Consider the following 72,089-nt stretch of genomic DNA (forward strand, 5'->3'; position numbering starts at 1 on the left):
GAGAAGTTAAAGATAGCAATATGATAAAGCAATGTTACTACCTACAACACTTGGATTATACACCAAAGAAAGAATAAGAAAGAATAGGCATCTTCTCTAGCAATGTTTCTAGTGCAACCACACACAAGCAATAAGGCACCACCATACTCAATTACTTTTCTACTCTCCATCCTTGGATACTTTGCAACAATATAGCAATAAAAAAATAAACAAAGAAAGAGGAGTAAAAGGCTTTCAATGAGAGAGGAAAAGAAGATATGATAGAAATATGAAACAAAAGTTTACATTTCAAAATCGATCCCCCTTACTTGTAGTGCATGTTCACATCAGTTAAGTCATATAAAATTAAGATGAAGATTTAGAGGATGACCTAAATTGCTGAAATTAAATACTTGCTCTTTCATCATTTTATCTGAAACCTACAAAACTCAAGGTTGATTAGCTAGTTATTGCTACATTTTCCAACTTGAGATAGATACAATATCTCGTAGGATAAACAATTTAAGCACCATTCTATAGGGTAAGTAGTTCAAGCATCCCATAGCTAAAAAGTTCATGCTATGTAATAGCTCAAGTGGTCGTCAATAGTGGAGTGATTCACATTCAAGAACCGAAATGCATTCACACTAGAAGGAGTGCAACCTAAGGCACCCAAACTAAAGGACCTAAAGCAAAAGATGACAATTTATCCAAAAGATTTTAGCTCATCATCATTTCATATAGTTGATGCATTCAAATTTCAATGTTGGTTATTCATGTTTTGGTTTTTTTGAATAGCTTAAAAGAAGAAAAATATTTTTAAGAATGGCTTTTACTATGGGTATCGTATAAATGAGTGGTCATATGTATAAGAATGCCTTTTACTATGGGTATCATATAAATGAGTGGTCATATGTGTAAGAATGGCTTTTACTATGTGTATCGTATAGATGAGTGGTCATATGTGCATTGATCTTTTGTAAAATGAAGATCATGCAATCAATTTTATTTTTTTGATTTATATGAGAAATTTGTAGCATCCATAAGACGTTTATTTTAGCATCAAAGCATGGATTGAGTTTCAAGATGGATCATGCATGGGACAAGTTGGATTCTTTTGAAAGTTTGCTCAAAGAAGCTAATGGATGACATGATGAACATGATGGTTCCAAAGTGGTCTTACTCAAATTTGACATTAAAAGGCTTAAAAGAGTGGCTTCAAAGCTCAAGGGAAAGTTTGAATATGTTTTGGAATTACATTCAAGTTCTAGTGAGGATGAAGATTGGTGCCCTCCAACCATGGTTTTATTAAAGATTGAGACTATAGGAGTAAGATAGGACAAGAGCCCAAGATGTCAAGGATAATTGAGTGCCCCAAACCTAATGAAGGAGCCTGTAAATTGTAAAGTTGAGTATTAGATGCCTCTCATTGATACATCCAAGGTATGTTTAATGTTTTCATTTCTTATAAGCTATAGTAATCAACCTCCAATCAATTTTAAGAAGAAATAAATCACCAAGTGATAGACAAGCAAGATGATTAGTTCAGTGATTGAGAAAATATGTTATGCCTTTATGAAGATGAAATTTTTGTGGATGATAAGTGTGAGAATCATGATTTTATCAATCATGAGGATATTGTTGTGGATTTATATCTTTGTTAACTTGTTGATTTTGAACAAGAGCTATCAAGTTGAATTTCAATGAAGACGTTTTACACAAGTGCATGAAGTTTTGATAGGCATAATGTAGCATGCAACACCATTGATCCCATGGTTTTAGCATGTGAAGTGCTATTCCATATTATTAGACTATTCAACTTGATGTACTTCAGCAAATGTTGGATGTTATAAATGATTGAGTCTATCTCCCATACTTACGCAAATCTTTTAGAATGTGAACTTTTGGAGAGAAAATTACTAGGATTTCATAAATGTCTAGAGTTGCAAAAGTTGGTTAAAAGTCGAGAATCAAATAGTTTAGTTAGTTTGTATGGTTTTGATGGTTTTCCAAGACTCAAATATGGTATATCATTTTAAGAAATCTCCAACTTAGGTTATCCATTGGCTTTCTTTTGAGCTTGAAAGGAAAAGAAATGTAGCAAAAAGTATAGCAGTTGAAGCTCTATTTCTAATCACTTAGCTTTTAGGAAGAGAGAGGATTGTTGCAAATGAAATTTTTCCAAGTTGGGGATGGAATGCATTTGCAAGTTTCTCACTACTTTGAGGTCATTAATGCTCTTGAAGAAGTTTTGTAGAATGATTTAAATGAGGTTGAAGACTTTTATACTCGCTTGGAATTTTCTTATGTTCTGAGTCAAGATATTATTTTTGAGAATTTGTATGCATATAATTATTTGGGTTCCAATATTTCAATTCAAGATGATATTTCTAAAGCTTTGTAGAACCGAATCAATTTGTGGATGAAGTTGGAGCAAATGAAATTATGCAAGTAGTAGAAGTGGATATCTATACGATTTGGATTACAATAAAAAGATTTGATTTTTCACTTTCTCACTTTAGGATCTTCATATTTGCTAAGAGTTTTACTTTACAAGTTATTATAGCAATTCATTAATATAGTTATACACTGCAAGTGGCAAGCACCCATCATTGTCACTTCATTCTTTATTCTTTCAATGACATTTGAATAAAGTTAAGACCAATCACACATTGTGACTATTGGAGTTTCCACATATTATCTCTCTCTCTCTCTCTCTCTCTCTCTCTCTCTCTCTCTCTCTCTCTCTCTCTCTCACCATAGCTCTTGCTTCCACTCAAGGGTCTCTCCCTTTAACTGGTATCTTTCCCTCTTCTAGCTTGTTCCAACTTACTCTATGCTTGTTGAGGAGCTTCCCAAGGATTAACTAGGCCTTCTTGAGTGCTTATTGAGCTAAGTAGCAGCCATTTTATCCATTTTTAAGTGGAGACAAAGCATGATATAGAAGTCATGAATAGTTATGGGTCAACTTGACAACATTATCGTATTTTGGCTATAACTTTTGCATATGGTATCAGATTTAGGCGTTCTATAGCTAGAAATGAAGAGCGCAACAAGATCTATAAATCTAGGGACTCATTAAGTTGATTGTGTGCAGTTTTTATTCTCTATTTTGCACAGAAAAAAAAAACTATTTTGGTTTGGATAGCAAATAAAAAATTCCATAATGCATGTTTGATATTGTGGGGATGCTACTTTGGTGCCTAAATGGTATGGTTATGATTTTGGATTGATTTGAGTACAAAATTGGCTTAATTTTTCCAAAATATTTCATTGGTATTAATGCTCAAATATTTGTTGACACTTCAGATGCTTGACACATGTCTTAGAATGCTTTTGGGCTTTGATTGAGCTCACATTTACTCAATTTTGATTGTCATATCCTTGTTGTTCATAGTGGATAGCAAGTAGTTATCTGATAAATATTATGCTCATTATGCTTTGAAGCTACTCAGGTACTATATATTGGATGTACTGACACTTTGGTTGTCATGTATGCCTATGGATATGTTTATGACATGCTCCTAAGCTTAGATTGGACCTTGGATGCTATAGTTAGAGTCTTGCAGACTACTTGGGTTCAATGCTTTCGAATGTATGCTCTATGGATCTTGGATACTCGAATGTCATTCACATGATGTTTTGAGCTTTTCTTGCTCATTTGGCATTCGACTTTTGCTTCAATGAAAGCTACTCGACTTTATGTACAGAGTCACATTGGCACTTGGATATACTACAAAGCATTTGGTATATGCAATTGAGCTTGAGTGTGAGGTGCCTCCTCCAACAAATCCGGAGGAGTCCTCTTAGTAGTTGACCAAAATTCATATCCACGCACATCACTATCCAGTCTCCCCATGGGAAACCTAGGACTTAGTTGAACATGGGAATCTCATTTCTACTTCACAAGGGAAGCTTGGACAAGTCACCCCTAACAACAATCTAATGCCCACCTAAGAAAGACCACTTTGTAATCAATCAAAGGTAGAGATGAGATTAACCCCGCACTTGGTTCAAAGAGAGTGATAGTCGGGGGAGAGTGTAACTCGATCCCCCTACCCATAAGGTAAAATCTCAGCTCCAACCCCCTAAAATGGTGTTAAACCTAGCAATTAATTCTACCAATATTGGGAGGGTCACAATTTAATTAGCTCTATCTAGTGTTGGAAAGTTACTCAACTTATCAGGTCCACCTAGCCATAGACGTTCAATCGTCAGGATCGAAGCCTCCCACTTTCCTCGATTGGGTTTACTTTAGTTTTGTAATTAGCAAAGCATCTACCACACTAATTGGATATATAAAAATAGCTTCCTTTATTACTCAGTTAAATTGGGTTCGTTAAACTCAATCTTTAGTACATAGTAAACAATTTGGAAATCAAATACTTTATTTCATAATAATAATAAGAACCATCACTCCGCAGAGTGGTACAAAACTGTCTTTTTGCAAAAAGACATTGTCCAACCTGGGATAGGACCTTCCAATCCCTTGTGATCGCACTATGCTGTCTGCGGGTCAACAGGGAATTTACTAGCTCAGAGCCCCTCTAAGATTCCCTGAGCCTCAAGAGCCATCCTACGTAGCAAGGGCACTTATCACTCAACCCTTTGCCCTCTCAAAGAACTACCTCAGCATAGGACCCCCACCCCCCGCAAGTGCTCAAGTGATCAAAAACCAATAACACCTACCTCAGCATAGGACCCCCACCCCCACAAGTGAGTTTTTGCACACTCCACAGAGTGTTATGGAGCATTGGGTTGGGGACCCCAACGTCGCAAACCACCACAATCCACAACTTGTCTAGTTGTTACAAGAACGGAATCATAAGAGACATAATTCATCATTCAAAAATCCAAAAGCAGTCATAAAACCATAAAACATTTTTAACACACTTCTCAATGTATGCAATGCATAGAATCTATCCCCCTCATCAATTCATGTGTTCTTTCCTACAAAGAAATTGATAATACTAACATGTTTTTGTAAGTTTAAGTATGTTCTAACTAATCATAATCTATGTAAGAGACTTATCCTATGGGATTTTCTAACATTACTAACTTATCCCTGATTTTATCATAAGATGCAAAAAAGTAATAACATAAAATAGAAAAATTAGGAAGTTGTAGAGTTAATAGCCTAAAAGTAATCCTTTTCTTATGTACTAAACCTGATTATCTCCGTTTGGCCATCCATCATGATTACCAGTTATGATCACAACCTCTGTTTGTCATGGAATAAACGGTCCTTCGTGTTAAATGGATTCAAGGGTAGCTTTCCCTTATGCTTCAACTTCATGTTGAGTTCCCTTAGTAGTGACTACTTTCTCACGTTGGGGAGCTCTCCAAGCATGACCTCCCTCAGCATCTCGACGTCTCTTGGGAGCCATGGAAGAAGCTTGATGGATTTGAGCAATGCTTCTGCGTAGATGTGGAGAGAAAGAGGCTTGGATGATTGCAGCAGAGCTTCGTCGCAACAACAAGTGAGAGACTTCTGCATAGGTTGTTTTTTTGACGTAATGCTCTATCCCTATTTATATAGTACTCATGAGGGGGTAAAGAGAAAACTCTTTCTTTTAGCGTTTTCAATGACATCATCGATGATGTTAGAGAGGGCCTCTATTTTTGGAACATAGCATGAAGACAAAGATAAGAATTTACGAATATACGATAAGCGCCACGCATCGCATCATCGGGTGGAAACTAAGGCAGCAACCAAGGCATAGATCTTGGTATCTTTGCCTTGGCATGCTTGGAAATGGGCTATGAAGGCTTCGTTGGTGCCATTGGTTGCACGCGAGAAGCTCCTACTAGCTTGTAGAAAAAGCTTCCCGAGAGGTCACGCACCACCCAAGTGCACTTAACTATCAAGTGGCTATCCACTAGGCTAGTTCTTTTTTTTGTTTTATACTAGAAACATAATTTTAATAAGCTTGTCTTGCAAGGGTTTCCCAAGCCTTCCTTCAATTATCTTCATAGTTAGAGCTAGTTTTACCATTTTGTTTTCAACATAAATCAATTTTTGGAATGTATACGCACATTGTTTATTAGAATAAACTAAGTTATGGGGACATTACATTCTTTCCTCCTTAGAGAAATCAAGATGTCCTCATCTCGAGAGAAACTGGGGGTATTCTTTCATAAGGGTTGCCTCATCGATCCAAGTGGCATTCTCTTCAAGATATTCCTTCCATTGTACTAGGTGTTCTCTTAGGATTCGTCTTCTTAGAGGTTTCTCCCTTGTATCTAGAATCTTCTCAGGTTGCATTTCCAAAACTATGTGGGTAGTCATGACTATTTATTTGTTAAGCACATGATTGGGGTTTGGTACTTAAGGTTTCAGTAGGAAATACATTGTGAATCTTGAGATGGGGTGGCAATTTAAACTTGTAGGCTTGCCTTCCCATTACTTTGATTACTTCAAATGGTCCACAGTACCTTGGACTAAGCTTTTTGTATATCCCCAAGGATAATGAGCTCTATTCGAGCCTTGCCCTTAGAAACACCATGGCACCTTCCTTGAATGTTCTTATGGATCTTTCAAGATCTGCATAGGACTTTTGCAGATCTTGAGCAACTTGAATGTCATGTCAGATCAATTGGATTTGTTGGTCCATCTCTTCAAGCATAGCCTTAGAAGCCTCTACCTTGAGAGTGGGATTTGAGAAGTTTAGAGGTGTACGACATTCTTGCCCATACAAGGCTTGAAATGGCGACATCTTGATTGTTTGTTGAAAGGCAATGTTATAAGAAAACTCCACCAAAGGTAGATGTTCAATCCACTACCTAGGTTCTTTGCCATAATAAGACCTTAGAATATCTTTAATGGTCTCATTCACCCTCTCAGTTTGGCCATTAGTTTGAGGATGGTAAGCATTAGCTGCATTCCAATTTCTTGGAATAGGCAAGTCCAAAACTTAGAGGTGAACCTGGAGTCTCGGTCATTGATTATGCTCTTTGGAAACCCATATAACCTAATTACTTTTTTGATAAAGACTTGAGTAATGTCAGATGACTTATAGGTTGTTTTGACTAGGATTAAGTGTGCAACTTTTGTCAATCTATCAACCACTACCATGATGGAATCATATCCACTAGCAGCAATAGGTAATCCAACAAAGTCTAGACTTATTCACTCCCATTTCAGTTGTGGGACATCCAAGGGTTGTAACTCTCCAGGAATCTTGATCCTTTCTGCCTTAACTCTTTAACAAGTCAAGCACTGAGTTACATGCTTTAATACATCCCTTTTCAATCGTGGCCAATGATAGCTCTTACGAACTACATTGAGTGTCTTGGCATGCCCCGGATGTCTTGCAATGGGACTGTCATGTGCTTCCCATAAGATCTTGGCCTTCACTTCTGGTCCTTTTGGGACAAAAGGTGATCATGGTAATATAGACAACCATGATCACCTTTTTGTGACAAAAAGGTGATTATGGTAATATAGACAACCATTGCTAGCATGATAATCCTTAATCTTAGACCTTTCTTTGTCAGAGCTTCCTCCTTGAAATACCTTAGCCATGAGTCCTTCATATTCCTTATCCTGAGAAATAGCTTGGCGTACAAGCTCAAGTACAAGATTATCAGGTATGGATATGGTTCTTAAGCTTCGAACTTCGACAATGATGTTAAGAAAGGCTTTTCAGATTAAGGAATCTACAATAGCATTGTCCTTCCCTAGACAATATTTGATTTCAAAATCAAACTCTTGTAGTATCTCTATCCATCTTCTTTCGCTCATGTTTAGGTTAGCTTGGGTGAAGATCCACTTTAGACTTTTATGATTTGTCACTAAAGTGAATTTCCTTCCCAATAGATAGTGTCTCCATAGTTTCAAGGCATGGATTACTACGAGTAACTCAAGGTCATAAGTAGCATAGTTGGGCTTGTAGGGGTTCGATTTTCTGGAAGTATAGACCATCGGTCTTCCTTCTTGTACTAGCATCCCACTGATTGCAAGTCCACTTGCATCAATGATCACCTCAAATGGTTGACTGAAGTCAGGGGGTTTTAGTACAAGTACAGGTGGTTACAACTTCTTTAAGCTTATCAAATCTTTCTTGATGCTCAATGATCCAAACAATTACTGTATTTTTCTTCAAAAGATTTGTCAAGGGTACAACAATGAGGGAATAATCTTTGATGAAGATTCGGTACCATCTTGTGAGTCCCAAAAATCCTCAGATCTCTTTTACTATCCTAGGTATTGGCCATTCTAGGATATCTTTTACTTTGGTAGGATCTACTGAGATTCCATTAGCGAAAACAATGTATCCAAGATATTCAATTCTATTAGTGAGAAATATGCATTTACTCATCTTGGCATAGAGCTAATTTTCACGGAGTATTACTAGGGCGATCTTTAAGTGACCTTCATGTTCCTCTATTGATTTGGAGTACACTAGTATATCATCAGAGAATACTAGCAAAAAATCATCTAGATATGGTCGAAAGATGACTTGCATTAGATGGTTGAATGTTGCTAGTACATTAGTCAATCCGAATAGCATGACCCAAAATTCATAATGACCATACCTAGTGCTGAAGGCAGTCTTTGGGATCTCTTGTTCCTTGATTTGGATTTGATAGTATCCATGCCTTAGATCAATCTTGGAAAAAACCTTGGGTCCATGTAGGCAATCTAAAAGTTCATCTATCCTGGGTATGGGGTACTTGTTCTTGACGTTAATGTGATTTAGTCCTCTGAAGTGAGTGCAAAGTCTAATTGTTCCATCCTTATTTTTTTGGAAGAGGAGAAGCACTCCCCAAGGTAATTCACTTGGGCAGATAAATCATTTCTCTATCAGCTGCCTCAGTTGCTCCTTAAGCTCAATAGCTTCAAGAATAGACATTTTGTACGATCATTTTGATACAGGTTCGGATCTGGGAACCAATTCTATTTCATGATCAACCTCGGGATTTGGAGGCAGTTGAGTCAGTTCTTCTAGAAAGACATCCTCAAAGTCATTGATCTAGGATGGTAGAGTGCCTTCATTAGTCTTTTTGACCTTATTCAACTAGATCATGTAGATTGGTTGACCTTTCTTCAATCCTTTCCTGGCAGCCTTGGCTAGTTGGACTCTAGTTCTTCTAGCTTTCCCATATGCCTTTACGGTTTCTCCTTCCAAGTCTTGAAAGATTATCTCCTCTTTAGCACATAGAATGTGGGCTTTGTTCTTCTTGAGCCAACCCATTCCTAGAATGCAATTGTAGCATCCTAGTGGTAGGATTCGGAATTCTGCTTCAGTTGTATGGCTGTCTAACTCAAATTGAAGTTTTCCTATAGTTTCATTTGAGGTGAATTCCTTCCCACTAGCTAATTCTATTATCATTTTCCTTGTCCTCTTGGATTCTAGATGCAATCTTTTAACTATTTTGGTGCAAGAAAGGAATGAGTACTACCACAATCAATCAAGATTATAAACAACATGCCCTTGTAAGTAGCTGGAGATTGAATTACTGAACATTAGTGGTCCGCTCCTTTCCTTTCCATGGCAGCATGAATGGATCCTCTTTCAATTTCTTCACCCAATGTGCATTCCTCGAACTGTCCAATCATGGTATTTACTAGGGCACCAGTTGCTCTTCCATGTTCATGGCCTGGGTTGTTGTTGCCATTCCCTCAGCGTCTTCCACCAACCTGGTTTGGGTTAGGATTTTGAGGATGGTTAGGACAATTTTCCCTTAGGTTTCCAATCCTTCTGCAGTGGTAGCATTGTATGTCGCCTATCCCATTTGGTCCTTGGGGGTGGTCCTTGGGTGATTGCATTAGCTCTACCATTCCCTCTGGCATTGGCCATGTTGACACCACGGTTTGAGTAGCCCCTTCCATAGTTGTTTATTAGGTAGTTCCTTTGGCCATTTCAAGTGATTTCCTTGGCCATAGGCTTTTCTTGCGTAAGAGCATCTTCAAGAGTCATTGGTCTCATTGATTCAAGGCGAGTGTTCTAAGGTGGATTTAATCCTTGTGGCAGAACCTTGGAATTTATTGAGACGCTGTCATTGGGGGTGCATATTTACACAGACTCACAAACTTAGAATAATATCCTTCCAATGTTAGGTTTAATTATCGTAAGTTGTAGAATTCATTCATCTTGATTGATTCAAAAGATGGGGAAACATAACATCCTTTCAGAGCTTCTTTGATCTGCTCCCAAGTTTGGGAAGCTTCTGTTACCCCTTTATCTCGGCAAAATTGTTTCCACCAAAGCTTAGCTTTGCCAATAAGACGAAGACGAGCAGTCATGGACTGATTTTTAGTAGTAGTTTCAACGGCTAGGAAATAGTCTTCCATAGCCTCAATCCAAGCTTTTGCATCTTGCTCTACCTTGGGTCCTTCACTGCTAAACCTAGGTGGTGGTGTCTGCTTGATAAGAAACTTCTTCTCTTGGAGTTCCTTGTATGTTTCATTAATTCACAATAGTTGGCGGTTCTAATTACCACACAAGCTGAATGTTAGATTTGATTTTGCAAGAGTTGAAGTACCTACACTCTCTTAGTCAACTTTAGAAAATATGATAATCTTTATTTATCAAAAGAAGAAATACAATGGAGATCAATCATGGACTTTGTATGATGGTACATCTACAAAGTAAGGGGGTTTCTTATCTATCTCTAAGGCTCTATAAATTGAGAGTAAAGGAGGGTATCCTTTAACAGAGTAGCTATTTCGGTCATGTCTCCCTTGGACTACTATACGGTCAGGAGATATAATTTGGATGACTTGTTCATACACCCAACGATGTAGGGTCATTGTCTCCCCATTAATTGTCAAAGTATCATTAACCCTCCGCCCTTAAACTAAGAAACATCAAACTAGTTTTAATTCTTCAAGACACCAAATTCTCTTAAGATCAGTCTTGAGGTTCCCTGTATAATCAAGGTTGATCGTGAAGAAGTTGCAAGTTATTATCCATGGCATTCCTCTAAAACAATCCCAGTGGATTTGGGTGTAATGAGGGTTTGTCATATTCTCAAGAATTATCATCATCATGGATTCTTGAAACTCAATGTTCAAGGATTGGCAAGCAGTATTGTACGTAATCTTGAATACCATAAATCGATTATAGGCCTCTTCAATATCCTAAAATACCATAATACACTCATCAAAAGAAAAAGAGAAATATTTTTATTATCATAAGAAAGTACAAGTGTTTAGTAATATATCTCCGTAACTTCTTTGTTACAAAATGAGGTGGTTTGGCCTTCGTCTCTAGGAATCGATAAGATTTTGAGAGATTGGGATACTCTGGAGCTCATAATTTTTTGCCTTTACACGCCCAGTAAGGGTGATCCTATCAGGAGAAATAACCTTTGTATATTGGTCATACACCCATTTATTTCTCATTACAATTTTTCCATCTATATATTTTTCCTTATCATTTTGAAGAGTATCATACTTATAAAGTCCTATCAATTTGAGGTCTTCGAGCCATTTCAACAACTTGAGATGGACTTATAACTTCGTACAAAGTTGAGTCTAAGTAAAAGTAAGGGTCGTCCCGTCCCCAGGTTTGGGCTCCAGTTGTAGCACCTTCGTAAGCTTAAACAACTCCATGGACGAGTCTAAGATAGCCATTAGGCTCTCTCTTAATTCCAACATGTTTGACTGGCAAGCAGTGGAATACATGATCTCAAAAATCAATCGCATAAAGTGTACTTTATCATTAACTTGTCAAAGCAACTCAATTATCATCATAAGCTCATAACTCACACTCTTCGAAAATAATAACGAGACTTTATATTTATGAAAAGTATTTACAAAGATATATTAATCATACTATGATCTACCAACACACCAACTCATGGATCCTTTCCTCATGAAAAATATCATGATCTATACTCTCATATCTTGGTGGATTCTCATATACATAGCAAACAACATAATATGGTGGCTCTTGGGGGTAACCGAAACATCCCGTGTCAAAATAAGGCCTTCTTGACACTAACACAACTCTCTCAGGTGGTACTATTTGTAGCACTTTCTGATATACCCACAAGGTTTCAGGTATAGGCTCATTCCCAATGTCTCAACACAGTCACTGAACAAAAGGTATATCTTAACTATCCTTAGTTGTTCAGCCCATCAAATCCTCCATGGCTCGTAATGAAGAAGGATGTTATGCCCACAATATGTCTCCATATGTGACCTATTCTTTGGCCAGAAATCTCTCATGTATCATGAGTTAAGATAAGGTTGCAATACAATTGCAGGAATAAAGATTATTTCCATTATCTCAAATATAGCCTTGCGGTATGAGAAATTATTAGACCCTAAGGCTACTTAATACATTATGGAAAAAATATCCTGCAAACGTATACCTTCCTCATCGTTAAGTTCCTATGGGCACAATGTATATGCTAGTGTTAGTGCAAGATAATCAACGACAGTTTTCTTCAAACAAGTGTGGTTATTTTAATAATTCCTTTTATACGTTGACTACTTAATCTTACACTAAAAGCTCATTTGAAGCCTAGGCTTTGATACCACATGTGAGGTACCTCCTCCAACAAACCCAGAGGATTCCTCTTAGTAGTCAACCGAAATTCATATCCATGTACATCACCATCCAGTCTCCCCATGGGAAACCTAGGACTTAGTTGAACATGGAAATCTCAGTTCTACTTCACAAGGAAAGCTTGGACAAGTCACCCCTAACAGCAATCTAACGCCCACCTAAGAAAGACCACTTTGTAATCAATCAAAGGCAGGAATGAGGGTAACCCTACACTTGGTTCAAAGAGAGTGAGAGACGGGGGAGAGTGTAACTCAATCCCCCTACCCATAAGGTAAAATCTCAGCTTCAACCCCCTAAAACTGTGTTAAACCTAGCAAAATAATCCTATCGATATTGGGAGGGTCACGATTTAATCAGCTCAGGTCCACCTAGCCCATAGATGTTCAATCGTCAAGATCAAAGCCTCCCACTTTCCTCAATTGGGTTTGCTTTAGTTTTCTAATTAGCAAAGCATACTACCACGTTGTCTAGACATATAAAAACAGCTTCTTTTTATTACTCAATTAAACGGGATTCGTTAAACTTAATATTTAGCACATAACAAATAATTTGGAAATCAAATACTTTATTTCATAATAATAAGCAGAACCATCACTCTACAAAGTGGTAGAAAATTGTCTTTCTGTAAAAAGACATTGTCCAGCCTAGGATAGGACCTTCCGATCCCTCGGGATTGGGATGTATGTGATCGCACTCCATCCACACTCAACAGGGAATTTATTGGCTCGGAGCCCCTCTAAGCTTCCTTGAGCCTCAGGAGTTGTCCTGCATAGCAAGGGTACTTATTACTCGACCCTTTGCCCTCTTAGGTGCTCGAGTGATCAAACACCAAAAACGCCTACCTCCCTCAGAAGCATAGAATCCCCACTCCATGTGAGTTTTTCCACACTCCACAGAGTGTTAGGGAGCATTGGGTTAGGGACCCCAGCGTCTTGAACCACCACAATCCACAACTTGTCCAACTATTACAAGCACGGAATCATAAGAGACAATTCATCATTCACAAATTCAAAAGCAATCGTAACCATAAAATATTTTTAACACACTTGTCAATGTATGCAATGCATAGAATCTATCCTCCTCATCAATTCCCGTGTTCTTTCCTAAAAAGAAATTGATAATACTAACATGTTTTTATAATGTTAAGTACATTCTAGCTAATCATAATTTATGTAACAGACTTATCCTCTATAGGCTTTTCTAACATTACTAACTTATCCCTGATTTTATCGTAAGATGCAAAAAAACAATAACATAAAATAGAAAAATTAGAAAGTTGTAGAGTTAGTAGACTAAAAGTAATCAGTTTTTTATGTACTAAACCTGATTATCCATTCGGCCATCCATCATGATTATGGGTTATGATCGCAACCTCAGTTTGTTGTGGAATAACCAGTCCTTCGGGCTGAATGGATTGGAGGGTAACTTCCACTTGCGCTTCAGCTTCATATTAAGTTGCCTCAGAAGCGACTACTTCCTCGCGTTGGGGAGCTCCCCGAGCATGACCTTGCTCACCATCTCAACATCTCTTAGGAGCCATAGAAGAAGCTTGGTGGATTTGAGCAATGCCTCCATGTAGATGTGGAGAGAGAGAGGCTCTACTGATTGCAGCAGAGCTTTGTCACATCAACAGGAGAAAGACTTCTACATGGGTTGTTTTTTTTTTTTCTACATGATGCTCTATCCCTGTTTATATAGTAATTGGGGGGTGGCAGACACTTGCTTTTAGCGCTTTCGATGACATCATCAATTATGCCAGACAGGGGCTCCGTTTTGGGAACATAGTGTGGAGATAAAGATAGGCAAGCACCACACGTCGCGTCGTCGGGCGGGCATCCCTCCAAGGCTCATGACTAAGATGGCAACTAAGGCGGTGACCAAGGCATAGACCTTGGCATCTTGGCCTTGGCATACTTGGCAATGGGCTATAAAGGCTTCATTCGTGCTGTTGGTTGTGCGTGAGAAGCTTCCACTAGCTTTGTAGGAAAAGCTTCCCAGGGGGAGGTCACCCATCCCGGCAATGTCGTCACCCAAGTGCACTTAACAGCCAAGTGACTATCCACTAGGCTAGTTCTTTTTGTTGTTCTATACTACAAACATAGTTTTAATAATCTTGTCTTGGGAGGGTTTCCCAAGCCTTCCTTCCATTAACTGGCATATAATACCTCATCAATTATCTTCATGGTTAGAGCTAGTTTTAAAAATGTACAATCTTTACCATTTTGTTTTCAACATAAATCAATTTTTGGAATGTATACACAAATTATTTATTAAAATAAACTAAGTAATGGCGATATTACAGTTCCATATAAAAGTATTTAGATGTATTTCTTATGTGCATATTCTTGATGAGTTGTGCAGTAATTTGGATCCCAAAGCAAAAAACCGTGTATTTATTGAATATTCTCTTGAGTAGAAGGGATACATATATTATAACCTTGTTGCACATGAGTTGAGAGTTAGCAGGGATGTTGTTTTTTATGAAATGAGTAGTTGGTACAATAAAATACAAAATGCAATTGGGATTGATGAGCATGAGTTTGGATGTGCAAAAAATAGGTTAGCAGTCACTAATATTGAGTGGACCACAAGAGTCTCCTAGTCGTGGTTTTGTTAATAGACCTGGAGTGGAAAATTGAGGTCACAGATTACTCCACCAAGTACATCATAGATGTCAAGAAAAGGAAAAGGGAAAGTTGGGGACTCACCTATTGTGACTTATGTATCATCAGGTTTCTCTCATGTTGGTATTGATTCAAATGACTTTGAGTAAAGCTTGGATGAGGAGTTTGGGATTCCATCTATTTAAAAAATTGATGTGGGAAAGACATAAGAGGATGCTAAAGCACTTGGTAGTGATCCAAGTCCACGCAGGTCAAGCAACGTGAGAAATCCAACACATCGATTGACATATGATAGCTATGTAGTTTATCACATGCATATGTAGCTAAGGTTGTGCAGGATGTTGAACCTAATTGTTTTGAGGATGAAGTGGGTAATGAGTATTAGGATCATCCTATGGATAAAGAAATGGCTGCACTAATGGATAATGACACATGGAAATTAGTGCTCTTACCTGAAGGGGAAAGCTATTGGCTACAAATGGGTTTACAAGGTCAAGAAAATGGATCTATTGAGCGTTATAAGGCATGGCTGGCTGCCAAAGGATATGCATAGACTCATGGCATTGATTATGAGGAGACCTTTGTTTCAATGGCTAAAATGGCCACTATAAGGGATGTCATAGCAGTGGTTGCATCAAAAGGCTAAATCATGCATCAAATGGATGTTAAGAATGCCTTCATGTAGAGGGAGTTGCAAGAGGAAGTTTATGTGTAGCAGCCACATGGTTATGTGAATGAGAATAGTCCAGATTATATATGCAAGCTTCATAAGTCCTTGTATGGGGCTAAAGCAAGCACATATGGCATGGCATACAAGGATTGAAAAATACCTTGTCAGCACACACGCTGATCACTCACTCTATGTATGTAAGAATGATGTAGGTATTGTGGTTATTACTATATGTGTGGATAATTTTATCATTGTGGGTGATAGTGAGACAGAGTTGTTGGTGACATGGCAAGATATTGCTCACTAGCGTATTAGGCAACTGACATGAGCCTTGACCCAACAGAGCGACAACTAAGGATTCCTAGCTATAAAACTTAGCATGCAAAGTTATATGAGGCAAGCCAACTAAGAACTTTGAAGCCTCAACTTCTTAAATATAACTGAGTTGAGAGTAGATTAGATGAAATATTATTTTTTTTAAAGTCTAAATGAGCAAATATTAGCCAACTTGATAATAAAGGTGGTGTTAAGACCCCCCCCCAATTGTAGTGTGGCAGACATTGACTAGCTTGATCGAAAAAGTTGTATTAAGACCCTACTAACAAGTCATACGACAAACACTAACCAACTTAATGAAATGAGTTGTGTTAAAACCCCAAAATGTGTTAACAATCCTTAAATTGCTAAGAATAACAATCCATTGTGCAAGGGTGAGTATGGGTTTCCCTTCTCTCCCATTTGGGGCTTTGTAGGTATACTATGGCATTACCCACAAATGCACCTATATAGGAAGTAGTAGTCACTCAAGCTCTACTTGCAATGTGTTTTACATACAACTCCTTATGCTCAATGGTAAACCCTCACATGTGTAACATCAAGAGGATGGTTCTGAGATGTACCTACATATTGTATCTTTCTATTTCATGAATACAAGGATTCCTTATTGATATATTTTGTGTCCCTGTTTTATGTATCATTTCTCTACCTTATGATAGGTTACCACTTGAAGTCACATTAAAATCCCTAACAAAGGGTGATATAATAATAAAAAGGAAAAAGATAAGTCTTTGAAAAGTTGTATATGGCTCTTTCTCTCTCTCTAGAGAGAAAGAGAGAGGTTACATATACAAGAAATAAAAATGGGTTTTCTTTTGAAGGGGGATACAATAATGAAAAGAGGAAATATAAGTCTTTTAAAAGTTATTCATGGCTCTCTCTCTTTTTTTTGTAAAAGGTAATTGTATTAATTACGAAAAAAATGTACAAGTTTACATGATTACACGATACAAGATGGCTCTAAGCCATCGAGTTACAAAATTCATGGCAAAGACGCAGAGGAAATTGCCATATGCCAAGGAAGTAAGTCCTCCCGAGGGAGTAAGTCAGAGTGGCGAATGAGATCTATCTGCCAATGCAGGAGACCTTTAAGCCTCACAATATGTCTCGGAACATTAGAGGGTGAATCTAAAAGAAAGGCATTCCGAGTGGTCCAATTGTGCCAGCAGCCCCAGTATCTAAGAAAGTGAAACAAGATCTTCATATGCGACTGTGCCGGTGTGGGGTATTTGGGCAGTACAAAAACCCAATCAAAAGGGCTTAGCGAGAAACCAACCACTGTCCGCCAAACCGCTGACAAGAGTGACCAAATATTCTTAGCGAGAGGGTAAGAAATAAATCGATGACGGGCCGATTCCACACTGGTGGTGCAAAAGAAACAATTGTCGTTAGAGATCCAACGCTTGGAAATGGCTGAAGCAAGAGGAAGACCACCAATCATCACCCTCCAAAGAAAGAACTTGCATTTGAAAGGTGTCTTGTTCAACCAACCCTCCATCACAGTTGCCTTCCACCATGGCTGAGATTTACGCAATCCCCATACAGTATTAGCTTTAGTAACCAGCCATTGATGATCTTTAATCAGAAGATGATATACCTGGTTAGCTGAGGCCTTTTCCAAAGCAAGGGCAGGAAACAGTTGTCTGCTCTGGAGCACTAGCAAAATTTGTTCCCATAAATCACGATATCCGCGAGGGATTCTGAAAAGCCTCCTGGCTGTACAAAACGATATCAACACATTGCGACTGGCAAGGGTGGCATCTGCAAACTGAAGTCAAGCCCAAACGTGCCATGCGGTTAAATTTTGGTCTAAGGTCATGTTTGTCGTCCCAAGAAAGGAATCGCGAGGCTGCCAACAATTTCAGTTGAAAAGAGTTAGTATGTAAGCGGTCCTCCGCTAGATGCCATTAAGCCTTCTGGAGAACCAATTTCCAGGAGCATACCAAATGAGCAAGCAGGGATGAGAAAGGACTAGAAAACCGAGAGTCGGCATTAAGAACATGCCACCAGGAGCTCCGAATTTGGGTATTATCCTCAAGAAAATAACGGGCTATAACGACCCACAGGTGATGATCCAAGCACATGGCACGAAAAAGAGACCAACGAAGTGCCAGCATATGAGTTTCGGCATCCAAAATAGCCCCACCACCCATGCGTTTGGGGGTACATGCATGCAACCAAGAAATCCATGAAATGCCTGCATGCAAGGAGTCCTTTTTCCATAACATGAAACGAATGTACTGAGTAAGAGCATTCAAAGTAGTAGTAGTCCAAGGTAGCAATGGCAAGAAATATGTGAGCATTGGCAACATAATTGTCTGAGCCACTTTGAGGCGAACATGGAAGGGCCAAGCTTGCGACTTCCAATACGGAAACTTGGCTGCCAGTTTCTGTGAAATCTACTCTAGTAGTTGCTTTGGCCGAACATCAACACCCAAAGGGTACCCAAGATGCCTGACAATGAAACCACGGGGAACAACCAGTCCCTGCCAGCCCAATGACTGTAAATTTGACTTCGTGCAACTGAGAATGGCTGATTTGAAAGCATTAATACAAAGACCAGACGCCTGACCAAAGGGCGTCCAAACATCTAATGCTTTGTGAAGATTATCTTTGTCCGCATGCAAAATCATAAAGCTGTCATCAACCAAAGATTGACTAATGAAGTGTTGTCCAAAAGGAAGAGACAATCCAGCCAACTGAGTCGAAGCTACCATAGAAGATAACATCGAAAGAACCGGATGAGTCACAAGGGCAAAGAAGAGAGGACTCAAAGGGCAACCCTGTCTCACAGAGCGTGCAAGGACAAATGGCTCGATAACACCGCCATTTAGCACAACTCGCGAAGAAGCCACAGCACTAATGGTGTTAGATCAAGCGGGACATCCAAGTACCAAAGCCCATAGTAGACATAAGTTCTACAATGAAAGACCAGTCTAAATAATCAAAAGCCTTTTCTAGGTCCAATTGAATCAATACCACTTGCTGATTAGAGTGCCTTGCATAGTCAATAGCAATTGGCACATTTAAGATATTATGCAAAATATTTTGGCCCTTAATGAAACCATATTGAAGAGAATGCACAATGGCCGGAAGATGCTTGTGGAGTCGATTCGCCATCACTTTGGAAAAGATTTTATACATCGAACCCATCAAAGAAATTGGTCTCCAATGTTTCAACATTGACGGTGAAGGAACTTTTGGAAGCAATTTGATAAGACCTTCTTTCCATGAGGAAGGCATGAACCCCGTTTCCCAAACCTGCTGAAACATAGTCGTCAATGGTTTCACCAGTTGAGTAGCAAAAACCTCAAAGAATTCGTTGGTGAGACCATCCCAACCAGGACTTTTATCCTTGGGCAGGTGTAACAAAGCATCCATAACCTCCACCTCACAAATATCTGTCTCCAAAGTACTTTGCATGTCATGTGGAACCTGATTGCGAACCAAATCATAGAAAACTGAGCGTGCATGAGTAACTTGGTCAGAAGGTGAAGGAGAAGAACCAAGAAGGTCTAGAAAATAATTCCTGCACATATTCACAATAGTCTGAGGATCAATGACCATTTGACCTTCTAGATCCTGGAGTCTAGTCATATTTTCTCGAGCAGGAGATGCATGTAGAGCTCGAAAGAACTTATGAGTCTGACAAGCACTATCTTGCAAATTCTCAGTCAAATTTTGCAATTTGGCATGCTGATAAGATTTCAACTAAAACTCTTTAATAAGATCAGCCAAACGCATCGCCAGTGGCAGCAGAAATACATCATCTGGAGTGTCCACCAGCAGAGAACGAACCAAAGCCAGTAAGTCCTCCGCTGCTTGTCGACGCCGCCGACAAAGAGAGGCATGATAGATCCCATACTGCCAAAAAACCCGCTGCACATTAGAGAGCAATCGTTCAAACGAAGCATTTTCCTCAGAGGAGAAGTCCAATAAGAATCTATCAATCAATTGCTGCATATAGCACCGAAAAATCGATTGCTTCAAATAAGATGAGTTGAAATGCAAAGGGAGTCTATCCAAAAATTGCTTAAAATGTGCAATGGGTTGTGCAAGCATCTCAAGCTGTAGAGGGAAATGATCCGACAATGCATATTGCTGCAACACTTTCATTTCCAGCATCTCAGGAAGAAAATCATCATTCTGCATGATGTACATGCGGTCCAACCGCGACCATGTAGTTGCATACTGTGCAGAATGGAAAGTAAACCCTATAGAAGAAGGGTGTAGCCAAGACCAGAGATCTTGCTTAAGTACGGCAAGAGCAAACGCGTTCCACACACGCCTTTCTGGAGCGTCCATCACCAAATGCTCTGATGTGGACTGTGAAGAATCAACACACACATTAAAATCCCCTATCAAAAAACCCCGTCTGCCAAGTGACAAGGAGGTCTGCAAAGTATTCCAAAGATCCCGACGGGATAAAGGATCATTCAGAGCATAGAGGCCAAGTAACCATAAGATCTCTCCTTCAAATAAAACTTCAATCACCACAAAACGGCCATGTACATCATTTTTAATAAGAACAGGTTGTTCTCATGTACAATCATAAGCACACCAGAATAATGCATGGCATGTGTCCCTGCATAAAACAAGCGAAACCCATGGCAATCCACAACTTTTCTTGCTTCACCGTGACTCTTGTGCTCAACAGCACACAAGACATCCCACTGATTCTCATGCAATACAGTCCACATGGCATGTTGCTTATGGCAAGAACAAATGCCTCGCACATTCCACATGGCTATCTTCATGTATATTCAAAAAAGAAAATCAGGTACGAGGCACAGCTTGCCTCAATTTAACCTTTTCTGCTAGAATGTCCAGGACTCTCTCATCCAAAAAATCAGCTAACAAGGCAAAAGAGTTCTGATGGCCAGATTTAGAGATAGACGGTATATCCACTGTCTTGGGGATGAAACGGGGATAACGACGATCCCATGGGATAATCACGTTACCTCTAGTATCAAAAGTCAACTTAGCAGGTGGACCCTTTGGACCATCCGTATAGACTTTCCTAGTAGGCTGATTACGGGGAGCAGAAGAAACCATAGCATGAGCAATGGGCTCTAAAGACCATTTATTTCCTACGCATATAAGTACGCATGGAATCTTGTGAAGCAATAGGTACAGCATCCGCCATGCCAGCATCAAACCTTTTACCTTTTTTTGCATGTACATCTACCCAGTCATTGCCACGGGTATCCAAACCCGAAACATGTTGTTTACCTTTATCCAAAACTTTAGGTGGCTGGGTTGCATCCTGCGATGGAGCATCAAGTACCATATCTTCCATGGGCAGCACAACATGCTCAGCATCTAAAGTTGGTTGCTTCTCTGGGCATTCGGCCAATAAAATGCTCCAATTTTCCACATGAAAAGCAATGTCCTGCAAAGTTACCCCATTTCAAAAGAAAGTGCAAAGGATGCATGCCAAAGCAATTAAGACATAACCAAGCATGCATTTTCCTAGCAGTGTCCCATAACATACACAAATAGTTACGATTCATGGCCCTGAGGCTCAGGGGGACCAGAACAGTGCCCACAACGACCATGGCATCCTTTAATAGTGGCCAATAGACAGCCTGATAATTTTCCACTTCAACCCATACCGGGCATTCACGTTGAAGCAGGCGCTGAAAATCTGCCATTGGGTGCCATGGCACAACATGGACCAAACGGCGATCAAAGAACAATGGCAATTTAAACAAGAGATCAGCACGATGCTTCTCAGATTTCAATAGCACCTCATAAAAGCCTCAGGGCCCAACAAAAATCTCTTCAACACACTCCTCTTGTAGCAGACTGTGCAGCCACTGGCAAATACGGGAAAGCACTGGGATCCTACCAGTGAAGAAGAGTATAACAGCACGTTCATAAAACACTGAAAATGAGCCCAAGACATTTTTCGGATCCATAGTGGCTTTTAGATTATCTTCAGTTCCAGAGTCAGAAAACGCTTCATGATTATGTTGAACATAATCACCAAGCAGAGTGTTGGCAAACTCCAGCAAATGCTCCCAATCAACATCCTAAGAATCCACAGAATCAGAGGCAACATGAGCATAAGAACGTTCCTGATGATCCATTGTCTCTTCGAAGTATGCTTGGTGCGTTTGCCTGCAGGCTGGAAGTCAGGACCAGGGGGCATCTCCTCTGTGCAAGGAACCATGTCCTCTAGTTCCTCTGTATCAGAATCTGGACCAAGGGCTGCCACCGTTTGGTCAATAAAAGCCATATCAAGACCAGCCATGTTGTATCACCACTTGTGCAAGTCAAATACCGAGCCAAGATCTCACGGGAGGCAGAAACGGCACAAGCCTCTATCTGTCCTATGTGTGTATGTGTGTGTGTGTGTGTATGTACAAGAGCAGGTCTGCTCTCTTTATCAGTGCGCAGGGGTAGATTGCACGTGCAATAGGAGAATGTCCAGTCTGCACGCTCTGCTCGTCCGTAATCTTCAACCCAAGCGCAAATCTGTCCTTTCTATCTAATTCTATTGCTGCTGGTACCTGCATGCACAAGGACGCACAGGGAGTGCGCTGAAGTCTACCCCTACACCAAGTCTATTTCTGACTGGGTGCGTGAAAGTTGTCCACGCAGAGGCAGGGCAGAGCTGTCTCTTATTCCTATTCAGCATCTCTTTCTTAGGTGTAGATCAAGGCGCCACACGAACATCACGTCATAGAGCAAGACTATTCGCGACTGATTGCAGACATGCTGGGGCAGGGCTCGCGCAAGGCAAAAACGGACCCCACGCAGGACCGACAGGAGGGCTCAGGCAACACGTGAGTCTCTCTCTCTCTCTCTCTCTCTCTCTCTCTCTCTCTCTCTCTCTCTCATATATATAGATATGAATTTATTTTCTAATTGAAAATGAGAGGAAATGATATTTTGATGGCTGAACACATGCAACGTGTACACTCTAAAAATGCGTATACATTAAAGAAAGATGAATTTTCTTAATGAGATGATATTTTAATAATGATGGAACATGTACATATAATGTGTATATATTCTAAAAACGCTCACAAATATACATATACTATAAAAGCACATACAACATGTATATACACACCATACATGTGTGAAAACATACACACGTATGCACACAATGTGCACACATGTATTAGCAAGAAAAAATGGAGAGAGAGAGAGAGAGAGAGAGAGAGAAAAGAAAGAAAAATAAAACCGATGATAAAGAGAGAACTATGAGAGAAAAGAGGAAACAAAGGAGAGAAGAGAATAGATACAAACTTATAAAGCATGCACATATACAAATACACACATACATATACTTTTCATGTGTGGTTTCACGAGTATGTCCTCTCTTTTCCTCACTATTTTTCTCTGGTCTTCTTTTTCACACATATTTTTGTGTGTATGTACATACATACGCGTGTGTGTGTGTGTGTGTGTGTGTGTATATATATATATATATATATATATATATATATATAGAGAGAGAGAGAGAGAGAGAGAAGAAGAAGAAGAAAAAGAAAAAAGGGACCCAATGAAAAAGGAGGGACAAGAAGGGAGAGGAGGAATGATGAGCTTATGAGACCACACAAATGGACACACGCATATAAATCACATGCATACATACACAATTGGCTTCTTTGTGACTCAACCACTAGGATGCGATGTCCCTTGACTATTATTGATACTAGTCCTTCGAACCCCGGTGAGAGGCGCCAAAAGAACACCTGCACAAAGTGCCAGGAGAATCTAGAAGCGCCTAGTACATCATTATTAACCTGTTCTTCCAACCTCTTCTGTCTCTCTTGAAATATGATCTGTTTTACACTTTTCAAAAGCCTATATAACTGCATACATGTGAAAACTTGTAAGAAATTGAGAAATGTGCTACTGATGTTGAGCCCTGCTTGTTGCAGCTAGAAACGATTTGAAAAAATGTAAATCCTTGGAATGTGCCCAAGCAAGGTGTTATCAGATGCAAAGATCACAGGTTTTGCTGAAATGGGATCAAAATGGTCCTCAGTTTCAAATTGATTAGCCATTACACATTCCTGAGAATGAATGCTCAACATTTGAGAAAAATACAATTTCTTCTAGCTTCTCTTCATTTGATGTAATTTTCCAAATACCACTTGTAGGTGTCAATAAGACCATCCTTAAGAGAGATCTTTGCTTCCCAGCCCAAGCTTGCTAAGTTTTCATTGTCCATGAGTTTTCGTGGAGTACCGTCCGGTTTGCTGGAATCCCATACAAGATTACCTTTAAAGCCAACCACCTCCTTAACCAATTCAGCCAACTCTTTGATTGTTACTTCTTTTCCACTTCCCATATTCACATGAGGAATGTCACTATACTTCTGCATAAGGAACAAAACAGCATCTGCCAGATCATCAACGTGAAGGAACTCACGCAAAGGTGAACCTGTGCCCCATACTACCACCTCTTCTGATCCAGAAACTTTTGCCTCATGGAAACGCCGAATTAACGCAGGAAGAACATGTGAATTCTGAGGGTGAAAATTATCATGCGGGCCATACAGATTTGTTGGCATGCCCGAAATTGCATCCCAATTGTATTGAATCCTGTAAGCCTGACACATCTTAATTCCTGCAATTTTGGCAACAGCATACCATTCATTTGTCGGTTCCAAGGGACCTGTGAGAAGTGAATCCTCTGTGATGGGCTGCGGAGCAAACTTTGGATAGATGCAGGAAGAACCAAGAAACAGAAGTTTCTTTACTCCACTTTTATAAGCAGCATCAATTACATTGGTTTGTATCTGCAAATTTATGCCAATGAAGTCTGCAGGATACGTATTGTTTGCATATATTCCCCCAACCTTAGCTGCAGCCACAATTACATACTCAGGCCTAAACTCACTGAAAAAGTTCTCCACAGCTAATTGCCTTGTGAGGTCCAGCTCCTTGTGTGTTTTCAAAACAAGGTTTGTGAACCCTTCTTTCTTCAGCTTTCTCACAATTGCTGAGCCTACTAGGCCAGAATGTCCAGCCACAAATATTTTGCCCTCCTTGTTCATAATCATAACCATCTTTGCTCCTGTCAGTTGGATACCAGGTAATAATTCATGCACATGAACATACAAAAGTACATAAAAATATAACTGTCCAAACTCTCCACTAACTGTCTTGCTATTTACATTCAGACAAGCAATGGCACAACTCAAATAAAAACAAAGGTTATATATGTTAGAATTTGGTAATTCTGGGCAGTGCTCAGTCTATTTTATGTGGTATATACACTCCTTGAAGTGTCAATATAGTGTGTGTACCTAGTGTCTTTGAACATTAAATTAGTGACACTAGGAACTAGAGTAAGTTAGCCTCACTCTATCTTTCAGTTCAGCAAGTACACTCTACTCTTTGGCAGCTGCTCACTCACTGTCACAGTCTCCCTTCTCTCTCCTCCATTGCTGATCCTGTTTTCTCACAATCGGTATCAAAGCATCTTCTGCGCGCGGATTCCGAGCAGCCACCATCAGCCAGTTCCACTCTGTCAAGGTCCTACTGCAGCCAACCAACGTTCAGCCTGAGGAAGAGGAGAAGGAAGTGCCACCAGTTGATCCTTCAACCCATCTAGCTGGGCCACTTGTTAGTGTGCTCCAAACAGAGTCACCACCACCACAGCTGAGTCACCTATCAGTCAGGCACCGTGAGCCCCGCCTGCCCAGCCCCTACCACTGCCCACCATTCTATCATCAGTGCCGCCTGTGATCACTGGTCGTCACCACCCTGTGCGCTACCTACATTACTCCTGTCCAGCACCTTTCTGACGCCTCCAGCCCCACCCACAATGCCATCTAGACAAGTGGTGTCTGCCGCTTGTCTGCCACCGACTATGCCCAACTGGCACCACCTATACCTGAAATGGCCATCAGCCTACTCACCCGCCACTTTGCACGTCACCTGCCTATCAGCAGAGCCGCTACTAGCCTAGCCATGCTTGGCCACCACTTGATGCCGCTTGCAGTGTACCACATCGCCAGTGCCTGTTTGGCTGCCACTTGCTCAATGCCGTTTTGCTGCACCTCTGCCAGCTACCTCCAACACTAAGCAGTGCTCCCACTCTGAAGGTCCGGCCCCCAGAGACCCGCGCGGGAACCCCTCGGGACCCGTCTAGGCCCCGGAGCAGCACTAGACCCATCCCCCAACTTTGCCATATCGACCCCTCAACACGTCACGGGGCACCCCAACACGTCATGGAACGCGACACGGAACATAACACGGCACAAGATTCACCCAAGGGCCCATCTTGAGGGCATCACGTCATATTCATAGGTAAAAAGCATTTACAAGATCACCAGGGCTCAGCAAGGGACTGTGTCATGGTGGGTGGGTGGAGCTATCAACGCACTGCGACACGACGCCAACACCGTGGGTGAGGGAGCTCAAGAGGTACTCCCTCATACACACCTCCCCTTGAAAAAACTCGATGACCACATCGAGTGAGGGAGGCACAACTTACTGGCCTTTGAAAACGGCGATTTGACTCAGACTCATATTTATCGTCGGGGGTCTTAACACGCCTCACTATCAAGGCGGCCAGTGTCTACCCGCTAGGTGCCATGCTCACTGACTCTATTTACAACTGTGAAACATGGACTTTTCATACTTGTTGCATTCCACCCACTGACTCTATTTACAACTATGGAGTAGAATGGGACTTGGGCAGAATTGTGAAAGAGACTTTATTGGGCACATCAACCCATCCATCTACTAACCAAAATTTACAAGCACAGAATGGAGGGTAACCCAGTCGAAGACACGTTGTGCACCCATGCTCCAACTTGGGTCAAGCAGCTTGAGTGCGCAGAACTGCCTGTGGACTAAGGGTTCACTAAGCAGCTTTCACTCTGAATGCCAAGCCCAGAATGCAAGGGTCTAGGCAATGACACCTCGCAGAAGAAGGCCCTCTTTGGCCACATCTTGCAATCTGCCGCCGATGAAGAGAGTGTAAGAGGTGTGTTTTGCCTTGAACGCACCTCCCCCTTGAAAAGAGCTGGACCTCTGTCGTCCGAATCTACAATGATGCGCACCCTTGCTTTCTAGCTTTCCTCTTAGTGCCCTTGGAGGCACGAATCTGACTTGAAGCTCTTCTTGAAGAAAACCACCCGACTTGCTAGGATGCAGCATGCCGTTTGGCCCTTCTCGCGAGGTCCATTTCACTCGCGTCTAGAATCCTTCCCCGCGTTGCAGCACACATCTTGAGATAGACTTGGGGAAGCTTGAAGCAGATTCGAGGAAGTTTTCTGTTGGACTGAACCACGAGGGGAGCACACTGGTTGTTTGGAATCCTTCCCCACGTTGCAGCACACATCTTGAAACTAATTTCTGTAAGCTCGAAGTAGATCTGGGGGAGTCTTTTGTTGGACTGAGCTGCACGAGGAGCACGTGTGACAGGAGCAAACCGCACGACACACCTGGAAGGTGCATGCCGCTTAGCCCGCCGCGCGAGAACCATGTCTCCCGCATCAAATGCCCCCACCCTCGTTGAAGCACGCCCCGGTAAAAGGATAGGATGAGAGCACCGACCCTGGTTGGACTGGAGAGTTGGAGCACCTAGCCAGCTCGTGACGACTTGATGGGTTGCATCAAACCGCCGCACCTGGAGAGTAAGGGCCATTTCCCTCGCCGCGATCACCTTCGGGCCTCTGTTGCCCAGATCTGACTGTATCATGCGCAAGTAAAGAAGGCAGGCTCTAGATCTATCCGTACATGCCACACACTTGAAATTTCAGGCCCTTGGTGGCCAGATCAATCTCTACAAGGAACTTGTAAGCCGTTCGGGTCCATTTCATAGCATTGAACTTTTTGGCTTGGATCGCGAGGGTCATGTCCCCCGCCGTAATCACGTCAAACTGGCCCTTCACGGCCTGAAAAGACAAGGAGGTTCCCATTCGCTCAAGCAACTCTCGGTAAGGGGCCACCACGCCTCGCTTTGCTTCAAAAAAGGGCCTGTGTATGCCCGGATCCGTCTTGCGGCCAAATGAGAGCTAAGCCTTCACACCTCGCTCTCTCCTTCATCACTTGCTCCTTGATGAGCCGGATTTGCATGGAACTCATTGGAGTGTGAAGCCTCCTTGCTTCCCCCTTGGTTCCATCTAGTAGTCTTTCGGCAACTTTGAGTTCGCCAAGACGGTCGCATCCCTTTGGCCCAGAGACCTGAATGGGCTTGATTGCACACGTGGGTTTCCTTGACTCCTGCACCTTCCTGAAACTCACCTTCATGTTGAGCGCGGGTCCGATGTCGTTCCCTAACTCACCCACTTGGGTTTGCTTCCTGAAGATCCACTTGCCATGGTTGGACCGCACTTGGAGTTCCCCAGCACTCCCAATCTTGATACCGCGTGAGGGTCTGTCACCCTCGGAATCGGCCTTTGCTCCTCGCTTGCTGCATGAGGGTTTTGCACCCTCTAAGTTAGCCATTGAAGCACAAGTTAACTCCTCCTCGGCTTCGTAGCAGTAGGACCTCACTTTCTTGCGAAAGCTAACCCGTTGTCGCCTACTAACCGATTCAGATTCAAGGGGCATCGGATTCGACGGATGTGTCTCCTCCTTTGCCCCGCAGACAGATGAATAGTTCACTGGTTTCCAAACCTTTCTCCTCTTCCTCTTCTCCATACCACTCCCTTCCACTACAACTCTCCTCTTCCTCTCTTTCTTCACCCAACATGCAACCATTCGTTTACCCTCCCGGTGCAAGGAGCCTTCCTCAACACACAAGGCCGTTCTTTTACCCTCACGGCTAACGAGCTCCTCCTCACACTCCTCCACACAACCGGCCATTCTTTTATACTCGCGGCTAACGAGTTCTTCACAAGGGTTGCCCGTTCGTTTATTCTCCCGGCGCAAGGAGTCCTCCCCAACCACGATCTTCCGCTTCTCATCTGCATCAGAAAAAACACAGGGCACCAGTTCATTTATACTCGCTGGGCTAGACAAGTCTTCCTTCACCTCACACCCATTCCTCTTCACTTCAGCACAACTCTTCATCTTTGTATCTGCATCAAAAAAAACACAAGACACCAGTTCGTTTATACTCACTAGGTCGGACGAGTCCTCCTTAACCTTCCCTACTCCTACACACACTTCCGCATGCTTACATAACACAAAACATGGTCCCAGTTCATTTATGCTCGCTGGGCCGGACGAGCCTTCCTTCACCTCCTCACCTAACTCAAACTCACCCTTTACCTCATCCTTCATACCTAGTTTTATACAAGGCGCCAGTTCGTTTATGCTCGCTGGGCCGGAAGAGCCTTCCTTCGTCTCCTCTACTCCTACATTCCTCATCACACCTTCTATACATACCTGCTTAACTAACTCAATGCTACACTTTACCTCATTATCAACGCATGGCAAAATACAAGGCTCCAGTTCGTTTATACTCGCTGGGCCGGACGAGTCTTCCTTCGCCTCCTCTCCAACACAACTCAAAAACAGTAGAATACTAGGCTCCAGTTCATTTATACTCGCTGGGCCGGACGAGTCTTCCTTCTCCTCCTCCACTCCAACACACCTCAAAACATCATACTTCACCTTGTCTTCAACACAAAACTTCTTTCCTTCACCTCCTCTCAACTTAAAACACTTCGCCTCAACTTCACTCCTCACCTCAATATTTGTACATGGTAAAATACAAGGCACCAGTTCATTTATGCTCGCTGGGCTGGACGAGCCTTCCTTTACATCTTCCCCTCCAACACCACTCATTTTCGCATCTCTACTCTCTAAGATTTCATCTTTCCTCAATTCAACACGCTTCAACACCCTTTCAGTATGCAACACCTCCTTCTCCTTCATTCTCTCCATCCCCACCTTTCCTTCACCACGCTTCAACTCAACGCCAACTCTAGGCTTCAAATCATCAATCTTTTTCAGCTTAACAGGGTCACGAGAAAGAACATGTGGTCCCAGTTCATTTATGCTCGCTGGGCCAGACGAGCCTTCCTTCTTCTCTCCTCTCACCTTCCCTTCTATCTTTTCCAAAACATGGGGGCATATCGCCCCGCAGCACACTCGACGCACATGGTTTAGACTTAGCCTCTTTGGCTTCGTCCATCTCCTTAATCACCACCCCATTCACAACACATTTCTTCCTGTCAACATACTCCAACACAACTTTCTTCTTCAACTTTCTCTCCTCCACCACGTCGCTTCTCATCATCAACTCAGCATTCTGTTTCTTCACTCCACCCTTCTCATCAGCACACGTCTTTTTCAAACAAGGGGTCGGCTTCTTTGCCATAACCCGCACTGCACCCTTCTCCTTCCCACTATCCATACTCTTCTCTACCATCTCCTTAGTTTTGGCATCCAACGCCACGCCACGCTGCTTCAACCCTTTTTGCATAATTTTCATTAAATCCACAAACTGGGCCTTCATTGCCCGCATCCTCTCTTCGCTCTCCTTATCCTCATCCTCACTCCCATCATCATCTCTATCTTTAGTTTTAGAGCTCGAACTCGACTCTTTACACTTTGAGGGCACAAGCCGCCGCAGTGGCGCATCAAACCGATTGGTCTTTTTCATCTCAGCATCATTTTTCTTCTTCTCCACCCCTTTCTCTTCCACTCCATCACTCCTACTCCCCTTCACAACCTTCACTTCTTTCTTCACCCCCGGCATTCCACCCGTAGCGATAGACGCATCAAAATCCAAAGCAATTTTTCTTTTCAACCCACTTTCACCTCATCCTGCCTCCCTTCGATCAACCTCATCTTCTTTTCCGGCTCGATTCGAATTTGGGACAGGGCACTTGGCCTGCTTCCACGTCCATACCTCAGCTTTTCCCCCAAACCCAGCATATCATACTCCAAATCATAAAATTCATCTAGAAGGCTTCTTTTTTTTTTTTTAATAAATATACTCCACAGCATCAATTCTTGACTTTGGCAAGGCACTCTTCAGAGCTTTCTCAACACGCCTCAACCCAGGCTCCCCAACACGGGGGTTTGTACACGCCACCTGCGAAGGCGGCTCTGATACCAAGTGTGAAGGTCCAGCCCCCAGAGACCTGCACAGGACCCCCTCGGGACCCCGTCTAGGCCCCGGAGCAACACTAGACCCATCCCCCAACTTTGCCATATCGACCCCTCAACACGTCACGAGGCACCCCAACACGTCACGGAACGCGACACGGAACATAACACGGCACAAGATTCACCCAAGGGCCCATCTTGAGGGCATCACATCATATTCATAGGTAAAAAGCATTTACAAGATCACTGGGGCTCAGCAAGGGACTATGTCACGGTGGGTTATGGAGGCACCGCTAGGGTTTGCATTGAGGGAAACACAGAGTGTACGACCACAACAAAAGCACAACAAGACAAACACAGACATAGAAAGTAAAACTCAAATCCTAAACGCAAAACTCAAACACAAATAGAACGGATAGAAAGAACACAACTCTGAAGTGAACGAATGCTGTAAATGAATGTAAGAGTGTACAGTGTGCCCAAGGGCAAAGCAATGTATTGGAGACTGACATCCACCGGAGAGGGATCCCAAGTCTATGACCACCAATCTGAGTGTAGGATGAAGAGAATGCAACACACGCAAGTGTCAGGAGGGCCTGAAGCACCAAATGCAAGCACAAGAGGGTGTGGAAGAGGACTGTGACACCTGTCCCCTAATGTGGAGGAGCTGTCACCTAATGGAGAAAGCTATCAACTGATGTAGAAATTGTTGCCTGGCTGGTCTAGAACCAATGGTCTGGAACTAAAGCCAAGCTGCATAACGTGTTGGAGATGCTGGCAATGGCTGATGGATGCCAAACGCAGCCTGAAAGGGTGTCACTTAGTGAGTGGCAACTATAGAAGAAGACACCAAGCACTGCAGCAACAACAAATGGAGTGGTAGCAATCACTGGGGCTGGACAGCCACGTGTGTGTGTGGACTAATGGCTGAAATCTACACTCAAGGGTGAGAAACCTACACAGAAAGGGATTGAAACTGAATGGGGGCAGCCTGTCTATGTATAGATGAGGATGGACCCTCCCAAATTAGGGTTTCACTAAACTCTCTCGGACCGCTCTCTATTTTAGGGTTTTCATTAATTTAAGCTTGTTTTGGGGCCGTTTAAGTGGCCAATCAGCATAGAATGCATTTCTTAGCTCAACACCCCCTCTCAAGCCCAAAACAGGGTGAGAAAGGAAGACTAATCCATTTTGCCCAAGGCATCCCACCCCAAAGCAACCAAGGCATCACACAAAGGATGCACGACGACTGACCAATGGCCTACCATACTATAGAGGTGATGGTTATCTTACTAAGGGAGTCCAAGTAGGCCACTAGGCAGCCACTGTGCACCCTTTGTCTAATGCCCTAGCTACTTTGTGGTGGGACGCCTTGGGCAAAATGGGTTGGCCTTTCTTTCTCACCCTATTTTGGACCTGAGAGGGGGTGTTGAGCTAAGAAATGCATTCAAGCACATGGAATGGCAGCAATCGTTGGGGCTAGATAGCCACGTATGTATGTGGACTGATGGCTGAAATCTACACTCAAGGGTGAGAAACCTACACAGAAAGGCATTAAGACTAAATGGGGATAGCCTATCTGTTTATAGATGAGGATGGATCCTCCCAAATTAGGGTTTCAATAAACTCTCTCGAACCACTTCCCTTTTAGGATTTTTATTAAATCAAGCTTGTTTTAGGGCTCCTTAAGTGGCTAATCAACATAGCAATTCTTAGCTCAATAGTTACTAGTGACTTGCAACGACCACGAGGCCTTGCACCTCAAACACCTCAACCTCATGCTCATGGACAAGTGGTTGTTGCTTCTGTCCCTCCTCCCCATCCCATGGAGAATCAAAGGAAAAAGGATTGAAAGAATGCTTAGGCACTTTCTTTGATAGCATTGTCAGTAAAAAGGGCCATCATTCCGAACATTCAGTCTTGCGAGACCTCAAAATCAGCATGGGACATACTTGAGGGTATGTTTGCAGCCTGCAATGACGCCAAGATCTATCTTCACAGAGAGTTGGAAAATGTAAACATGGATAAGGGTGATAGCATGATGAACCACCTTACTTATATACAGAATTTGCATGAGCAAACTGAACTCTCTTCAAAAGTCATACTTGGTTTCCACCCCTCTTTGATGTTGTCATTGGGGGGAGCAACAACCTCTTATATTTGTGGAGTTGCAAAGCCTCTTGTTGCCAGAGGAACAAACTCGAAAGAATGTTGCATTGCATTCAGGTGATGTAGCCATGCTTTCCAAGTTTCAAGGCAAAGGTAAAGCTAGGCAAAATGCAAAAAATCAGCAAAAGGGTGATGCTGGACAGCCATCAAACAAGACTCTCCAAGACTCAAATAAGTCCAATAAGAAGGGAAAATGCCATAATTGCAAGAAGCTCGATCACTGTATTAATGAATACCTAAAGAGATTGGCCAAGGAGAAAAAGAAAGACTCTGGTTTGGCTGTCCAAGAGGCATCAACCAACAAATCAGCAGATGGTAATACGTCAACTAATTTGATAAAGGAGGATTATGCATTTCTCACATGTAATTATGATTCTTCTATGGCTGATTTGGCATTTAATGCTACTGAAACGTAGCAAATATGGTATTTTGACAATGGTGCATCAAAGCATACCACTTCCAAGAAGTGCCTATTTACTTCTTTGCATTCAGCCCCTGCCAGGAATCCTGTCACGTGTGAACGGCAGCAATTACGATGTATATGGCATTGGAACAATCACTATTCCTGCTACAAATGGTTCTGACTTCATGCTTCTCGATGTCTTGTTTATGCATGGCATTTCAAAGACGTTGTTGTCTACTACTTCCTTCAATAAGGATGGCTTTCAAGTCATCTTTGAGGATAACAAATGTATTCTCAAAGACAGAGAGATGAACTATGCACTTAGGCTATTCAATCCCCGTACAAGCAAGGCTTATTCTTGTTAGATGATTATGACATATAGTCTCATGATGCTCTGGCAATCACTAGTCTTATGCCCACTATACAAAATGCAAAGCTTTGGCATGCCCGTTATGGATATGTGGGCTTTGGGAGTTCGATGGCTCTTCAAAGGTGTCATATGATAGATGCATTGCCTCCAATGGTGGAGACCCCACCTCCTCATGCATGCAAGGGATGTATTTTAGGCAAGATGCACAAGTTTGCCTTCAAAAAGGATAGTGCAATAGGGATGTATTTTAGGCAAGATGCACAAGTTTGCCTTCAAAAGGATAGTGCAATACGTGCTATCCGAAAAATGTAGCTTATTCTCTCTAATGTTTGTGATCCCATGAGGACACATGCACTTGGAAATCATCTTTACTTTATTACATTTATTGATGACTACTCATGGTATACATGGGTGTATGGAATGAAGGCCAAATCTGATGTATTCATGCATTTTAAACATCTTGTGGCAAAGCTTGAGACTGAAACTAGTTCAAAAGTGCAGACACTTCGCACAAATGGAGGAGGGGAGTGCATTTCTTGTGCATTTGAGACATGTTTATTGGATCGTGGCATTACCCATCAAGCCACTGTTAATGACTCCTCAGCAAAATGGAGTTGCTGAAAGAAAGAATCGCACTCTCATGGAAATGACAAGTTGTATGTTAAAAAGCAAGGGGCTGCCTCATAAATTTTAGTTAGAAGGGCTTCAGTGTGCAAGACCTGTATTGAATCGCGCACCCACAAAGGCTTCAAAGACAATCACATTATTTGAAGCTTGTTCCGAAAGAGCTTCGTGGAAAGCTTGATAATAAGGCTATAAAATGCATCTTTATTGGCTACAGTTCGGAAAGCAAAGACTATCGTATATATGACCCATGCATGAAGAAGGTTTTTGTCAATAGGGATGTCATATTTGCTGAAAATGGAGCATTTTCACATGACGAGTTTCAAATGCTAGCCACCCATGACATTGGTGATCCCTTTGAAGGCCTTTTGCCACTTTCTTTTGAGTCTGTGCCTGCTGTAAATGGCAAGACAGACTTATTACAGCAAGCTGTTGCTGCTCCATATGCTTCCAAACAACAAGGTATTAATGAGGGTTTGCCATATGTAATGGAGCAACAGTTCACCATGAAAGGGCTGCTGTCAATGCAGTAAACATAGTCCCAAGATGGCTATTACAAACTCTCCGAGAGAGTAAAATGGATGCGCCTTTACCTCAGCACACTAAAAGGGCTGCCAAACATTCAACACATGATGCAAGTGAGGCATATTTGGCTGATATAACAGAAGTAGATAATTGTGATGAGCATGTGTTTATGAGCTCAACGTTGGATGATGAGCCTATTTCCTTGGACAAAGCTCAGCAAGATGTACATTGGATGTAGGCCATACAAGAGGAGTTAGACTCCATTGCCACTAACTCTACATGGAATCTTGTGGATTTACCACCTAGCAAGAAGGTCATTGGCACTAAGTGGGTTTCTAAACTCAAATGTAAAGCTGATAGTACAATTAATAGGTACAAGGCACAATTGGTATCAAAAAGGCTATGCACAGAAGATGGACATAGATTATGAGGAAACTTTTGCTCCTACATTCTATATGAGTACAATGAAATATGTAATTGCAATGGCTGCAAATTATGGTTGGAAAGTATATCAGTTGGACATAAAGATAACATTCTTGAATGGGGATTTGCCTGAGGATGTTTATGTACCACAACCTCCACAATTTGTGATTAAAAGGAAAGAGCACATGGTATGCAAGCTACATAAAGCTCTTTATGGTCTTAAACAGGCTCCTCATGCATGGTACTCGAAAATTGATGCATATTGAGCCAACAAAGCTCAAAAATAGTCCAACTACTGCCACTCTATACATTAAGAATGAAAGGGAGGACTTGCCGATTATTATTCTTTATGCAGATGACATGCCGCTCATTGGACCTATAAAGGGAAAATTTGCAGATTTTAAGGCTGAATTAAAACATGCATTTGCTATACTAGACATGGGCTGTTTAACTACTAGTTGGAGATTCAATTCACCCAAAATCAGCATGGTATCATCATGTCACACTCACAATATGTGGATAAGTTGTTACATAGGTTTGATATGCAAGATTGCAAACCTATCTGTACCCCTATAAAGTCAAGCTTAAAGTTGTCTATGCATAATGGTAAAGGATGTATGATGTTGCAATTTACAGCTAGGATGTTGGCTACCTCATTTACCTTTGCAACACGTCTTGACATTTAGTATGCACTATCTCAGGAGGTGAGAAGATATATGCATAGGCCATGGACCATACATTGGCAAGCTGTTAAGCAGATCTTCAAATACTTGTGAGATACTCAGTCATATGCATTATTATTTCCCACGAGGTGAGACTTGCACTTAAAGCTTACAATGATTCATATTGGATTGGCAATGCAAACACTAGACAGTCTACTAGTGGATATTCTTTCTCGTTGGGCCCTTGATGCATTTCATGGCTAAGCAAGAAACAACCTACAATGGCTACCTCAAAAATTAGGGTTTTGCCGCCACTTCGAGACATGTGCCATCAATAGAAAGCATCGTACATTGAATTCAACACCTGAAATTTGTGGAATTATTAAGCAATTTAGATGTCAACCCCATCCATTGTGAATTTGGGGCAACATTTGGACAGTTGGGATCCAATTAGAATAAGTCCTTGGTGAAATTCAAGGAGCAATTGACCCATTTTGTTTGTTGATTGCATCAACAGCCAGGGGCTTTTTGGGTCAGCCAAGGAGATTGTAGAATCTCAACTCTACCCACTCCATTAGTCAATAAAGTAAAGAAATACCAAAAGGGGCACCAATTTTGGGGCCAACAAGGTGTCAATTGTCCAAGAATTTTTAAGATAAATTATGCATTTTTAATTTTTTTTGTAACTATTTACTATAGTTAAGTACTTGATCAAGAATTACCACCTTATCCAAGAAGGAAGGCAGCTTTCATGGTTCTATTTTCCAAGATACCACTCAATCCCTTGATTTGGTGGGCCCAGGGCACCTGATTGCAAGCCAAAGGATAACGGCAGTACAACTTGACCTGGTCATTATCCCTACTCAATTGGTGTCTCCATACACCTAAACACACTCAATGAAGTGCCTGGTAAGAAATATAGCACGCTGCATTTTCTGGTTTTTGTCTTTAAACTGCTCCAAAATACAAGTACAATGTCCCTCGAGCTTCCTTGAAGCTTCTGGAGCAAATAGACACCAAAAAATGTCCAAAAACCCAAACCTGCAAAAATATACAGCAGGCTGTAATTTCCTGTTTTGGGCCTTGTTTTACCTGCCAATCACTTGTCTGCGTAGCCAACGGGCTCCCGCACCTTATGGGCCACTTGCCCTTTGAATCCTACGAGATTTCACGCGAGAAATCTCAGGAAAACAGCGTTTCCCACACAAGTATCTGCTTGGGAATGCAATTAGCAAACCCTGTCCCTGTTCAAGAGGCTCTTGCCTCGGCAATTATGCATAAACCCACAACACTGTACATGATCCATCTGATCAGCCCACAACACCGTACATAATCCATCTGCTCAGATAAGGAGAGAGTGACCTAGGAGGAGCAAGCTCAACCTCTGTACATGAGTCAAAGATGAAGAAGTACCCACCATAGCTGATGTATTTGCAGCAATCTGCCCTCAGCCCCATGAGTTCCATGCTCCAATCTGCCCCTTATGCATTGAAACTCATTTTTGTGCTGCTCTCTCTCTCTCTTTTGGGAATTTATGCCCAAATTGTGACACATGGCATACATGTAACAATTTTCCTGTTCAAACCTTTCGGTCTAAAATTCTCTATGATCGATGCAAAATTTGACCTCGTCACAAACCAGAGAATTAATCCTTGTGCAAAAACGAAGATAATGACGCGAACAGATTCTGGGGTCCAAAAATAGTAACTCCCTAAATTTTAGGAGCTGCTTCCATTGCATCCCCACTAGTCTTCTGACCATATTTGCAGACTATGGCTACATCCAAATTTACAATGTAGCTCAACTGAAAGTGAATTTCCACTGATGACCCCACATGGACTAATCTCTTGCAGATTTGTCCATCTTCACTTTGAACTAGTCTCTTCCAGGCTAGTTCTTCAACACACTTGTCCATATACACTTTCACAAGTCTCTTCCAGGCTTGTCAATCTATAGTGCCATCAGTCTCTTCCAGACTTGTACTGGACCTTAACTGTCCAGTCTTGACTCACTGGACATTCCTGTCCATTTCACATACTGGCCATGCAACTCAGGCGTTTAGATTTCAAGAGGGATCCTTCCAAAAAGGAAAAACCAAATAAAGTAGTAATAAAGAAATCAGCAAAAAGGTAATAGTTGTCACAGTCCTGTGACAGTAAACGTCAATCCCCAAGCAAACCAAGGGAAAAATTGGTTTGGATGCTTACTAGTCAGCTTTGACAACAAGAGACACTTGGATTAGAGGAGGAGATCAGAGGATCTCTGTTGTACTCCTTCCACTTGCAATATAAGATAAAGGAATACCACAAGGGGCGTCAATTCTGGATAGGGCATTTAATGTCCAAGATTAAAGTGATAAAGTGTGTATTTTCAATTTATGTGAATTTTATATGTGCTATAATTAGTATTAAATCAAGTTATTTACCACCCTATCTAAGAAGGAAGACTAGTTTCAAGTTACCTATAGTTTCAATCAACTTGTGTCTCTTTTGTTGCGGGAAAAACAAAGCCAACTCAACCACAATGCTACCATGGCAACTAAATAGGCCTTTTCCACCCATCACCATGGAAAACCCAAACCAAAGGTTTAAGAAAAGGTTGTTGGTTAAAAATTAACAAACTTTCACGTTGATCATCCTTCTACATCTACCCCTTTTCCATGGAAAACAACCTTTCATGCTAGTCCACCATCCTCTTCCAATCCTTCCAAGGATACAAATACCAAAGCTAAGAGGTGTAATTATTGCCAAAAGATAGGGCATGACATCACTGAACATCATAACGCATTGCATCAAAAAAGGAGGATAAGTCCGGTTTTGCACTTACACAGAAGTCCACAACTATTCTCAGTTTAAGAATTACAATTTTTTCATTCAATGTCAGTATAATCCTTCTATTCATAATACTTGTTTTTCTATTACTAATGTGGCTTCTACTTGGCATTTCGGCAGTGGTGCATCTAAGTACATCATCTCTTGCCAAGTATTATTTTCCTCTCTCTTATGTAACTAAGGGAAGGCATGTGAAGATATGCCAGGGTTTGCACTAAGGAAACACAGCATGTACAACCAAGTCTGAATCACAATGACTTAGACAAAGACAAGAAAAACTCAAACCCTAAATGCAAAATGCAAAACGCAAAACTTAAACATAGAAACAAATACAGAGAGAAGAAACTCTGAAGTGAATGAATGATGTAAATGAATGTAAGAGTGTACAAAGTGCCCCAGGGGCAGAGCAATGGAGTGTCCGAGAGTGATGTCTATCGAAGATAAATTCCAAGTGCTATGACCATCAATTGAAGTGTAGAGGACAAGGAAAACACCAACGCAAATCACCAGAGAGTCAAGAGACTAAGGCGACTGTCTGGATGCTACCTAAGGAGGAAGGCAACAACAAAAAGTTGCAAACACAGCAATGGTGGAGCCGCTAGGAGGATGGAGAAGCACACTAGCTGCCACCGGGTAAAGAGACGACCAAACGTAGACTGTAGAACATTGCCAAATGAATGGAGAAGGGCTGCCACCTATCGCTACGAACTGTAGAGTCCAAACCCAAGCAGCAAGAGGGGTTGGCAATGACAATGATGTTGAATGCAACTCGAGGAAGGGTCCCAGACAATGGGCGACAGCTGAGAAAGAAGGCACCAAGCATTAGAGGAGCTGTGGAAGGAGTGGCAATAATCGCAAAGAATAGACCACCATGTGGGTGAATGCCGATGGCTGAAATATGCACAAGAGGAGTGAGGCTGAATTGTGGGTAGCCTATCTATTTATATATATTGAAGGGTGTCCCAAAAAATTAGGATTTTGAGGAACCACTAAAACTCTCTCGAACCATGTATTACTTTTGTGTTTTTCATTAATTAAGCATATTTTGGGGCTATTTAAAGATACTAATCAGCTATAAAGCATGTTTTGGCTCCATAGGGTATAGTTATGTGCACTAACAATGCCTCTTATGCAATTAAAGGCATCGACCATGTGCAGGTCGTCTCCGTCTTGGACACTCCTTTCACATTGCATGATATTCTCTATGTGTCCGGCATCAAGAAGAATCTTATTTCCATTTCAACCATTGCAACTTCAAGGTCTCGCGTCCATTTTCATGGCCCCCGATGTGTGGTTTATGATGATCGGGTGCCTTCTTCTATTGTATTGAGCCGCACTCTCAAATCAGGACTTTATTGACTTGATACTTGTGATCAATAGCATGCTAAAATTTCTCTTAATCATGCTCCTTCAACGAGTGATCTTTTTATGATGTGTTCCTTTAGTGCAACATATTTCAAATTTGCTGACTTTTATTCCATATATTGATGATTTCTTATTATTGGGATCAATTACAGCATCATTTTGGTGTTCTTCGCCCACCTTTGGCTCCCCAATTTGTCACCATTCAAGGGGGCATATTTCCATCACCAAAAAAGGATTCAGTTGCCCAATCAACCATCATAAGTAACAACCCTCTTGTGAATCATTGGTAACCAATAAAAAGTGTCTTCACTTTCCTCAAGGACACTAAGAATTTAAGCCTTTTCTTCAAGGCTATTTTTTCACTTATAAATGGATTCATGGAGTGTGATTGGGCTGGTTATTCGCAAGACATTTTGACATATCTTTTTTATGAAGGTTATTTCTCCATCAGAGTTTCGAGCCATTCAACTATTTCTACTCATGATACCTTTTGAAACATGATCCATCATTCATTGTATTGTCATAGATTGCTATACCCATCAAGATGAACATGTGCAACCATGACCTCATATATCATTTTTTCTAGGATTTTGTTATTTTTCCTAGATCAATCCGTCCATTTCATAAAGGGAAATTTGTAGGCCATCTCATTGGCTATGAGTAGATGCCCTTTGATCCATGATCCGGGCTTCCTAGGCATTTAAACTATTAATAAAAGCAATTCTTGCCCCTAGTCACTAGGATTAGGGTTTCATTTAGGGTCTCCTATGATGGTTAAGCCCTTATGGTTTTATTTTATTATTTAAAGACACTCCGTGTCTCATTTGCACATAAGTATGGCATTAGTCATTATGTTCGCCTTGAGTGATGTACTCTCTCACTCATAAATTCACTCATTCGTGATTGAGTATTGTTGTGCATTGATTAATTCTTTCATCTCATTTATTTTCCAATAAATTAATCACACAATTACTCTATGCATGCTGGGCCAATAATGTACAATTATGATTGGTTATTTACTAGCATAGTAACTATCATCTTCCATATTGGTAGTACATGGAGTAACAACATCGTGCTTGGTTAATTCAAAACATATATGAACAATTGTACGTTTATAATATATGCAATAATGGTTGAGCACATGATTGCTAGAAAACATGTATTGGTTATTTTGTTTGCCATATTGGATCTTAACTGTATGAAATCGAGGTTGCTTGCAATGTTTCAAGAGGGACATATATCATCAAAATGAGAAATGGGCTTAATTATTTAATTAAAAATGAACTCTAATTCCGATACCACTAGGTCTTGGCATGGTAACCATTGCACCAACATTGAAGGATTTGACACCAAGGTATACAATGGACAAGTGTACATGCTATGTGGTACAAGGACAGAGCAAAAGAAACAAGGTGCAATATGAAACTTTCATTCATTGAAAGTTTGCACCTTAGGTTTGCTGATTATTTGAAAGTTTCACCAATAAGCAACACATTTATGTTATAAAGCGTGTCCTAAGTTTAAGTAATCCAGTGAGTACCTCACTTATGATTAGTGGCTAAGTCATTACTTAGCCCATAATCAAAAACGAGATAGGATTAAGTAGTTGTTACTTATTTGAAAAGTCTCTCTCTCTCTTATATTTTTGAGCAAACCAAGTTTGAAGACAGTCATCCTTCTCTTCTTTGCTACTATAGAAATTGCAATTTTCAGCCATAGAACATGAGTTGACAATGTGTACGGAGTTAGGACAACGATCAATCTTCTCCTCTTAGCATGAGAATCCATTGGGCAGCTTTGTAACTTCATTTATAACAAGGTTCCATAGAAGAAGTTAGAGAATACCTAAACTATAAGGAAATCCAGGACTTGACCTTGCACCTTGACCTCAAGAACCAATACACCTGCTTAAAAGTGACTTAAAAGAAGAGCTGTAAAGAAAACTTAACCTTATACAATGACCCACAAAAATGAGGGAAAGGCCTATCAAGATAGCTAGGGCTAAGAGGTATATCTTGTAGCACCTTAAAATTGAACTTTAATCCCTATACCCTAATGACAAACTTTTAAGGTATTCATCCACAAGGAGTAAGGTGAAGGCCAATTCCCCAAGCAAACCAAGGGGCAAATTGGTTTGACAGCTTGCTAATTATTAATGATAATAAGTAGCACTTTGATTAGTGAAGGAAATCAATGAATCTTAACTATACTCCATTTATTTGCAATAAAAGATTAAAAAATATCAAAAGGGATACCAATTTTAAGACCAACAAGCTATCCGTTGACCAAGATTAAGTGGTAACATTTGTATTTTCAGTTTATGTGCATTTTATGCTTGCTGTAATTAGTGCTTAATTAGGTGATTTACCACCTTATCCCAAAAGAAAGGCTCATTTTAAAGGGTTTGGGCTTTGAAGATAAGTGCTTAGACTCAAATATCACAAGTCCGTTTATCGCTCTTGTAAAATGCAAAACACACTCAGCTCTTGCACAATGCAGCCATCACAATAGCTTTGGTAACCATCATTCTTTGTTAATACAATGAGAGGATACACTAAGGTTTGTGGAGGAAATTCGAAGTGTACAAACATGACTAACAAATAAACTCTAAAAATGCAAATGGAGAAATGAGAGAACAAACATTGAAAAAGAATTGAATCAACAAATCAACTATGCTAGGAAACTTTGAATACAATTCATATGATGGGCCATGATGGAGTTTTTAAGTCCCAAAGTGATAGTGATGGTTTTACATTTCTCTGTGAATGTGACGGTCTCTATGTTCTTGAACGGAGATGGGACTAAACTAGAACGGTATGAAATTATTTTGCATATAGATTGGATCAAAATGTATTAAATGATGGATTCCATGGAGCAACAACCACTAGGTTTCATTGTGCAACAATAAACGTTTACATTTTGATACCAATGTAACCTAGCTAGAACTTTAGGCTCTTAATTTAAGCAACTTTAAAACAAGAAAACTAAAAGAATGACACACAAGGAAACAATGCTAAGGTGTGATCCCGATGCAAGAAGAAATCTTCATTGTCTTTCCCAATTCAAGACATCAACCAAATTTTTGTCAAGTTCTGAACAATTAAAAGCAAAGAAAGGCAAAACAATCTAATTCAGAAGTCCTCCAATCTTGCTCTCAATGCACAATTTAGCCTCAACCAAGTCAAAGACTTCCACAAAAGAGAAAAGTTTCATATATTTTTATATTGGCACTCACATGCCAAAATCAAAGTAAGGACAAGCTCCCACAATTCAAGCTCATTATGCAATTCTTCAATATACAAACACTAGTAGCAATGTCATGTCTTCATGAGGAGCTTTATCTAAAGATACGCTTGCATGCTTTGAAAAATTATGGGGGGGTCATACTTTCACAAGGACTTGGAGATTCTAAGCTTCAAAGCAAGTTACACACTCGAAAGAAAAACAAGATAGCTAATACAATAAGTACTATAATTGGGTACATTCTATGTATGTTAGGTCTTGGGTCAAATGTGGTACGTACACAAAGATATCTAATGATGATAAACATACAAAGTAAAGATCGAACCATTTGCAGCAAATCACCCTCAAAGATGAAAAGACTCTTCACCCAATGCAGAGTAGCTTTCAGGCAATCAATCCAACACATTAGAAAGCTTGCACACCCTTAATCAGCTTCTTCTATTGTTGCAGCACTATAGTCACAATTTGCAGCAAATCCCCCTCAAAGATAAAAAGACTCTTTCACCCAGAGCGGAGTAGCTTTCAGGCAATCGATCCAACACATTAGAAAACTTGCACACCCTTAGTCAGCTTCCTCTATGGTTGCAGCCCTAAGGTCACCGAAAGGGTCTGGTAGGTTCAGTCCATTCCGTACATACCTGGCATACGCTGTGCAATTAGCCACCTTCTACCATGGTTGACAGCCACATGCCCAACTAAGCGATCTGACGGCTTATTATACATTCGGTACATAGCTAACGTCTCAATATGTAGGATCTTTCCAGTAACTAACGTTTTGATATTTCACAATCAACCCAACATTGTCATTTTGCCTTGTTATGCATTCAATTTTATGACATAGCCCACATCTCAATGAGCGGCATCTTTTGCCCAATCAGCTTCAAGATTGTCATTTGTTGAATTGATTTGCTCCAAGTTTTGAGGATTGACCCAAACATTGATCAAGCAAAAAGCACGAAGAACAGAGAGGAAGAGGCCAGAAATCGCATACCTGTGCAGGTTCTGTGAGCTGTCTAACGTTCTAGGTGCTGGTTGTAGAAGGAGGACTCGATGGTTGTGTAAGGTTGTCGCATATGTTGGCAATAAACAAATTACACGTCATCATTATTATATTTAAAACAGCTACACCACTAAATTATGAATAATCAAAAGGGCGCAACTGAAACGTCAGAGCCCTCACAATGGGTCGTGAGGCTCCTTCTTGTATACAGATTCACGTACACATCTAATACATACACACACAGAACTGTTCGCCTACAACAGAGTCTCTGTCTTCCTGTGTTTTCTACTCTGAAATGATAAGTCTCTGAATCTGTACATAATACATTAAAATTGTGATGAATTCTGAAGATACCTGTGTACAGTAGTTGTCAACATGGTATCAATCGCTGACAACTACTGATTCTCTACTTTTGTAGCCCTCTCGCTTCCTGCTGCAGACTTAGCCTCTTGATTTGATCCGGACTTATCAAGGAGCCATGGCCGCAGCATCCACGTCTAGTTCTGTATCAAAATTTTACCAGATAGAGAAGCTTCAAGGCAGCAACTACCTTCCATGGAGCCTACGCATCAAGATGATACTGGAGAAAGCAGGTAATTGGGGCGTAACTAATGGCTCCGAACCTGACCCTGCAAAACAACCTATTGCTGCTGGTGCTCAACCACCGATTGATGCGGAGAAAGCAACATGGAAGAAGAAAGATCTCGAGGCCTGAATTGAGATTGTTCTGCACCTCGGCGGCCGTCAACTTCAACTGGTTCAGACTTTGGAAACTACGCATGATATGTGGGCGCTACTTAAGACACAGTATCAACAGACGAATGTGGTATCACGTGTCTTCCTACACAAGCAGCTGAATGACATCCAGATGGTTAACTATCCTACTGCGGAGGTCTTTCTTGAAGCCTGGCAATCTGCCAACGACAATCTTCTTATTGCGGGACTGCTCTTACCTGATGAGGTCCAAGTAAATATACTCCTTGCTGCTTTACCTGAAACATGGCAATCGTTTGTTTCACAACATTCTAATACACCAAATTTACCATTAACTACCTTGATTGCTAACATAAGGCAAGAGGATCAAATCCACAATAAGGGAAGGAGCGTTCCAACATCCCCAGGCAATCCTCCACCTGTCCCTCTTGCCATGCTCGCTGGAGGATCTCACTCCCTTCCCCGTTTCCGCTCAAGGCAATTCAGCTCACGCCAATCACATCTAATCAATCAAACAAGCCCACAATCTCGCACATCCTTCTTCTCTCGTTCATCACGCAATTCGATGCAGCCTCAATTCAATCCCTCTCACTTTCGCAATCCAGTGCAAGCCTCAACCTCGGCCAACTCTGTCCCAACCTGTACTTTTTGTCATCGCTGAGGTCATACAGATCGGCAATGTCGCACTAAAAGGCGTCAACATCGCAGCTCCCAAAATAGGCGCCTAAATGCAAATATGGCTTATCAAGCTGATGATTTGAGCGAGGAAGTTTCCTCGATGCATCTCTATGCTGCTATAGCTGCACAACCTAGTGATAGCAATGTTTGGTATCTTGATACTGGTGCCACACACCATATGACAGGAACCCAAGAATGCCTCCATGATTACCATCAAGTCACCTCACCACTTGAGGTTCGTCTTGGTGATGATTTTCTTTATCAAGCTGTGGGAAATGGGTCTCTCCATTTGCGGCTACCAAATGGTACAACTACTGTGGTTACCAATGTCTATTACATTCCTGGCTTAGCCAAGAACCTTCTTTCAGTCAATGAGCTGACAAGCCATGGCACTTCTGTGGAATTCCAGCACAACTACTGTGTCATAAAGACACCTTCTACTTCAGGTGTTCCTACACACCTCATCTGCCCAAAGAAAGGGCGCTTATATCCTCTTGGGTTGTCTGTTATTCGCCCTCCAATGGAGATGTATGCTGCTACCGGCTCTGAAGCCGAGGAAACTCTACGATGGCATTACCGCTTGGGCCATCCGCATGTTCAAGCCATGCGCACCCTACAAACACATAAGATGGTGACGGGTTTTAACCCAAAACTAAGCCATATATCGCTGTGTGAGGCATGTATCTTTGGCAAAATGACACGAAGCAAGTTTCCCAGATCCAAAAGTAAGAGTAAAGACCTTTTGGACTTGGTCCACTCAGATTTATGTGGGCCTCTGCCAACTACTTCGAATACAGGGTCTATTTACATTCTTACTTTCATTGATGACTGGTCGAAGTACACCATTTTGTACTTCCTAAAACAGAAATTTGAGATGCTTACTTGTTTTCAACACTACAAATCCTTTGTGGAACGTCAACTTAACAAGTCTCTTCGAAATCTTCGAACCGATAATGGTGGCGAGTATGTCTCGCACGCCTTTCAATCCTATTGTTCTGATGAGGGCATTTTCCATCAATTCACTGTTCCCTACTCACCACAACAAAACGGTGTCGCGGAGGTCGCACCTTGCTCAATGCGGTGCGGGCTATGCTTCAAACTGCAGGTGTCTCTGAATCTTTTTGGGAAGAAGCTGCTGCTACAGCTTGTTACGTCCAGAATAGGCTCCCTACTCGTACTCTTCCCAATGTTACTCCCTATGAGCTCTGGACTAGTGACAAGCCTGATCTCTCACATCTCCGAATCTTTGGCACACCTTGCTATTCTCTCATTCCTGCTGAGAAACAGGATAAGCTCTCTTCCCATGCTGAACGAGGAATTCTTGTTGACTATGGTGATCGTTTTGGCATAAAGGGCTATCGTGTTTATCATCTTGACACAAAGAAATTCTCCTTTAGTCGAGATCTACTTTTTCAAGAGGATTTGCTGATTACAACTCCTACTACTTCAGCAGATACCTTTCAACCGTCTCTTGGAGTGTCTCCTCCTTCAGGGGCTGACTCATCAATCATTGCCAGCCCTTCGTGGAGCTGTTTTGAAACACTGTCTACATCCACACCACTTAATCCTCCTGCTGGTCAACCTCCTCCACCACCTGCTGTTCTTGGTGCCCCAACGATTGGTGGACAGTTGCCAGTCACGCCAGCTCGACTTGATGTGCGTTCACCTGCATCTCTGCACACTTCTACTACTCCGCTTGTTGTCAGGCAACAGACCATACCTATGGCAGCAAATTCTCATGGAGCTGTCCCAGTGACAATTGCTACTACACCGGTGGTGCCCTCCTCCTCTACACGCGTTCCTCGAAATCGCTTTACACGTATTAACTATGAATCTCCTATTTTTCAACCTGCACATACTTTTGGCTCCTCAGCATTCCCGTCTCGAACTGCTCATCAAACATCTACATCTCATGAGCCACTTCGGCATCTAAGCCCTCCTTCATCCTCATCGCTTGAGTCTCCTCCCATCAAGACACGAAGCCTTCGTGATATCCTTGGTAATCTGAACCTTGCCTCCGCTCGGCCCTCTGCCTCCTCGCCGGATCTTGCTACTTACACCCTTTCTCTTGAGGGTACTCTTAGTGTTACTACTGCTCTTGCTTCTCCTGATTCTCCTCTTTGGCGTGCTGCAATGGAAGCTGAAATGGCATCTCTACTTCACAATAATACCTGGGAATTGGTCCCTCTTCCTCCGCATCGCAAACCAATCACCTGCAAATGGCTTCTTCGAAGAAAGTACCGCCCTGATGGCTCTATTGAGCGCTATAAGGCTCGCCTTGTTGCTCGTGGTTTCTCTCAAGAGCCTGGCATTGACTACTTTGAGACATTCTCTCCTACATTACGGCTGGCCTCGTTGCATATACTCTTAGCTATCGGAGTACAGTATGATCTAGAAATGCATCAGATGGATGTCAAAACAGCCTTTCTAAATGGTAAACTTGAAGAAGAGATATACATGGTTCAACCTTCACACATCGTTCACCCTGACTATCCTAACTATGTTTGTCGTCTTTTACGGTCCCTGTATGGTCTAAGACAATCTCCTCGACAATGGAATGCTCGCTTTCACTCCTTTATGCAGTCCATTTACTTCAAGCGACCCCACACTGATGTGTCAGTTTATATTCGCCACCTTGGATCCCACTTTGTTATCCTAGCCCTCTATGTGGATGACATTGTTTTGCTCACAACCTCACTTCCAGCCATGAACCACATCAAGAGGGAACTTACAGCTACATTTTGCATGAGTGATGGGGGGAAACTTAGTTACATTTTGGGCATGCAAGTACTTAGTCATCGACCAACTCACACTATGCATCTCACTCAAGCAAAATTTGCAGAAGGCATAGTGAAGAAGTTTAACACAAGTGTGCATAAGCATTGTTGGACACCATTGCCACTTATACGACAACAAACATATTCTGTACATAATGAAGACACGATACTTTGGGTGCATGATCCACTCTCGAAAGAATACAGGAGCATCTTGGGAAGCATTCGCTATTTAGTCACATGCACTCGTCCAAATCTTGCCTTTGCATCTGGCATGCTTTCCCGCTATATGCACGCTCCACGACATGAGCATCTCATGTTAGTGAAGCGGCTACTACAATACATAAACACAACACGTGCTTTTGGTATAACATTTAGAAGAGATAACACAACAAGTGGTCTTCAAGTTATTGGCTATACAGATGCTGATTGGGCAACAAATAGAAAGTCACGACACTCAATTGGTGGATTTGTTTTTCTTCTTTCAGGAGGCGCTATATCTTGGAAGAGCAAGCGACAACCAACTATCTCTCTCTCAAGTACCAAATCTGAGTATAAGGCAGCCTCTGATGCTACAAAAGAAGCTCTATGGATCAAGAACTTTCTAACCGAACTTGGTTTTCTTGTGAATGTTCCTATGATTATATATTCAGATTCTATGACTGCAATAGAATCATCTAGGAAGGCTAGGCAATCAGACAAGCTAAAACACATTGCTATTGCTAATCATTTTGTCAGAGAGCATGTTGAAGCCAAAACAATTACACTAGTCTACAAGCCATCCAAAGACAATGCTGCAGACATATTTACCAAAAGCTTGAGTGTATCACAACACTTCAAGTGTGCTCAGACTTTGGGAATGGAGTTTCCAGAATAACTCAGTATTGTTTATGGGGGGGTGTTGGCAATAAACAAATTACACGTTATCATCATTCTATTTAAAACAGTTACACCACTAAATTATGAATAATCAAAAGGGCGCAACTGAAACGTCAGAGCCATCGTGAGGCTCCTTCTTGTATACAGATTCACGTACACATCTAATACATACACACACAGAACTGTTCGCCTACAACAGAGTCTCTGTCTTCCTGTGTTTTCTACTCTGAAATGATAAGTCTCTGAATCTGTACATAATACATTAAAATTGTGATGAATTCTGAAGATACCTGTGTACAGTAGTTGTCAACAGCATACACCAAAAATGGATTAAATGATGAGATTAGGGCCGAAGGTATGGATCTACAGTGATCCAAAGCAAGCGACAGTACCGATCTGCCCTCTCTCTCTCTCTCTCTCTCTCTCTCTCTCTCTCTCGCGGTCGAGAAGCTAGGCTAATGCAAGCTGAAACGGCACCATAGTCGTGTGGATCTCCTCTTTCCCTTCGGCCAGTGTGACAACACGTCCATTGTACGTGCGCAGGCGCACTCTCACTTTCCCGTACACACAAATCCAAGTCACATCCAAACGAATTGCAAATTTTTAAGTCCAAATTTAAAAAACAAGGTTCCGTTGATGTTTAGGAAGGTAGCCATTAGGTTGATGAAGGTAGGGCCAAACTTCATCACTGAGAGGACGGCCAGAACAAATGCCCACCTGGCTCTATCATAGACATTATCCCAGTCCTTGTTGACTAAGATGATAAAGTCTACTTGTAAGCTAACTCCTAAGAGTGTCGTCCATGGAGAATATCAAATTCAGGACTACATTAAGGAGTCACCAAGCTAGTCACAATTTGTTTGCATGAAGGTAGGGCCAAACTTCGTCATTGAGAGGATGGCTAGAACAAATGACCAACTAACTCTTTCATAGGCTTTATCCCAATCCACGTTTACTAAGATAAAGTTTGGTTGTAAGCTAAGGGCATAGTCTATGGAGAATATCAAATTCAAGATTGCATCATGGATTTATCAGCCCCACCGTGAATGAAGCCAAAATGCTTCTCGTGAATAGCCTTAGCAAATAAGTGTTTAACTCTTAAAGCTAGAGCCTTAGCAAGTACCTTATAGGAGAAATTTAGCATAATAAGCAGGCTCAAGTTGGAGAGTTTGGTGCGATCTTGAGACTTTGAGACCAACTTGATGACTCCTTAATTCATGAATTGAGGCATCATACTAGATTGTCTAAAATAGTTGAGAAGTGCCACTAACTCAACTCCACGTGGTGGGGGTTAAAGACTACCTATACCTAGCTGTCTATATTTACCTTGTGCTCAGTACCCACACACCTATACATTATAAGTAGCAGTCACCTCCATTACTGTCATCTTTATTCGTTATTCTTTATTATGATAGAATAATAAAGGGAAGGCAAGTCACACGTTGTTCCCATACATCGATCTTGTTCTCTCTAATTCAAACCTTCGTAGAACTTACTCTTGCTTTTTGCTTATGCTTTTCCCTTTCACTCCTACTCACCCTTTCAACTAGTATCAGAGTGGGCATTCGAGGAGCTTCAACCATTCCACTTTAGCCTGAGAAAGAAAGCTTCAACCCCAGCTTCCATGGCAACCATGTCTTCAATCATTTGAGTTAAATATCTCCCCATCTTCCCTAGCTTCTTTCTCAGCTTTAAGACAACATTTGGTCAATGCCAAGTGACCTCAAAGGATCAAAACTAGAAGGAGAAGCCCCAAGATAGTAGCCCGCAATTTTTGGCACATTTTTAGGGCGAATATCCTTCTCAATTGGCTCCGTATTAGGCATCATTTGGAGAAGATATCATTAACCATTGGATGTCATTTGTGGACAAACTTGTTGTTCATAGTTTGGGACATCAAGTAATTTAATCTTTATGCTTCATTGATGCTTATTCACTGATATTTTAATGTTGAGATGATGTATTGATGTTTAGGGATACTCTACAAAATGGATATTTGCTGTCGTAAATAGTGCACAACAAGCATATGCTTTGAATATTAGTGCAATCTATGCTTACATACAATCTAGGAACACTCTTTGATTATGTGGATGCTTGACACCACTAATCATGTATAGATATGCTCTCCTTTGAGCACCCTTGAGCTTTGATTCTAAGCTCTCTTACATCCATATTTGTAGAGTTGCATAATCCATTTTCTTATTTATGAGCTTGGATGCTTATGTTATTTACATACTCCTAGATGTATTACTTGGTATCTTTAGGCTTTCGGATGTTATGACATACAAGTATTGAGCTTGCTTTGCTCTTGCATCTTGAAGTTTGCTTTCTCTATGAGAAATTTTAGATTTTATTGTAAAGCTTGGCTTTTAGAAAATATGGGAGTCTCTAATATATGCCCATTGGTTGATGCAAACATTATCTTTGTTGTGAGTTTATTTTCATTTGATTTTGTTTTGGTTACATGGTACTTCCTCCTATTAGAAGGGTTGTTTGTCTTGGATACATGCTTTGTTATGCTAAGCTTCATTGTTCACTCATTGTTCATGAGTAGTGAGTTGGTTGTAGCTTGATAAATCTCATTGTTTCTTGGAGATCTCTTATGCACAATTACTTGGTTACCCCTTGGTTCGAGATGTATCTATGTATCTAACACTTTTTGATTCTATGATACTATTTGGTAGGAGTTGCATGCTTTTCATTGGTCAACTACTAGTTGCATTAGACCTTCCTAGTAGTAGGAGCATTTTATTTTAGGCATTTGTTTACAATTGAGTTTTTATTTACTATAGTTTCATGGACAACACTATTGTACTTCATCTTGGAGCTATCTTATTGAGGGCAAACACTTGTTTTGGGCACTTTAATGCTTCTATTTTGTAGTGGACAATAGTACATTGCCTTATATTCCTCCTTTTGCATACACATTTGGCTCAATTTTGGGGTTGTTTTATTGAAATTATAGTAGTTCATATTCTATTTATTTTGTAGTCATTATTACAGGTGCTTCTAGTGCTTTTGATGATAGTGCTATCTTTAACATTGATAAGTTAGATGGCAACAATTTTAACTATTGGAAGACATAGATTTGGCAAGCCTTCTACCAAAAGGCTATTAATGCCTCAGAACTTTCTAACTTTCATGTTGAAAACCACCTTGTAAATTTCTTTTAGTGAAAATGGTATACCCAATAGGAGTGGCTCTTTGGTGTTGATTGGGACCATTGTGTCATCTAGAAAGTCGTAAAGCCTATATTCATAGTTTGGGACACTAGGAGGCTCAGAGCCTAGAATGGTTGCCAAGTGTTCTTTAAATATTCTATCACATATCAACTCTCCTTACTAATTTTCCACACATATTAGTGCTTCCTTTTTCTACTTGACTCTTAGCTTTGAGAAGTAGAAGCTATTAGGTTCATTCCCTAGGAGTTCCCATTGTCCTTTTAGATTGACTTTGGTAGCCTTGATTGCTTTCTCTTTCTTAGTCCTAATGAAATCTTCTATGTTCTTAAGATAGCTTTGCATTACCATATCAAGTGGAAATATGAGAGAACATCTAATACTCTTGATCTAGCTCTATAGGCCAGATCCTATGCAATTCTCCTAGCGGCCGCTTTTTGTGTCCCATTCTCCTTAGCTACAATGGTGATAGCCTTCTAACATTTTAGTGAGATGTATCCAAGGGTGATCTAAAAGTCTCTAGCCCTTTCCCAAGCATGGGACATCCTAGTGATGAAGGATTTATCTTCTAAGAAGGAGGCATTTAGCTAATCCATTACTGTTTCTTGAAAGTAGGATCACCCTACACATAGTCAAGATAGGGACTTGATCATAATCCACAATATTATCAAGAACTAAGTATTTTATTTCACCACTAAAACCACCAAGTGCCCTGTGTAGCATAGAATATGTCCAAACTACCCCCTCATCAAGTGCCATGTATGGCATAGAATATGTCCATCCTACCCCCTCACCAAGTTGATCCCACATGTCTATTGTGCCATGTGAACTTGGGCTTGCTTTCTTTGGTAGCCAGCACTACCAAATCTTCCAAGTCGCAGGTCATAATGAGGAGTTGGAAGCCTCTCTTTCTTCAAAAAGCATTGTATCACTCTCATGCAATCAATCTTCTTCTTTGTATGTCATATTCCAATTGCAACCCTTTAGAGCATTTCTTCCTTAACAAGTGTCAATGGAGGAAATCCCATTGCTTGGCCCTAGTGTGACTAAACAATTCACTACATACAAAAAACAAATCAAAAGCTCTTCATGGAAGATTTTCACCTTGACATCAATGCAACTTCTATCTCCTTTGCAAAGGTAGGAGAGGGGTTGAATTCATCACGAACTAATAGTAGGGTCCCACCCTTTCCCTTGGATGCTACGTTGTAGAAGATATTGAAGTTAGTGATATGAAAGACCTTACATGCCCCCTCATCCATCTTAACCTCTTGAAGAGCTAAGAAGTGTGGTTTGTGTTTCTTGACCAGCCCATATGTGACCTACTTTTTAAGATTTGAGATGAGCCCTTGATGTTCCAAGAGTAAAATTTGAGCTTTAAAGACAATGATGTCATGTCTTTACACTGCAATAGGTTCATCCAATATCTCATGATCATTGATTAGGGTGCAAAAATTTTGGTCCACTAGGGGGATTCAAGCAAGCCTCTTGAGAGAAGGTTCCCTATTGTTCTTATAAATTCCTTTGTTATTTGCATGCTTTGAAGCAATATTTATCCTTCTTGATTTGTTTATTGTGTTGCACAATCATGTCCTTTTTTGTCTAGGGAGCCCCCTAGAAGAAGGAAGGACCATGCTCCCCGTACCATCTTTGAGACTTTACTTGGCTAGCACTGGCTTAGAAAGCTAGGCTTCATTCTTCAAGAGCTTGCCAATATCTTTCTTTTCCACCTTTTGAGAGATATTATCATCTCTCTTCTTTTTCTTAATTTTCCCTATAGACTAAGTCAAGTTAACCAACTCTATTTCTAAGGGACAATTTCCAACAAAGTGGCCATTCTCTTTGCACTTGTAGTAGGAATTGGGGAAGGTTGAAAACCTAACACTAAGGAGTACTTCCATGCCCCTAGGGCCTTGAAGCTACATGAACTCTAGGAGCTCATTGCACCTGTCCTAGAGAATATAGGCTTGGCTCACTAATTTGATGAGGCCCCAAGATGTCACTAGAGAAGGAGAGTGTAGGACCTTACCAATGTCACTGTGATAGTTGTAGATTCATCCATTGCATAAGGAAGAAAATCTGTAAACTATCCATATAGGGCACTTGTGTGAGAGAGCACACCGTCTATAGAGAAGGAAGATGACCATGGCATAGCATGGACTAGATTACCCCTTAAACTAATAGCAAGCCAGCACCTAGTCGTGTTCTACTTGGGACCCCATCAATGCTAGGTAGAAACCTTTCTTGAAAATTTAAATTGGATGAGATTAGCCTTAGCTTGGTAGGTAGCATCAAACCATATGAAAAAATCATCTTCAACAAAGAGCCCCCCCCCCCAATGAAATACATATACACACCAATAGAGCCAATAGTGTGGTGTATCACTGCAAAACGTACTCAAGGGCCAGAGATACTTGGGCTTTGTGGACTTGCACCCCTTCATGCACTTTGACTTTGCATACAAAATTATGATGGTTTGGGTCTTTCATTAGAGATCGCTTTATTTTGGCTATGTCAAAGTCACTGGTCTGAAGTGCCTACTTGTAATTTAAGGAGACATCTTGCGTCTCCTTTGTCTTTTGCTCAAGTTGGACTACATGCATACATGCCTACCATGTGGTGGAGTTAATGGGCTTTGAATGGGTCACTGGCACCACATCAATTAGAGAAGTTATTAGCCACGTCGCTCAATTATTAACCACATCACTCAGTTCAAAGGAGGGTCAAATCCCATTTCTACTCCCCTCGCACCTTCTCCTTTTCCCCTTTGCAAATCCATTAGGTAGGGGTGTCCCTTAGCACCCCTAATTTTTTCCCTCATCATGGACCCCCTCCTCCATAAAACCGACAAGTGTATCCAAAATAGTATACCATGAAGTGTTTACCCCTCCTAGATAGATCCCAAGATGCTATCCAATTCTTTGCTAACAATAAGCTTCTATTGTGGAAGCTAATAGGGCCTTGATGTCCAAGCTTTTTGAGGTATACTTTGAATTCTCTTAATTATTTTCTTGCAAAGTTAATCAAGCCAAAACGAAACTCTTTTATCTCTCTCTCGAGGAACCAAAACCATGGATTTTGCAACCACGCTTTAAGGTGGTGAAGTTGGGAGAAACGATATGGTACCTAGGAGCACCTGTATTAGTTAGTGTTTCTCTTACACAAATATTTAACTAGTTTTTCAATAAGTTTCAGGTGAAGATGAAAGACTAGTTCAATGCACTACTCTCTTTTGCTGCTGTTGGGAAGTTGACAAGTAGCAAAAGCATGGTGGCCTCTACTATTGTCTATGTTGCATTACTATTGCAATTCAATCATGCGGCTTGCTTATCATAAGCTTTCTAAGGCTCTTGGCCAAATCACCTAGGACGTTGTCATCGCATTAAGGGTTGAAGGTTTACCACCGGGGCTTAGAGAAAAAGAAGAGTATGGGATTCAAGGTTTGGAGAAGGGTAAAAGAATGGAGTTTGACAAGATTTAGGTTTTAGAAATGACACAGATGAAGAAGAAGATTTCAAGCTTTTTCTGTGTATTTAGCATACATGAATGGAATGAATGTTTCTATCTTGATTACATCAAATGCATTTGGAAAAATAAGCCATCACATAAAGGATATTCTCAGATTTTTAATCCAAATGCATATACCAAATGCAAGCTCAAATGGCTTTTATCTCATGTACATAGATGGATTACAACTCCATGAAACTAGTATTTTGTTGGTAGACTCAAGTACATTCAAGACATGGACCAATAGTACATGAAATGCATTGAAGGAGCATACTTATAACTTCAGCTCCGTTTTAAAACAGAAAATTCCATCCCATAATCAAGCTCAAAAAGAGTGCATAAACTCATAAATAAGCTCCTCTAATCATTAATGGGTAAAGCCCTGATGATAAGAGGCCATTTTCTTCTATTATAACCACATGAATCACTTGTTTGTTCATAAAAATGGATAAGAACAGTGGGCTGCTCTATTTATGACTAGTTTTTTCAGCCCATAACAGCCCATGCACCTTCAAAATCCTCACCCTTTGCTTGCCCCAAAGTCACTCAAGTACTTGGGTACAAGTCGGGCTTCATTGGACCATGAATAAGGTAGATAAAATGAGAGAAGACGTACATAAGAGCAGGCTGAATACTTTTCTCTCAGATTTCCCCCTTTTATAGACTGTCTTACCATGCATTTTCGTCAGACCAAATGGACGGATAAGTGGAGCTCTCACCTTGTTTGTATCTTCATCTTCAGCTCTTGTTAATCTTTAGTTTGCATGCTCTAAGGCATGCACCATAGCTCCCAGCTTTCTCTAGATGCAGCAGGTTGTGCAGGCCCACATTTTGTGCCGAAAAATGCAGGCTGCATCCTACTCAAGTCCACACTACTTTTTGACCTACTTAGGTCACTTACTGGTCACATTAGTCCATTACTTTAGGTCCCCCATGAACCTAGTGGACTTTTGGCATTTTTCTTGAGTTCTAACCATATTTTTGCACTTGAATCAATGTGATTTATCCTGCAGACTGTCAATTACTTCCAACTGACCAAGTTGTGGACTCCCATAGACTTATTTTTTATCAATATACATGGTACAACTGAAAATTATATACTAAATACAAAAGAACTTATGTAATAAGTTGGTTATTGGGTAACAATGACTCAATTATGTATGCAAATTCCTCATATAAATCCCAATGAAGTACTTTTGTGTTCATAAGAATCCCATGATTTATATTATGAACAATAAACTCTTTGACATTCACCCCCTCCTAACCTGCACATCCTCCGGCATGTGCCATTTCATAAGATTACAGGTTAAGGAGGGTCTTCTTCTGATATATCTTCATCTTCATCCTCTAAGTCTTTTTCTTCCTGCTTGTCTTCAAGTAGATGGCTCATATCTAAGTCATCAAGCTCATAAGTTGAAGATTCTCTTCGTTTGAAGAGCTTGATTCATTTCCCGGCTATTGGTACTTTTACCATGGTTCCATCCATTTCAAGTAAAGAGTAAGTAGCATTATTATGTACTACTTTTACAACATATGGTCCAAACCATTGCTTGGCTAACTTTCTATGAGCACTATATTGATTTTCCAGGCTGTTATCATAGACAAGTACCCAATCATTCTCTTGAATAGCTCTTGGATGGAGTCGATGGTGCTTGTCAAACCTCTTCTTATTCTTTAATCTTGCTGTTTTCAGCCTTTCAATGGCTGTCTTGACATCTTCTGGCCTTCTTTCAAGTTGCCTTATGCGCAGAGTCAGCAACTCTTCTCTATTCATGCCTTCATCCCAAGGTAAGATACTCCATGTGACAATGGACTCCTCAATAGGCATAATAGGTGGCTGTCCATATATTAGTTCAGTTGGCATATAACCTGTTACTGCACTATGGGTAGTTCTATCAGCCCATAATGCGAATGGTAGCATTCTAGGCCATTCTCTCATCTTTCCTTTGTAAGATTTTGCTAAAGCTTTAAGAATTGGTTGATGACCTATTTCGCTCTTACCATTGCCTTCAGGGTTGTAGGCTGATGTAAGAGATAGCTTGATCCCCAATTGAGTAAAGAAATGGCGAGCCTCATCAGCATCCAATTCTCCTCTATCAGCGGTTACTTTGGCAACACAACCATACGTGCAAAATACTTCTTCAAGTAAAAATCTACAAACAGCTTGAGTAGACTTTGTTGTCAAGGCTTTTCCTTCCACGATTTGTGAGATCTTCTCTAGCAAGTACTAGATATCTCATGTTCCAAAATCTTGTAGGCATGGTTACTAAATCAATAACCCATCTATAGTGAATGGATAAAGGAAAGGTAGGCTGAAACCCATCTCTATGCTTAACCATAGAGTACATTTGACAAACATGACAAGACTCAACAAAATGCTCAATGTCTTTATACATGTTTTGCCACCAAAATTTCTCTTTTATTTTGGCAAAAGTGCCCCATTTGCCTCTATGACCAGCCAATAGGCTTTCATGAAATTCTTACATGACCTGCCTTTGAGTCTTTTTGTCTCCTAAGACACGAACAGGCGCCCTTCCTTTCTTTTTCGCATGCCTCCAAAGATAGCCATCTTTAAGAAAAAAAGCCACAAGCTTTTCTCTTGATTCTCTTGAACTCTTCATTAGACCAATCTTCCTTTTTTGTCATAGTGCTAAAAAATTGGCTAACTTTTAGCCAATCATCTGCATAATATTCATCTTTAAAGTGTGAACAAACCATAACAAAACATTGAGCATGCTGTCTATCAACTGCCCACTGTCCTTCTTTGGTTGTTTCATCCTTCCTTGCTGATGTAAAATTTGTTTTAGTAGCTGAACCTGTTGTACTTGCTGTAACTATTGTTGTACCTGCATTTTTGACTGTTGAATCATCATTAGATTCAGCTATACTTGCTGTTTTCAGATTTGTACCTGCATTTACAGCATCATTTATAGACTCTAATTCTTCCTCATCCATCATTTCTTCTTCATCCTTATATCTGGCATGCGAAAGCATGTCAGCAACTGGATTATCTCTTCCTGCAATATGTTTCAAATTAGGATTTTAGGATTTAATATAGGCTATCCATCTTAGCATAGATATGTCGGGAGTGGATTAGTTGGCAATCATGCCCAAGAGTGGAAGGCAATCTGTTTCAACTATTACGTGTGCGCCCATGAAGTACTCCTGGTCACATTTCAATGCAGTTACTACTCCCCAAAGTTCTCTTTTAATTTGAGCATACCTTCTTTGTCGTTCATTAAGAACCTTCACTCCAAAGTGGATTGCATATCTGTTGCCTTCAAGGTCGTCTTGACCAACTGCCCATCCTATTCCAATAGGACTTGTGTCCCACTGTGAGTATAATAGGCTGTCCATTAAAGTAATTAGCCCTCTTTAAGGTGGGGGCTGAAATCAGAAATTTCTTCAGTTTTCGAATAGCTTGGGCATGTTCATTTTCCCATATAAACCTTTGGCCTTTTCTTAGCAATTGATAAATATTTTCAGCAACATGAGTAAAATGTGGGATCTAAATAAGGTAGAAGACACATGCACCAAGAAATCTTCTCACCTCCGAAACATTTGTACATATTTCCTGCATTTTGCTGATAGCATCAATCTTGGATGGAGAAGGCTTTCGGCCATATGGACCAAACATATGCCCGACCACAAGAACTTCTTCGACTCCAAAAACAGATTTAGCACCTGAAAGAGTAAGATTGACTTCTTCTAATTTAGACAAGATTTGAGCACAATCATTAATATGATCGGAAACAAACTTGCGACATCCAAGTTCATTGAGTTCTTCATTCTTCTCATGAACTTCACATCCTTTGATTGGTACATCATCAAGGAAAGGAAGAGTTAATTGAGGAATATAATCTCTCAATACTTTATGCATGGCATTCATCATGCGAGCTACTGAATTCGTAGCCCCTTGAGGTAGAGTACACATGCGGACTAAGCCAAGAGGCGTCTTCATTGTGGTAATGTCTCGGCTTTCTAAAGCAAGTTGAAATTGGTCATAGCCTGAATATAAATCTCCCACGGAATAGATTGCTCTACCTGCAAAAGCTTCAGCAAATTCATCAACAATTGGCCCTGAACCAACATTTCTAATAGTGACTTTATTGACAGGCTGTAAATCTTGAATGAATCGCAAAGATCCATTCTTCTTAGGTACGGTAAACCATCGGTTGGAATATGGGGCTGAAGATGGCTCCAATATTCACATTTTTATCTTTTCATTTAGAAGTTCCAATAACTTAGGCAAATGAGCCCTTGGTACCGGAATTGGTTTAAGATTCCAAGGAACATGTGGGACCGTAAAAATCACCATTGGTGCCACAATGCTTGGACCCACATAGCTAATTTCATGTGGCTGAAATGAAAAAGCTTTGCCATGATTCTTTAATATCTGCATGAAGATTTGCTTTTCAGCTGGCAAGAGAAAAGAGTCTTCACCAATTTTCAACTCTTGTAGACTTTCTGCTGTAAATTGGTGACCAATATCTTTGGGATCACGAAGGCTTGGCTGTTTGGACACCCTTTCTACCAGTCCTTTGCTTTCGGGTGGGAGAGGAGTAGCCACTGGCTTGACCTTTTTATCAATTGTCTTATACTTTGTTTCTACTCTTACTTCATCCTTGTTTGGCTATCCAAAAGCTTCATGATCTACAAATTCTTAAATTATGTCATACATATCCAATGTGCATACCTGTATGGATTGATTTTCAGCTTGATTTTCAGCATGAACGGCTGTATATATTTCAGCCATTGTATCATTATAAATCAGCCCATAAAATAGTCCTGAAATTTCTTCATCTTTTGGCAAAACATCAATTTGATTCAGTTCTTGTTCTACATGACATAAATGCTTTCTTTCAGCCCTATTCATGGCTGAAAACTATTTATAACAGCCCACACTATTGGCTGTAAAAACCTACAAGTCAGCTTTTGGCCTTGCCTCCTTTTTATGTGGAGGCAATTTTTTATGACATGATGCACTGCTATAGCCTCCACTTATAGCAGTGCTACCCGAAAACCCTTAAATTCTCGGGCATTAGGAGGAACATGATGATCTCTCAATCGATCCCTATTCCGATGATGATTTATACATACAATCAAGAATTGGACAGCTTTGTCATTATCCTTGCTTCTTATCTGAGCATATGATGAACTATCATCAAGGGCCTTTGTCTCTAAACGAGACTCACAAATAAAAGGTTATCCAAGAATGATAGGATAACTGCAGGAATCTTGAACAAAGAAATGAAATTCATCTTTTACATTACCAATAGTAACTTGTACATAAGGGGATGCTGCATAAAGATCACCAGAAGAATTATTGGCTGCTTTCATGCGCCATCCTGGGTCCACATCAATGGGCTATCCACCATTCTCGTAGAGACTTCTTGACATGACATTAATCTCCGAGCCATGGTCTATAAGGGCAATGCATGGAGTCTCTTTTTCTCCGATCTTAACAACGGTTTCAGTGGTCGCCATTGCCCAATGGGTACGGGAGTAGTGACTACTAGGAATAAAGTGAGCATCACTTTCTTCTCGCATGTTGTGAAGATGAGCTTCTTCCTTAAGCATGGGCTGCACTTTAGATTGAGAAGTCCCCACCATAATAGCTTCTTCAGTTTCTGCTTCATAGATGTCTTCATCTTTGGCTTCTATGGCTGCAATCAATTCTTTGATTGCCTCCAATCGAATCCCTTGAGTTTTCAGCTTCTCTTCATCTTGTAAATACACATGAAGTGCTTGCAAAAAAGCATACACAGATTCTTCAGTTTCCTCACCAACATATCGTCTTTTTCATTTAATTACATCAATTATTACATCATGAAATCCTCATTTTGCAATTCCGAGAATTTCACCTAATGTAAATTCAATTCTACTTCCAAGAATCCTTTCTTCTAGGTTCCACTTAAGATCCATTTCGGTCTCTATGTAAGACTGCAACTTGTAACTGGGATGTTTGCTTTTTCTTTTTCCTTCTGTCTTCTTTGCTTGAGGGGCATCTCCCATATCAAGCTCTGGCGGTGGAGGATTTCAGCAGCCTTCTGTTGGTCTGATTTACTTCTTGTTATGCGTTTAGTTGGCCCTGAAGAAGAAGGACTGGCAATATCTTCATCTCTTCTTCTCTTTTCTTCTATCATGGCTTCATGATTATTAATTTCAGCTAACCAGGCAAAAGCTGAAAATGAATCAACTGGCTCAGTTCATCCGGTTCTTCCTGGGATGCATTGACTGGCAGTAGTTAAATCATCTTTGGTTGCCTTGCCTTGCTCCATGCGATCTAAGGCCTGTATCCACACTTTAGATTTTGCATTAGTTTTACATGCTTTAACAATTTCATTAGTTGGCTCAATTTGCAGCCCATAGGTTGATGCATCAATAGCTGCATAGGCTGTTCTTGTTGCCAAATCCTCCAATCTTTTCTTCATGCCACCATTGCCAAAATTTGGCTCAAGAGGAAGCCCGGTTTCGGTTGCATGAATTTTACCTCCTTCCAAAAGACTAATTTTTGTGCTTCAGCTTCACGAAATGCACCGCACTCCCTCTTGTCATGCTGTAGGCTATCACACTAGATACAACGTCTTTTGAAGCCTTCTCGTACAGGTCTTTGGGAAGTTGACCGTCCCCTTTCTTCCACTTTCACATCAAGCCTTTCTACTTTGAAATTAATCTCTATTAGATTAAGATGGAGATCCCGCATGCTTTTAATTAGCTCGTCCATGACATCCTTCTTCGGAGATGAAATAGCAGAATTTCTTGGTTGCTCGGCCATAGAGACAGGAGGTCGAGAAACAGGAACAGGCTCCTTCATGGATTCAGTTGTTGCAGGGGCTGATCCCCATCTTAGGCGCAACCGCTCTCTTCGAGCAATCATATTAACTGCTTCAGTGACATCACTCCAAGCAGTCTTCAATCCCGTTTCAGAGTCAGGATCTTCAAGTCGATCAGTTAGCTTCTCTTGAAGGAAAGGATCTGCAGCCTTTAGAAATAATTCAATCTTCTGGCTTTCCATACCTTGATGATTGCCAAGACCTAGTTGAGCAAATTTACTTTCAAATTCGCGATGAAGAGCAGTGGCGGTTAGACCCTTATTGGGCCTTTCGACCCATTTAGTGAAAACTTTCTTTGTCATAAGGCTAGAATCTTCAAGAAAAAATTCTTCTCGAAAAGCCTTCTTGAACGCGGACCATCCTGTGTCTTTTTGGAAAAGACCATGAATTCGGTCCTAGAGACCATGCACAGCCAAACGGGCAAAATATCAGCTCCAGGCATGTTGAGGAACTTTGAAGAAGACCATCTTGTCAGTATAGAGGCGGATAAAAGAGGACACATTTTGCCCATTAAATTGCTTGAGCTCTTGCCCAACTGCTTCCAAAGCTTTAATGGCAGCAACATCATTCCGCTCTTCTTCTTGTCTCCGTTGTTGTTGCAATTGCAACTACTACTGAAATTACAATTATTGTTGTTGGCTTTCTTGCATCAGACAAACCAATTGTTGCAAGGCATCTCCTCGTGTACTTGATGATTCTCCCATTGTACTTCCTCTTTTACAGCGGACCTTCACGTCGATTTCACCACTGTCATCGCGTTAAGGGTTGAAGGTCTACCACTAGGGCTTAGAGAAGAAGAAGAGTATGGGATTCAAGGTTTGGAGAAGGGAAAAAGAATGGAGTTTGACAAGATTTGGGTTTTAGAAATGACTTAGAAGAAGAAGAAGATTTCAAGCTTTTTTTGTGTATTTAGCATACATGAATGGAATGAATGTTTCTATCTTGATTACATCAAATGCATTTGGAAAAATAAGCCATCACATAAAGGATATTCTCAGATTTTTAATCCAAATGCATATACCAAATGCAAGCTCAAATGGCTTTTATCTCATGTACATAGATGGATTACAACTCCATGAAACTAGTATTTTGTTGGTAGACTCAAGTACATTCAAGACATGGACCAATAGTACATGAAATGCATTGAAGGAGCATACTTATAACTTCAGCTCCGTTTTAAAACAGAAAATTCCATCCCATAATCAAGCTCAAAAAGAGTGCATAAACTCATAAATAAGCTCCTCTAATCATTAATGGGTAAAGCCCTGATGATAAGAGGTCATTTTCTTGTATTACAACCACATGAATCACTTGTTTGTTCATAAAAATGGATAAGAACAGTGGGTTGCCCTATTTATGACTGGTTTTTTCAGCCCATAACAGCCCATACACCTTCAAAATCCTCACCCTTTGCTTGCCCCAAAGTCACTCAAGTACTTGGGTACAAGTCGGGCTTCATTGGACCATGAATAAGGTAGATAAAATGAGAGAAGATGTACATAAGAGCAGGCCGAATACTTTTCTCTCAGATTTCTCCCTTTTATAGACTGTCTTACCATGCATTTTTGTTAGACCAAATGGACGGATAAGTGGAGCTCTCACCTTGTTTGTATCTTCATCTTCAGCTCTTGTTAATCTTTAGTTTGCATGCTCTAAAGCATGCACCATAGCTCCCAGCTTTCTCCAGATGCAACAGGTTGTGTAGGCTTGCATTTTGTGCCGAAAAATGCGGGCTGCATCCTACTCAGGTCCACACTACTTTTTGACCTACTTAGGTCACTTACTGGTCACATTAGTCCATTACTTCAGGTCCCCCATGAACCTAATGGACTTTTGGCATTTTTCTTGAGTTCTAACCATGTTTTTGCACTTGAATCAACGTGATTTATCTTGCAGACTGTCAATTACTTCCAACTGACCAAGTTATGGGCTCCCATAGACTTATTTTTTATCAATATACATGGTACAATTGAAAATTATATACTAAATACAAAAGAACTTATGTAATTAAGTTGGTTATTGGGTAACAATGACTGAATTATGTATGCAAATTCCTCATATAAATCCCAGTGAAGTACTTCTGTGTTCATAAGAATCCCATGATTTATATTATGAACAATAAACTCTTTGACAACGTGCTGATGGAGGATAAAGGACTTGGAAGTGCAGGTCTAGAGGGCCTTTCCATTAAGGCACAGAGTCTAAATATGGCTTTGCTCAGAGGAATGGATGGTAGCCAACCATGGATGATCTTCAAGGGTGGATATCTTCTACTAAGATAAAGGGAGAAACTCAAATCCATCCTGACTAGCAAGACATTATCTCATGCCCCCAATTGGTCATCGAAATTCCCTAGTCACACATAGCTCAAGCAATGGTGGCCCAATCGACAAAAGATTCTAAGCAATGCCTCTTGGAATTCTAGGGAGCAAGAAAGGGAGACTGCTCATTGGGGCATAGCATTTGGCTCTCTCTCTATGCTTACAACATGACTCTAGCACCTATGCATAGAAAGTCTAGTTCCCTACACAACGAAGGTGTTGCCTCCTGGGTGGACATTTGGGATAGTCAGCAAAGCTATTGGTAGCCAATGGAATGGATAGTGGAACACTCAGGTTAATTGATTGTGAAGCTAATTGTCTTTCCTTGGTGACTCTATAAAGAAGAGAGGTTTGGCCCTCTTCCAAATTTAGAAAGAAGGACTTTTTAGTCCTGAAGGATCTTACCAGTCTGATAGGTAAGCAACTCTAGCTATGTAAATCATCTCATGACTTTACACCCTAGTCCCTTGTAATTCTACTAAATTAGCAACAAAAGTGGAAAAAGAGTCTCCAATGGCCAAGACATCTATGTGGAAAAGAAGAGTTAAAAGAATCTAGAAGCCCCCCTCCTACAAGATAAATGTGCTATGGTGAAGGTTGATCTTAAAGAAGCTCCCCCTTTGTACTAGGCAAACCAAAATAATTTGTGTTTCCCATCTTTGTCCATTTTGTGGCTAGTCAAAAGAGATAGAGAAGCACTTGTTTTGGGATTATATCCATGTGGTTCCTAAGCTCAAGAATGCTAACCTTTACGAAAACTTTGGGGTGGCTATGGCCCATTTTGCTGACCAAGCCAAGTTGGTGGATGATAGCAATTGGTGATTGATCAATGTGATCTATGAGGTGACCATCAAATTTATTGGGATTAAAATGAATGAACTTATTTTCAAAACTAGGAGAAAGGGGAGATCGGACTACTAACTATGAAGGCTAAGCTAGGAGTTTCTTACTATTTTAGGGCCTCTAAAGATTAACCACTGACTTTACAAACTTTTCTATAGAAAGCTCAACAAAATGGCCCAAAGCCTCATTGCATCCAATTGATGTTGTATTCACTTACTTTTGATTAATACAATATCATGTATTACAAAAATATTGTCTATAAGGAGCTAATCAATAAGAGCCTTGGCATACACATGTTAATTTAATATTTTATAAAAACAATGGCTAGAAATAATACAAGAATATTTATTTTTAGAGTTTGTGCATATAACAATATGACTAAAATAGATCTATATTTTTCATGTTCAAAACCTTATTTTCGATCCTTTTTTGCATAAAAGAAGTAGTAGGTTATATTAATGTACACACATCTCTAGAGAGATGATGGCATCCTTCCAAGCAAAACCTTGACCACATTATTACTTTGTCCAAGGGTGGCAAATATCTCAAAGGTAATCTGAGGTAAGACAAAATCCAAAACTCCCTCACTAATACTAACACAACCAAATAGAATGGCATCTACATAGCCACATAGCTATAAAAGGCACCAATTTGATTATGGCTCGAACTTTAGATGACTTTTTGTTTGAATTTCTTTTATCACCAAACAAGCTTTGCTTTCAACTCATCTATTATTGCTAAAATTGTATAGTAGTAACATGAGACAAGAATAAGAACAAATTCATTGTCTTTTATCAAGTTCATTTAGCAAACAAGCTTTGCCTCTAACTCAACTTTCATGTTATTGCTAAACTTGGACAATAATAACATGAAGAAGAATAAAAACAAGCTCATTAGCATCTACCAAGAACACACGGTTACTATTATCCAAGTTACTGAAGGGAGTGAGCCCGAAGTGGAAGCATGCAAGCGGAAGCAAGAGCTATGGTAGAAGGAGCGAGATATGTGTGTGTGTGTGTGTGTGTGTGTGTGGAAACTCCAATAGTCACAACGTGTAACCGGCCTTTCCTTTCTTCAAATGTCACTAAAAGTACAAAGAATGAAGTGACAATGATGGGCTCTCGCCACCTGCAATATACATGTGTGTGGATATTGCCAATGTAGCATGGGTGGTTAGGCACAACCACCTTTATTCAAATGTCACTGAAAGAATAAAGAATGAAGTGATAGTGAAGGGCACCCGCCATTTGCAGTGTACAAGTATGTGGGTATTGTCAGTGTAGTAATACATGGGTGGCTAGGCACATGCATCTTTACCCCCCAACAACTTCCCACTTAAAGGTGAATGTACCCCTTGTGAGGAGAGAACAAGAGAAAAATGACAAGGTACAAAAGTACATAAGTACAATAGGATGAGGAATGATGTCATCTCATCTAATGCCCATCAACTTCTTGAGGAAGGCAAAACACTATGCTTAGAGACTTTTTGTGAATAGATCTATAAGATTTTGGTCAGTTGTTGAGATCTTGATAAGGTCAATAGACCTGTCCTCAACAACCTCTCTAATGAAGTCGTAATGCACCTCAATGTGTTTCATCTTCGCATGGAAGATCAGATTCTTGGCTAACTGGATAACACTCATAGAATCTGAATGTACTGTAGGGACCGCATTAGTAATACCAAGGTCGAACCAGATGGGGCCTAACCAAAGAGCCTCCTTGCAAGCCTCACCGGTTGCAACATGCTTGGCCTTAGTAGTAGAGAGGGCATCCAAGAAACAACACCTCCAATAAAGGTGAAGAGATAGCTAGAGGTGGACTTCCTACTCTTTGCATGTCCTACATAATTAGAGTTAGTGTACCCAATGACTCCTGTATCTTGGCCACCATAGTATATGCACATAGCTGTTGTTTCCTTTAAGTACCTCGTGATACCCTTGACGGCAACCCAATGTTGTTTACTAGGTATAGCCGTATAGCATGTCACAACTTCCACTTCAAATGCTATGTTAGGAAGGATGAGTGGCTATCATAGCATACATCAAACCACCCATGATGGATGCATAAGGGATCTTTGCCGTCTAGGCTTTCAGCTCATTAGATTGGGGACAATCGGCCTAACTAACCTTCACATGAGAAGGTATAGAATAGCTAATAGGCTTACCATTAGAGCCAGTGAAACTGCTCGAGGACTTTTTGGATATACTCTCTCTCTGTAGATTAAGGAGCCCCTTAGAGTAATCGTGTGTGATGTGCATCCCAAGAATATGCAAGGTATGTCCCATGTCCTTCATCTCAAAGCTCTTCTTGAGCTGATTTTTCAAGGCATCCAACTCATCATGAGCTCTCCTAGCAATAAGCATATCATCAACATAGAGTGCCAAAATCATAAGGTTGCCATCACGAGCCTTCTTTGTGTATAAACACAGATCCATAGCCCTATAGCTATATCCTTGTGAATGCATAAAAGCATTAAACTTGTGATATCATTCCCTAGGTGCCTGCTTAAGGCCATAAAGACTCTTTCTCAACTTGCACACTAGGTATTCCTTGTCTTTTTCTTCAAAGTCCTTAGGTTGTTGCATATAGATCTTATCATGCAAGTTTCCATGTAAAAAAATTGTCTTTACATCCATTTGATAAAGGTCTAGATCTAGCTGAGCAACCAATGGTAGTAAGAAGCATAGGGTTGTCATTTTGACCACAAGAGAAAAGACTTTATCAAAGTCAACACCATATTTTCGCTTGAAACCCTTAGCTACCTATCTAGCCTTGCAAGTGGGCTTGGGGTGTCCAAGAATACTTTTTAGCTTTATACCCACTTGTATGGCAATGCCTTCTTGCCATTAGGCAAAGGAACCAAATCCCACATATTGTTAGTTTGTAAGGAGTCAAACTCCGATTGCATAGCCTTGTCCCATGAGTGACTATCATCTTTATGCATGGCCTCATCATAAAAGATACACTCACATGCATTTGTCACCCATAACATAATCCATGGAGCGTATAAAGCACTCAGGTTGATGCCTAGCTCTTGTAGAGCATCTCCAAGCAAGCTAATCCTACACAACAGGTGGGTCTTGGGCCGTTGGAGCATCAGTTGTTGCAGGCTGTCTAGTTAGCTATATGGGAGTAGGAAGTTCCTTGTGAAAGATCACCTTGTGTATCTCAACCACCTGCTTAGGCTACTTATGCATCTTTTCCTCATGGAAAATGACATCATGACTGAGGATAACCTTGTGAGAATGTGGATCCCATAGATGATAACCCATCTCACTTGCTTCCCCATAACTAAGAAATATGCATTTCATGGACTTAGGATCTAGCTTATTGTGCTTGTCCTTGGAAACATGGCAAAATGCCTTACAACCAAAGACGTGCAAATGAGAATATGATGGAGGTTTCCCAGTCCAAACCTCCTCTGCAACTTGGCAACAATCAATAACAGTGCAAGGGGACTGGTTAATCAAGTGTATGATAGTAGTAATTGCCTCAGTCCAAAAGTGCTATGGTAAGCCTACCTAGCTAAGCATACTATGGAAGCACTCTCCTGAATCCTCCTGTTTATGCATTCAACAATACTTTTCTAGGAAGGGGGGTAAGGGGTAGTCAACTGACGCTTCTGGTTCTCAACAAGAGCAAGCCAACACTGAAAGATAGACAAGACATCTAATTTCTGCTTAATAGGATATGCCCAGACCTTATGCGAGTAATCATCAACAAATCTGATAAAGTACTTCGCACCACCTAGCATGGCATGGGACCATATACATTCGAATGTGAACAAGAGCCAAAGGCTCACCCATGCGCTTCATGCTAGACCTTTTATGAGTACTGTGTGTCTACCCGCCATATAAACAATGATTACAAGACTCAAAATACTTATAGTCTAGGAGTGGCAGATACTACAAACTGGTAAGCATTTTCATTCCTTTCAAAGACATGTGTCCAAGGTGATGATGCCAAAGAGCTACATGTGGAACTGTAGCCATGGCAAAAACATGGTGAACTGTCCCATATACAAGAAAATGATAGAGGGTACTAGACTTAGCACTCCGTACAATAGTAAGATTCTCATGGGTAATCTTCCATGAGGAATCACCAAAAGAGACAACATAACCTACATCATCCAAGGTACCAACAGAGATAAGGCTCTTTGTGAGAGTTGGTACACATGATGTGCATCATGTCATGAAGAGTGAAAATGTTGTCTAAACCAAAATGTAGCTAGACATTACCAATACCAACTACTCCATTTCTAGGTCATTATCCAAATGGACAAATCCAGTCATACTAAGATAGGAGTGAAACCATTATCTACAAGAGGTCACATGAAAGAAAGCCCTTAAATCTATCAACCAACACTGAGTATATCTTGACAAAGCATTAATAAGTTGTGAAGCATCCAAAGAAGAAGTTACTAAGATAAGATCATAAGATATATTAGGCTGCACTACATTAATCTCCTCAATCTTGACACTAGACTTGCTAGGCACAATGCTGCAATCATCATTCTTGTTCTGCACTTTACCCTTTCCCTTTTTTTTGTGCTTGTCTTCGCACATTTTATGGCATTGTGGTTGAATGTAACCTACTTTTCCATAATAATGACAAGTAAGACTAGACTTATAGCAACATGACTTACTGTGAGACTATCCACATGTCCTAAGACTGATACCTGTTAGAGTATCTACCATGGCCACTCACAGTCAATGCATAGATGTACAAGAAGTATCCACATTCTTTCTGTTCACCTCTTTTGTCAAGATGGCACTCTCAACATCTTGGAATTTTAGCCCATCCCATCTAGTTTCTCAATATTAAAGATAGCACTACTGTGATAACCACTAGCAATAATAAGACCAAGCAAGTACACAAAAGGGCAAGACGGTGGGCTACTGTAATACCCTGCAAATCAGCCCCAAAACCACTGCTAAATCAAGTGGGAGACATGAGATATTGCCAAAGTAATGAGCTATTCACAAACTGTAAACAAAAGACTGTCAAGTCTAGGTGTCTACCCTCAAATAAAATGCATAGAACTAAAATGATAGGCTACTATAATAAACTACTACAATATGCTAATAACCAACAGTGATCAATCAAGAAGGAAGAAGCCAGGAACAACTAGCATAGAATATTTTCATAATTGTATTGTGTTAGAAACCATACATGCAATAGGTAAGATGCCATACATAGGGTAGGTCTCAAGGGTAAATGAAGAGAACTACCAGATGCATTACCCAACCACTGAGTAAAAGCTCAATACATAACCTAGAAGCACATAAATACTACTAACAACACCCTAATAAACATAAGTACTCAAGAGAGCATGTACATGTCAGAATGAGTCCCATTGTTGTCTCATTGTGGTAAGCTCAATGTAGTGTCCCCATTACTTAGTTTATTTTAATAAACAATGCGCGCATACATTCCAAAAATTGATTTATGTTGAAAACAAAATGGTAAAACTAGCTCTAACTATGAAAGTAATTGAAGGAAGGCTTGGGAAACCCTCCCAAGACAAGCTTGTTAAAATTGTGTTTGTAGTATAGAACTATAAAAATGACTAGCCTAGTGGATAGTCACTTGGTAGCTAAGTGCACTTGGTTGACGACACTGCCGGGATGGG

The 72,089-nt window shown here is 40.8% G+C and overlaps 1 protein-coding gene and 1 pseudogene across 3 annotated transcripts; one reads left to right on the plus strand and one right to left on the minus strand.

Moving 5' to 3' along the window:
* Positions 1-23,765: 23,765 nt before the first annotated feature.
* On the minus strand, positions 23,766-50,355 carry LOC148041109 (putative GDP-L-fucose synthase 2). 3 transcript variants are annotated; one of them, XM_087676848.1, is made up of 2 exons: positions 45,081-45,096; positions 23,766-25,169 (listed from the first exon to the last, which is right to left on the minus strand). In XM_087676848.1, the coding sequence occupies exon 2, from the start codon at positions 25,159-25,161 to the stop codon at positions 24,217-24,219; it is 945 nt and encodes a 314-aa protein (XP_087532974.1). In that variant the 5' UTR covers positions 25,162-25,169; positions 45,081-45,096; the 3' UTR covers positions 23,766-24,216. The 3 variants fall into 3 exon arrangements, with proteins under 3 accessions (XP_087532974.1, XP_087532965.1, XP_087532957.1); XM_087676839.1 differs by lacking the exon at positions 45,081-45,096 and adding an exon at positions 44,718-44,805; XM_087676831.1 differs by lacking the exon at positions 45,081-45,096 and adding an exon at positions 50,062-50,355 and having other exon boundaries at positions 23,768-25,169.
* On the plus strand, positions 45,205-46,168 carry LOC148041110 (uncharacterized; annotated as a pseudogene).
* Positions 50,356-72,089: the final 21,734 nt, after the last annotated feature.

The sequence above is a fragment of the Lygodium microphyllum genome, chromosome 1 (genome assembly GCF_053477565.2).
Source record: "Lygodium microphyllum isolate KBCC chromosome 1, Lygodium_microphyllum_v1.1.10, whole genome shotgun sequence".
In the NCBI taxonomy this organism is placed as follows: domain Eukaryota; kingdom Viridiplantae; phylum Streptophyta; class Polypodiopsida; order Schizaeales; family Lygodiaceae; genus Lygodium; species Lygodium microphyllum.

What these genes read in the sequence shown, in the direction of transcription:
- LOC148041109 (XM_087676848.1), bottom strand. Translation starts at nt 25,161, where the DNA reads ATGGTTATGATTATGAACAAGGAGGGCAAAATATTTGTGGCTGGACAT.